Genomic DNA, 72,089 nt, shown 5'->3' on the forward strand with positions numbered 1-72,089 from the left:
TGCAGAATACGAATGAATATAATTCATGAATGTAGTAATCTTTAGGAAGATAACACCTGCTAAAGCTTTACTTGAATTCCGATATGTTAATTTCAGAATGTGTAATTGATTTTGTATGAAGATGATTGTGTATCATTGTGAAGGTAGTGCATATAATTAATGATTTATGAATCGAAATTGAAGAATGTACAGTATATTAATGTGAGATGTAAATATTTCTCGGGTATTACCTACCCGTTAACATATTTTCACAATTAACGGTTTGTACAACAGAATTTTACAATCTTTATGAAGATATACGTTCATATATGTATTCTTCAGATATAATCATGGATTAAATGAGTTAATATAATATTAAACTCATCTGATTTGCGGTTTGGAATGAGAGTAAATAATCTCCAAAACCTTAGAGATTTCATAATTGTCGCGAAATATTTCGCTAATGAAGTTATGAATCAATACATTCATCGTTACACTTGATTTATTATGAAATGGAGCTTACTGTGTTGAAGCAGTGATTAACAATTGTTAAGTCATTAATGAAGGGTGTACATCATAGCATATTAGTGATATGAATTAACCAAGTAGTACATACTAGTTGAGATTCACACGTAATTGCTTAGTACGACAAGATTTATTATTGTTCCAAATCATATATATATAAGGTATACATATATAATTCTTCGCGAAGAATGAGTCAATACATCTTAACTCATTATTATTAATATTCCTTGGTATCTATGGGCGTATGATGTTGATGTTGGAGGTACTGAGTGTGATGTTGAGGCGTGGGATGCGAATGTTGTTGTTGGTGAAGCTGATGCTGTTGGTGGTGATGTTGATGGTATTGGTGGTACTGGTTATGCTGCTGGTGCTGCTGCTGGTGTTCGTAGGTTTCGCACCATATTCTCCAGAGCCACCACTCGAGCGCGAAGCTCGTTGACTTCTTCTACTATTCCGGGATGATTTGCGGTTGGAACAAGGGGGTGAATAAGATCTAAAATCTTTGATATTATATATTCGTGACGGGATACCCTGGAAAGAAGAGAGAAAATAGTATTTCGGACTGGTTCGCCGGTAAGTGCTTCAGGTTCTTCGCCAAGAGGTGAATTCGGTTGGTGGAAGGGATCACCTTCTTCTTGCCTCCATTGATTGAGTCGGCTACGAACCCATCCCCAATTCATCCAGAATAGATGATGGATGATTGGTTCGTTTGTTCCGGTTACGCTGCCGTGGGAGCTTGAGGAGTTCGAGAAATTCATATTATGTGTTTGGAATAGGGTTTGATATGAAATGGGTATTGAATACTGAATGATATATTCGTCTCCTTGAATACGTATTTATAGCAAAAAGATTTCTGTAATTTACGAAGGAAATTTAGGAAAAGTGGTAGACAAAGTTTACTGGGATAGATATGATGATAAGATATGATGTGTCATCCATTTATGTAATAATGGTGGTATGACGTGTTGAGATTTGTAACCAGATATTGATTAAAGAATTTCAATTCGTATACTGTGATAACCTAGTGACATTTTTTGGTTCGCAAACCGATGCATAAAGGCATAAGACATATAGGTACGTGATATAACAGGGAGTTATATATGTTTGAGTATGAATAGTAACAATTATAGAAGTTTCAAAAATCATGGATAATATTTCATGTAATACATATGTAATACACAAAACCATGATAGATGACATAGGAATGTCAAGAATTTCAGAAATCATGGTGTCGCATTTAAATGCGGTGGCGTAATTGGATAATACTTAGGAAAGTGAGCAGAGTTCTTAGGTTGGCTCGGCATTCTAAGATAAGTAAAGTTTCTAAAGCATAGTGTAGCATTTAACAGTAAAAGGCAACAAGTAAAGGCACTACGGTCAAGGAAAGTTGTAGTCCTACATTGCTAAGGTACCTAATTGTATAAGGCACTCATAAAATGCAATCCTGGTTCTCTACAACAACCTGCTCTGATACCAATCTGTGACACCCCCAAATAGGGCCTGGGGTATTTGTGTCTAATTATATCAAATCACGGTTGTATAAACGAGAACGACTCTACATGAGACGTTTTACTGAGTTTTGCAGCGGAAGATAAATATGTCTTTAATTGATATGGTATGTAATGAAGACTCCAAGCATAGCAAGCAATCATCATCAAAGCAGTAGATATACAGCGGAAGCAATATTTAAGTACCTGAGAATAAACATGCTTAAAAAGTCAACACGAGGTTGAGTGAGTTCATAGGTTTGTCATAAATAATGATTTAAGTAATAGATATAGACCACAAGATTTAATAAAGTAGATCTCGCAGATCCAAAAGTTATGCCAGTGCGTGATATTTAGACTAAACGTTCAAGTTTGCCCCGTGACAAGTTGTTCTGTCCTTGTCGGTTTAATTTCATTATTGAGTAATACAAAGACTTAGTCAAATGTATCGGGGACGTTACTCCCGATAGGTCTATCCCCAATAATTAAGAATGTCGCAGCAATTAAAAATATCACTGTAGGGACTTAGTCGGACATAGCCAGGTATAGCATAGTTTAACAGTTGGTACTGATATTTAGACTAGACTTTCAAGTTTACCCCTTACAAGTTATCGTTTATACTTGTCGGTTGGGGACTTGCTGGTCATAGCCCAACATATCACAGTTTAATAGTTGGTACTGATATTTAGACTAGACTTTCAAGTTTGCCCCGTACAAGTTATCGTTTATACTTGTCGGTTGGGGACTTGCTGGTCATAGCCCAACATATCACAGTTTAATATTTGATACGTGTAAAACAGTTATAAAAGTTGCGCATGTATTCTCAGCCCAAAAATATAAAAAGGGAGCAGATGAACTCACTATACGATAGTTTATATGATATGCGTATGATAGCACTGAACAAGTACAGAGTTGTCCTCCGATTCACGAACCTATATCAAGTTTATATATTAAAATCTATAATTGTAAGTGAACAATTATATTATTAATGTGTAATTGTTATTTTAATAAATTATATGGCTTATTAACAATTTTAATTAACTAATTTATTGATAATTGATATATATAATAAGTATAGTATATATGACTTTATACTTATTTAGTAAAATAATAATAATAGTAAATAATAATAAAGATAATACTATTAGTAATACAAATATTGATAATATTAATAATAATGTTAAAAATAATAATTTAAATGTTATTAATAATGATGTTTATAATAATAATAACAATAATAATAATAATGATAGTAATCAGAACAAAATAAAAGTTTTAATATTATTGTTAAGATAAAAATGTTAGTTTTAATAATACTTTTTAATAATAATACTTATATTAATGATAACAAATAATGATGATAATTTTAATAAAGATAATAATAACAAAATGATATTTTTAATTGATAATACTAATTTTAATAAAATGATAGATTTATAAGTAATAATTTTTTTAGTAATAATAATAATAATGGTAATAATAATAAGAATAAGAATAATCATAATAATAATAATAAAAATGAAAACTACCTTAGAAGCCCTTCTCAAAAAAAATATGCCCAAGACGGGACTCGAACCCGAGACCTCTCGAAACCCGTCAAACACCCAAACCATCCTTCCATCTGTTTCTTTCTGATTCAAACCCAACTCGAATTTATTTAACCCGTTTTTATTTTGTTTCCAATTTCTTCTTCTTCACCATACTTAATTCGACTGGAATGTAAAATCAACCATACCCATGAAGTAATTAGATGACTTAGGTTCTTCCAATGAAGCATAAATGACTCGAAATGATTAAATCACAAAAAAAAAAATTTAGTACAGCAGTAGTTGCTGTGTTCATCGAAGAGAAGAAAAAAAAAGTTAATACTCAAATCGTGATTTTGAAATTAAGAACGTTTTAGATAACACTTACAACACGAATTAGATTTCAAATTACTCCTTGAATCTTTCTGTAACTTCAATTGAACCTAAAACATCCAATGGAATTCGAATTTTTGCCAAGAACACAAGTTTGACTTTATATTTCAAAATTTTTTACTCTCAAATTCGTAATCCATATGAGGAATTAGAAGCTGAAAATTTGCAGAAAGTTTGCTTACAAGATTACTAACAACACTACGTTTTTAGTTTTTGAAATGGATTTGAATTCGAGCTTTTTAAATAAATGAACAATAACAGAGGTATCGGATAAGAACAAAAAATATAATTCTCTGTACAAATTTGTTCATACAACTGGTACTACTTATAATTGATAAAAGCTGGATTTTTATTGTTGTTTAATGATATTAGGTGACTAAATACAAAACTGTAACCAGTATGGGATCACGATCAATTAAAAAAAAATGGCAGATATGAATATCACGATTTAAAAAAGAAAAGAAAACAGATCGTGTTTATATAAAAATCCAATACCTAATTGCTTTTTATTATAAAATATATAAAAATTAGAAAAAGGCAGATACTGAATAATCTATTTGATATTTGCTGTATTTTGCTTTTCTATATATATATTTTTTTTATAATTAATAAAGATATTAATAATATTACTATTAATATTATTAAATGAAGATAATAATGATAGAATTAATAATCATATTAATAATGTAATAATAACAATTATATTAGTAATGATAATTATTACATTAATAATAATACTTTTAATATTATGTATATTACAAAAATAATAATAACAATAATACTATTAATAATAATTATACTAATGAAAATATTAATAAATTGTTTTATATTGGCAAATGATAATATAACAATGATATTTCATTATATTAATGTTAAGTATCAATAATGGTGATATTTATAATAATCTTAATAATTTTAGTAAAAGTGATAATACTAATAATATTAATGTCATTAATATTATTCGTAGTAATAATACTTGTAAATAATGATTAGTGATATATTAAAAAGTGATATCAATATAAGGAATTAATATTAATGAATAATGGTTCGTGAATCGTCGAAATTTGTTCAATGTTAAATGAAGTCATGTAGAGGTTTTTGTTTAAATTAACTCAGAAATTTCCGGGTTGTCACAATTATTCATCCCTGAATATAGGAAATAAAAAGATTATTAACTTTCCTTTTTGTCAAAGACACTTTCGGTGATATATTCTGTGTAAACAACAAAAGTCAATAACAAAAGTGGTATTGATACGTGGCTATTCAAATACAATAATTATTTTATTATAGCACGCATAGTCAACCGAAAGAATTGTGGAAAGATGTATACGCCGCACAATTTCATTCGACCAATACAATTTTGTTGTTTTCCGACTTTGCATGTTACAGGAAACTTTGAGTAATAGTTGAATTAATATAGAACATAGATATATCGACGAAGCTTATTATCGTTGTCCCACGGATGGCGCCACTTGATCGTGCATATTTTTTCCAGGGGAAAACCTACACACGAACAACAATGCGAAAGGGTTTTTTTAGGCGTCAACGTCGTTGATCTCTGGTCCGGTTACCGTGAATAACCCGTGCCCGAGATGATGATCTCGGGAGGGTGGCCAACGAATTGCCCGCCGGTCGATAGTCGGACCCTATCGACGGCAAAGGGAGAAAAAACCCTACGAGACTCGTAGGTAAAAACCCTAGCGTTGCGATCGTGAAGACGATCGTGGAGAAGATCCGGCGATGGAAGCCGTATGCGTTGCGGACTTGAGGTGGTGGAGGAGTTGCGGTGTGATTGAATGATCGTATGAGGGTGTCTTTGATGTAGGGAGAGAACCCGATATTTATATGGGAAAGACTAGAGTTAAGGGATAATTAGGGTTTATAGCTTATAGGCCAAGCGTAAATATAACTCTAATGGACCATACCCAATCACTAATGTCTTTTCGGGGGACCAGAGGGTACCAGCGTAAACTAGCTCATGTGCGTTTTTGTGAGCATATAAAGTTAGCCGTTATAAAGAGCAGGCTATGAAAGATTAAATCAACAAACAAATACGTAGTATAACATTAACAAATAATATGTAATAAAAAAATACAAATAAAAAGCCGTTACCAACATAGAGGCACGTGTGAATTCGTGTGATACCGAGCCTCTGATTTCGCCTTGTGTATGTCTTTCTCCCACTTACCTTAGATTCTTATTCATCTCAAAATCATAAATTAAAATAAGAAAATTTAAATTTTTTTTTCTTTTTAATATAAAGGAAGGATAATATGAAACTTAAAGTTTTGTTTTAAATAGTAACTTATAAGTTAATGAACATGAGTATGAACATATAAAGATAACTAATTTTAGCATAGAATTCATTAGCTTTTTTTTTTTTTTTTTTTTTTTTTTTTTTTTTTTTTTTTTTTTTGAGTCTGTTTGTATTGACTGAATAAATTGCTCTTCCATACTAGTGACATTTGTTTGTACTATTGACACTTGTTTTGTATTATAAGTGATCACAAACCTTGTCAATAAGGATGGATTTTTGATGGGGAGAAATAAGCAGAAGTTTATCTACCGGCCTGTCAATAAGGGTCCGGGTGATAACAATATCAATACTAATGCAAGTAAGAAATTGGATGATCCTGGCACAAGTAACAAGGTGGGTAATAAGAAGAATTCTTTTGCAGCTCTTGATGGGTTGGACACAGATGACTTGTTTCATGGACATCAGGGGGCAGATCACACATTGCACCTTCGTGAAGAAAGTGATATTGAAGGCGAAGGAGACGCTACATCCGAGTTTATGGCGAGTAAATCTGAGGGGGCAAGCACTCCCGGTCGAAAGGTTCCTCATGATTAGTGTAGCCTCTTGGAACATACGGGGTCTTAATCGTGTCCCCAAACAAAACGAGGTGGTTGACGTGGTAAACGGTAATAATTTATGTGTGTGTGCTATCCTTGAATCACATGTGAATATGGCCAATTTAAATGGTATTTGTAGTAAAGTTTTTCCTCAGTGGCAATGGACGTCAAATTCTAACTTATGCCAGAGTGGTACGCGAATTATTTTGGGGTGGAACCCGAATATTGTAAATTTGATGGTTATGTCTATGAGTGATCAGGCGCTTCACTGCATGGTCAAATCTTTGAGTAATGATGTGCAGTTTCATGTTTCATTTATTTACGCTCACAATTATTATATTTCTAGACGTGCTCTGTGGAGGGAGCTAGAGATGCATAAATGCCTCGTGGGTAACCATCCTTGGGTTATGCTTGGTGATTTTAACGCCTCTCTTAGTGTAAATGATTCGTCGTGTGGCTCGTCTTCCATGACCATTGCTATGTCTGAATTTAAAGATTGTGTGGAGCGTATTTGTATGTCGGATGTGAATCATATGGGGTTACATTTTACGTGGAATCAAAGGCCAAAGGCAAGTTCGGGTCTGTTGAAGAAGATTGATCGTGTCATGGCGAATGATGCGTTTATTTCTACTTTTGTGAATGCTTACGCGGTGTTTCACCCGTATAGGATTTCAGACCATAGTCCAGCTATTTTGAAGATCCCTACGCAAGGTACAAATCATCCAAAACCTTTCAAGTTCGCTAATTTTATTACTTTTCGTGATGAATTCAGGGATACTGTTAGTGATGGGTGGAAGACAACGGTTCAGGGGTATAAAATGTTTCAAGTGGTTAAGAAATTAAGGGCGTTAAAAAAGCCTCTTCGTAAACTTGCATGGCGTAAAGGTAATCTGCACGACAGAGTTGTAAAGCTTCGTAATGCTCTTGATGAGGCGCAAACCAAACTAGACAAGTGGCCAGATTCCGCCTCTATTCGCGAGGAGGAAAGTTGTATTTTAAAAGAATATAATGAGGCTTGTTTAGAGGAGGAGCTATTCTTGAAGCAAAAAGCGAAAGTTGATTGGTTACGTGAAGGAGATTTTAATACTCGTTATTTTCACAATGTGGTCAAGGGCCGTAGACACAGAAACCGTATTCAAGCAATCATGGATGATGCGGGGCTGATTAGAGAAGGTAACGAGGTTCCAGACTTATTTGTTAAGCATTATGAAACGTTTATTGGTTCTGCTTCTCCAGTGGATACTATTAATCGGCCTGAGGAGTTGTTTGTCAAAACTATCCCGACTGTTAAAGCTGAATTTATGGTTCGAGAGGTGTCGATGCAAGAAGTTAAGGATGTGGTTTTTGAATGTGCCCTTAATAAGTCGCCGGGACCGGATGGTTTTACGGCTGAGTTTTTTAGAGCGGCGTGGGATATTATTGGTGATGATATAACTTCGGCAGTTCGTGGTTTTTTTCATAATGGAAAATTACTCAAGGAATTAAATCACACTATTATTTCTTTACTTCCAAAAGTGACCACTCCGAACAGAGTTACGGATTATCGCCCGATTTCGTGTTGCAACGTTTTATACAAATTTATTAGCAAGATCATCACAAATCGTATTAAGGGGTGTTTGGATGATATCGTGAGTTCTAATCAATCGGCTTTTATCCCGGGAAGACGTATATCTGATAATATTCTTCTTACGCAAGATCTGATGAAAAATTATCATCTTAGCTACGGGCCTCCACGATGTGCGTTCAAGATCGATATTCAGAAAGCTTACGACACGGTAGATTGGAATTTTTTGGAGAATATTTTAGTCCGTTTTGGTTTTCCGAAGGTGATGGTCGATTGGATTATGGTTTGCGTAAAGTCAACATCATTCTCTATTTGTATTAATGGCGAGCTTCATGGCTATTTTCGTGGTAAAAGGGGGCTTAGACAAGGAGACCCTTTGTCTCCCTTGTTATTCACTTTAGTCATGGAAGCTTTGACGTTGATGCTTAATCGGCGCGCTACTGAGTTAGAAGATTTTCGTTTCCATCCTAACTGTGACAAGCTCAACATTATTAATCTATGTTTTGCAGATGACCTGTTTATTTTTTCTTATGCTAACCCAGGATCGGTAACTGTTATTGCGGAAGCTTTGGATGAATTTAAACGTTGTTCGGGTCTAGTGCCTAGTTTAGCAAAGAGTACGGCTTTTTTTGCTAATGTTTCTAACGTGGTTAAGGCTGCGATTTTGGAGATTTTGCCTTTTGATGAAGGCACGCTTCCTGTTAAATACTTAGGCGTCCCTCTTGTGTCGTCAAGCTTATTTCATAGGGATTGCAAAATTCTTGTGGATCGAGTGAGAGATCGTATCGCAGATTGGAAGAACAAATTTCTTTCGTATGCAGGGAGAGTGCAATTGATTACTTCTGTTCTCACGACTATGCAACTTTATTGGCAATCTGCGTTCATTGTCCCGATTGCTATTATCAAGGAAATTGAAGGTCTTTTAAGGGGTTTTATATGGTGCCAAGGGGAAATGAAGCGGGGAAAGGCTAAGGTTAAATGGTCTCGTGTTTGTCTTCCAAAACAAGAAGGTGGCCTTGGTATTAAAAGATTGAAGGAGTGGAACGTTGCTTTAATGGCTTCTCATATTTGGCGTGTGCTGACAAACAAACAATCGTTGTGGGTTCAATGGGTGCACACATACCGCCTTAAGGGTAGAAGCTTTTGGGATGCTCCGGTTGTTGCTGGGGCAAGTGTTAGTTGGCGCAAGATTCTGAGTATTAGAGATTATATACGTGATCGTTTTGTTTATAATGTTGGAGATGGTGTTACTGTCTCAGCGTGGCATGATGCTTGGAGTGACTATGGGCCACTTGCTAACTTTATTTCTAACAGAGATATCTTGAATGCAGGATATTCTAGAGAAGCGAAAATTTGTGATATTGTTTCGCAAGATGGCTGGAATTGGCCGAATGAATGGTATTCTAAATACCCTGGGTTGCGCAATATTAATACGCCTGTCTTGTCTAATGATCCAGATTCAATTCGATGGAGAGATTATGCAGGTAACTTGGTACATTTCTCGGTAGGCATAGTGTGGAACACCATTCGTACTAGATCTGATCCGGTTAACTGGTTCCCAATTGTATGGTTTCCACAATGCATCCCTAGACATTCTTTCTTGGTTTGGCTCCTTTTTGGTGAAAACTTAAAGACTCAAGACAAATTAAAACCATGGGAGATTGGGGCAAGTGTTGTTCTTCTTTGCCCTTTTTGTCACGCTGAACCCGATTCGCACCTGCATCTTTTTTTTCGATGTCCATTTGCAGCGCAGGTTTGGAAATATGTTAAGAGTAGCGTGAGGGTTAATGTTGCAGGAAATGATTGGACTGACTTTGTTGATTCGATCAGAAGCTGCGCAGCAAGAAGAACTGTTTGTAGTATCGTTTCAAAGCTCTTGTTTGGTGCGGCTGTGTATATGATTTGGCAAGAGCGAAATAAAAGGTTATTCAAAAAGGATGCTAGATCGTATAGTAAGGTCGTCGCTGCTATCTTTTCTATGGTTCGGCTGAAAATTATGGCTCTTAAATGGAAGAATTCAAGGCAAGTGAAGTTAATGAAGGATGCATGGAAAGTCCCGTAAGGGTAGGCGTCTAGTTGTTTTAGTGGGAGCCTGCGTGCTCATGTGGCTTGGTAGTGACCATTTGGTCTGGTTTTCTGACTTTGGGCTCTACCCTTAGTGTTTTTTGAGCTTAACTGTGTAATCCTTTGATTGGAGTTTAATATATTTCACCGGGTAAATTTTACCCTTTACCCAAAAAAAAAACAAACCTTGTCGTTATAGTTCCACACTTTGTAATTCGTACTACATACTCCGTAATTAAACTTGTAAATTTAATTTTAGTTAATATATACTCCGTAATATATACGAAGATAAGATGGCACATGAACTTGTGTAGTAGGAGTAGAAATATATTGAGTAGAAATATACATATTCATTTACCCCTTATAAACATATATTAACTTAATAATCACACTACCTACCTTTCAACATAAACTGATGTATTTGTAAATATTACATTCAATTTCCCTCACATGTTTATTTTAGCTATTTATTGACTTGCATTTATATATAGCCATATAGGTATAGGTATGAATATCAAAACAACACTCAAACTGTAAAATCATTTTATTCATCCTAGAATACATATAATAACGTAACATCAACAGTTTACAAAATCTAGGCAGTTCTTTATATTTCTTCATTATATGTACAGTATCACACTATTGTATTATTAATTCAATTTCAATAAATAAATGTATATAAAAATATATCTATAGTATTTTCTGATGTAAAAATTCAACCTTTGTGTTTTTTACCAAGGTAACCTGCATCTATCTCTGTGTCAAGAAGCGTGCCCATCACGTGCAACCATCAGCAAACCTCATCATCTTTTAACACACACTTGCACTACAAAACCACTATTTCCCACTGTTCCATTCACACTTCACACACATCTTTCATACAAAAAGAAAGGATCTTTCTTCTTGTTGCATCAATGGAGTCCAATTTCATTTCCCACAAATACCCTTTACAAAAAACCCTACCTTTTTACCCTCCCTGCAACATGAAAGAAAAATGCAAGAAAAACACACATTATTTCACCTTCCTACTACACCTACTAGTTTCCAGTTATTTCAACACATACCCATTTCAAAAGTCACAAACTTTAGACCAATGCAATACCAACTTTAATAAAAAGAAGGAAAAATGGAAGAATAATAATAAAAATCATTATTTCACCATATTAGTACACCTACTCATTTGCAGCTTCCCTTTTGTTGTTTCAGCCCAATCTTGGGATGGAATCATAGTCACAGAATCAGACCTTGAAGCCCTGCAATCATTCAAACAACAACTGATTGACCCAAATGGTTTCTTGAAAAGCTGGAATGATAGTGGCTATGGAGCTTGTTCTGGTGGTTGGGAAGGAATCAAGTGTGCTCAAGGACAGGTTATTGTCATACAACTTCCATGGAGAGGCTTAAGTGGTCAACTCACTTCAAAAATAGGTCAATTTCAAGCTCTTAGAAAGCTCAGTCTTCATGATAATGCAATTGGAGGTTCAATTCCAAAGGAATTAGGGTTCTTGCCAAATCTTAGAGGGATTCAGCTGCACAACAATAGATTTACAGGTTCAATCCCTCCTTCATTGGGTTCATGCACATTACTTCAAGATCTTGACTTTAGTAATAATTCTTTAGTGGGTATGATCCCTGATGTTTTTGCAAATTGCACTACACTTAATAATGTAAACTTGAGTTTGAACTCATTGTCAAATTCAATCCCTGTGTCACTCACACAATCCAATTCCCTCATGTTTTTATCTCTCAAGTACAACAATTTTTCAGGGGTTCTCCCTGATTCTTGGGGTGGTGATGGTAATGGTCATAAACCCTTGGTCAAATCTTTGACTTTTGACCATAACTTTTTCACTGGTAGGATTCCTGCATCTATAAGCAAGTTGACTGAGTTAGAGGAGGTTTCGTTCAGTCATAACCAGTTCAGTGAAGAAATCCCACATGAATTTGGGAAACTTGTTAAGCTAAAAAGGTTGGATCTTTCTGATAATTCAATTAATGGAAGCATACCCTTTGACTTTTCCAGTTTGACTTTACTCACTTCTTTAAATTTAGCTCACAACAGAATCAATGGTCAAATTCCTACTTTCTTGGGTAACCAACTGCATCTTTCATTCTTGAATGTGTCCTACAACAATCTATCTGGTCATGTCCCAACTCAACTTACTTCAAGATTCGATTCGAGCGCTTTTATGGGCAATCGAGATTTGTGTGGATACAGCCCTTCAACCATGTGCACCGCCACATCTGCGGATAGCCACCACCAGAAACGAAATACCAGAGATATGTTTCTCATTGTTGTTGTAGCTTTAATAGCAGGTTTACTGTTACTTTGCTGTATATTTTTGTGTTGCTTGTTGAAAAAAAGAAGCAAAATGAAACAAAAGGATAGTGAAGAAGGTGGTGTGGACCCTACAAAGAGGGTTCCGGAGAGCAAGACGGCGGAGGAGGAGGCGGCGGCGGCAGATGGCGGTGGGAAGCTTGTACATTTTGAAGGTGGGATGGAGTTTACAGCTGATGATCTTTTGTGTGCAACAGCAGAGATAATGGGGAAAAGTACTTATGGAACTGTTTATAAAGCAACATTAGTGGAAGGTAATCAAGTGGCTGTGAAGAGATTAAGAGAAAGAATCACAAAAAGTCAAAAAGAGTTTCAAAGTGAAGTCAATTCAATTGGGAAAATTAGGCATCAAAATTTGTTGGCAATGAGGGCTTATTACATGGGTCCAAAAGGGGAGAAACTTCTTGTTTTTGATTATATGCCTAATGGAAGCCTTGCTTCTTTCCTCCATGGTAATTCTACACATACATAAATACATACGTATGCATACATTATGTGTTATCTTGTATTATTTTTACTTTTTTTAAAATCATTACTTTTGATTTTGATGTAGCTCGAGGGCCTGATACACCGGTTAACTGGCCAACAAGAATGAATATAGCGAAAGGAATGACACGAGGTTTACTCAACCTCCATGCCCATCAAAACATTATCCATGGAAACCTAACATCAAACAATGTTCTTCTCGATGACGATCTTAACCCAAAGATTGCAGATTTCGGTTTGTCAAAGCTAATGACGGCTGCTGCTAACTCAAACGTGATTGCAACCGCCGGTGCACTCGGGTACCGAGCACCCGAGCTTTCAAAACTCAAGAAAGCCAACACTAAGACAGATATATACAGTCTTGGAGTCATAATGTTAGAACTTTTAACCGGGAAAGCACCAGGAGAGGCAGAGGATGGTGTTGGTTTACCGCAATGGGTAGCTTCGATTGTGAAGGAAGAGTGGACGAATGAAGTTTTCGATTTGGAATTGATGAAAGATGCTTCTGCCATTGGTGATGAGTTGTTGAATACATTGAAGTTGGCTTTGCATTGTGTTGATCCATCTCCGTCTGCTAGGCCTGAGGCTCAACTAGTTCTTCAGCAGCTGGAAGAGATTAGACCGGAAATCACCACCAGTTCTGGTGATGATGATGGCGGCGGTGGCGGCCCTATGACAGAAGAGTGAAGTTTAAGGACCATTCTTGAATTTATTTAATGAAAGTGTTGTAGATATAATTTCATGAACTTGATTCAGTTTCTGAAAGTAGAAAGTTTTGGTAGCATTTTGTTAGTGTACTATCTATATAGAGTTTACATTTACATCCACAACCCAATGCATTTTGCAATCCAAGATATAAAATGTACACAAAACAAAGCTACATCTAATATGCCACAACGTTATAAACAAAAAAACATACTTCTTATTCTAGTGTCGGAAACAGTTACGTGTGATACTGTTTAGGCCGCCTAGATATGAGTAAAAGGCTTCAATTACAACTTTGTGCATATCCACGTGTGTGCTTCTCAACTGTTTCCCACGCACTCGCCATCATCTCTGCATATCCTACCTGTCACACAAAGTGACTGTAATATTAGAGATGTGAAATTTGGCCCATTTACATGTAAATCAGTTGATGAGGTTTGTGTTTTTTTATCAATAAAAGGTTAAACGGGTCAAATATATATAAATATTAGCTACAAAGGAAATGAGCTAGAGGGTTGAGCATATATGTCTTTTAAGAAGATAAAACGGCTCAACAAGCTAGGCCCATTTCGGCATACCTGTTTTGACCAATTACTCATTATGCTTCATTTAGATATTTAAACACGAAAACATGAAATAAATTACATATACTTTGAAGATTTTGAGTTGAATTATGTTGTAAGCATTAAAGATAAGAAACGGGTACCTGATTAACCACAAATCCTTTCAACATCCCAACGAAATCTTCACGTCTCTCTTTGTCAATTCTCTCGAATTCAGTCTTGTTAATCTCCTGCAGTTAAGTGTATTATTAAACAACCAATAAAGATCAACATATATCAGCACTAGCGACTACAATCGTATATAGACCTGATGAAATGGACAGACTAGATAACTGACTAACCAGTTACGACGAACAAGTTGAAAGTGGACAAATGGGTCACAAATGATGAGTCGTGATTCAAATGGGTTGTGCTATTTGTTACCTTTATACGTTCATATTCTTTGAGTGCGAGATTTTTAGCATCCTCTGTAACTTTCATGGTTTCTGTCAATTCCTCTATTTTCTGGATGTTCAACCTTTCACCACCAAATACCTTGAGTGCAACTGCTTTAAGTTTTTCAATTCTTGAATTTAAGGTTGAAACCTCTGATACAAGTGTCTGTACTGCTAACAAAGCATTTGATCGGTCTGAATATGCATTATTCACGGATAACATTACCCCAAGGTACTCATGGAGCTTTCCCTGTACCAACAAAATGACTTTTAATATCAACCTTATTGAAAAATGCTAATACTATTCTTTTAATCAGAGGCGGCTATTTCAACCCACTTACTTATGACTGTTGATTCAGGTGATGTTATACAGTTAATGAGTCGAAGGTAAAATATATATATACAAAAGCTAAAAAGAACACGGGTCAACCGTCACCCAAAATATATGTTAATTCATATAACCTCTTATCAGTTTATTCAAACAGGATTTTGCCAACACCAACCATGATGGATTATGGTTAACTATAACTAGAAGAACGCATCAACCAAAATTCTAACTAGCATTAGGCCATTATTCATTACTGGTGTGAGAGAGATTTTAAAAAGTGGTAGTAGTTTGTCTAAATATTAGTATTTTTTTTTAAGGACAAAGCCAAAAATTAGTGTAACAATAACTCTGAGGGATGTTGATAGCATTCCTTCACAAATTATACATTATTAGTGTAACTAGGCGATTTTTGTAGCCACATTTTACAAGCTATTCACCTATAGCAAACTTAAATATGCAGCAATAAAGTATTTTGGGTCAACCCGCCCATTTTGCAACATCTGGAGATGTATATAGCAGTTACCAGATGTTTGATGGTTTGTGCATTCAATTCCCGATACAATCTACTTTGCTTAACAACACAAGTAGCCATGTTTTTCATATCTGCCGCTCTCCTGTGCTGAGAGATGAATACAGCTTCCCGTGTCTCGATTGCAGTTAGTTTGACAAATGCCATTCCTAAATCCCCCATGGTTTCCTCAATATCTTGTTGAGCTTTAACAAGAGATTCAGCCTGCATTTCCCCAAGATGATGAAATCAATTGGTGTAACAGTTTAATGGAAGATTATGTTGAGCAAGTTAAATGGGGAGTTGGCATAATTTGAGAAAGGTTCTACGAGGTCAGTTAACCTCTTTCAAAATAATGTCAACTAGTTAGCTATATTCAGCAGTCTCTCTATTTATGCTCATCATATGCACGAAAGTACTCCTATAATGAATAAATCAGCTTCATACTAGTTGGATAATGTTTTGAATTTGGTCCTATCGTAAGTTAGAGCTAAACTTAGCTTCGACGTTGATGAAGGGAATATTACTTAAAATTTTCAAAATACTGTAAAGGTCGAGTTGGTCAATGAAGTGATCTGTATACTGTACTTTAATACAATGAACCAAAAAAAGATGACGAACAAGTATAAGAGTATAAAACTGAAATTCTAAACACCTTAGAAACCTAATTAAAACTTTTTAGTTGAGTTGACATTAGAATTAGAAAAAGAGCATGATCATCATCCTGCAAAGAACACTTAGATTCCAGAGTTCACAACTTATATAAGTCATAACAAACCTTTATGGTAGATATCATGCTCAAGAGGAATAATATGGATGTGGAGTTCAAAAATATTTGTCTATGTATGTCTACTAACACATTTAAATATCCAGGCCATAGTTTTCACACTTCCTATAACTAATTTTTCTCTTCTAACAAAATCTACTAACAGTTGTATTTCTTAACTTTCCGATCACCAAATCACACAACTTAGGTCCTGTTTGTTGTTTTTACATATTACCATGGTTAGAATCTATATGATGTCTGTCTTGAATAAGTCATATGTAATAAATTACTGTTTCTATTATCCGTTGAACGTTTGAATAGCAAAAAACAAACAACTATAAAAGACTTAAACAATACATTCATTTCAGTATTTTGTCATTAATTCGAAATCCAACGAGGCCTTACTCCCCTTACACCTAAAATATATAGCACATAAATAAACAGACCAATGATCGATCACATGAACTATTAAACAGAAGAAATCCATACTTAAACACACAAACAACAAACCTGCAGAGCCACATTATTCAACTGCACCTCAAAACCCTGCAACTTCTTCCTCTTCTTCAAGAATTCAAAGTCCTCTTCCACCAAAGGCGGCTTAGTCGCACCCCAACCATAAGTAACCGATTGCCTCAGCTCCTTAAACATCCTAACCATATTTCTCCCTTCTTTCGCCTCATTCATCACATCACCAGAACCACTGACTACCACCGCATTATCACGCGTCACAAAAGGCAGCTTCCCCTGCACCTGCAGGAACACTCTTAAATCCTCACTTTTCCTAATTACCGGATGATCAGCCAGTTCTCCAAAATACCTCTCCAATTCAATTCTCCTCATCTCAACAAACTCACACTTCTGCATTACCTTACTCTCAACCACACCTTTATCCGGTCTCACCGGAACAAAGTAACCACGATACGACTCCGATAAACGATCCGATAACATCACAACCTCACTAAACCGTCTCCGCACACTAACTGCCGTTACATTAAACTCCTGTAAGTTCGTCGATGTGGATATCAAGTACGTCACGTAAGTTTTACCTGCATCCACCTCAGTTTGTGGATTCGTAACGGTTATCTTCAAGTAATCCGAATCGGCAACCGGTGATGACGTGGAAGCATCGTCTTGATCGTTGATTTGATCGCCTTGATCGTGATCGAACGATCTGAATATCGCTTCTGCGTAAGACGGAGGTTCGATAAACGAACTGAACGAGTTAGGATTATCAGTCGTATTGTCTTTAGTCTCTGATATATGGGCGGATGATCCGGAAGATGAGGTTGACAATTTATTGTTGTTACCGTCGTTGTTAAGATCGTGTGATTCCATCATTGATTAATGATATTCTGTGAAGTGATTATGAGTGATATATGTTAATATGATATGATTATGATTATGTAATTATGGGATTAGGGTTTATAATTAGAAGGAAGGTAAACAAATAGTGACGGAAATATAGATACAGAAGATAATCGCTAGTGTTGCAGGAATTGACATTGACATTGTGTTCAACGGCGACCATTAACTTTTGTATTCATTTTCTGTGTGTTCTCGAGTTATTTTTTACAAAATTACAATGACAGTCTTTGTTAAAAATACACGGATTTCATTCGCGGATAGTCCAGTCATCTAACATCCGTTAATTCTCTACGTTAACTTCGGGCATGTGCCATGAACATGAGAGTATTTTCGTCATTTGTGAAAGGACCCGTCCTAATTCATCTGGACGAATACATTACATTTGGTTACATCATGAGGTATTTGACCTCTATATGATACATTTTACAAACATTGCATTCGTTTTTAAAAGACAATCTTTCTTTACATGGAAAATTGACGGCATGCATACCATTTCATAATATATCCAACTATAATTGACTTAATAATAATCTTGATGAACTCTATGACTCGAATGCAACGTCTTTTGAAATATGCCATGAATGACTCCAAGTAATATCTCTAAAATGAGCAAATGCACAGCGGAAGATTTCTTTCATACCTGAGAATAAACATGCTTTAAAGTGTCAACCAAAAGGTGAGTGAGTTCATTAGTTTATCATAATCAATCATTTCCAATTATTTTAATAGACCACAAGATTTTCATTTCCATTTCTCATAAATATACGTCCCATGCATAGAGACAAAAATCATTCATATGGATTGAACACCTGATAATCGACATTAACAAGATGCATATAAGAATATCCCCATCATTCCGGGACATCCATCGGACATGATATAAAAACTCGAAGTACTAAAGCATCCGCTACAACGGATGGGGTTTGTTGGGCCCAATAGATCTATCTTTAGGATTCGCGTCAATTAGGGGTGCACTAATTCTCAAAATTAGTGATGTTCCCTAATTCTTAGATTACCAGGCTAAAAGGGGCATATTCGGCTTCGATCCATTCAACCATATAATGTAGTGTCGATTACTTGTGTCTATTTCGTAAAACATTTAAAAAACGCATGTATTCTCAGTCCCAAAAATATATATTGCAAAAGCATTAAAAACGGAGTAATGAAACTCACCATACGATATTTTGTAGTAAAAATATGCATATGACGATACTGAACAATGCAGGTTGGCCTCGGATTCACGAACCTATATCAAGTATATATATTTTAACACATATACTTGTAATCGAGCAACTAAATTTTCATATTATTAGTGATATAATTGTTATTTTAATAATGTTAGGTTTCATCAATAAGTAATTTAAATATTTCTATTTTATGTACATTAACTAAATAATTAGTATTTATTATAAAATGTTAGTATAGATATGTTATATGTATTAACTATAGTGTCGTATAGCTAAAAATCATTTGATAAAATAATATTAATAATAATAAATAAAAAGTTGCAGTATTTTATAATAATATTAGTAATTGTACTTAATAATAAAAATAATAATAATTATGATTCTAAAAATAATAATACTTATATTGATAGTAATATTAGTAGTAATATTGATAATAATAGTAATAATGAAAATGATAATTTTAATAAAAAAAATAGTTTTGTTACTAAATAAAATGATAATACTAATAATGGTATTAATAATAATAATAATGATAGTAATGATAATTCTAATATTCATTTTAATGATAATAATAATGATAGTAAGTATAATATTTATATTAGTATAGTAGTAGTAATAATAATAATAATAATAATAATAATATAATAATAATAATAATAATAATAATAATAATAATAATAATAATAATAATAATAATAATAATAATAATAATAATAATAATAATAATAATAATAAGGTAATGATAATCATAAAGAATTAAGTAAATAACTACCTCAACGAAGTAGTTCTTTAAAAAAAAAATACCCAAGTCCGGGTTTGAACCTGCGACGTCCCGCTAACCTGATAACATCTTTAACCATTACGCCATGTGTTTCAATTCCAAATAACACCCAACTCAAACTGTTTTTAACCTTTACTTCTGCATCCTTCTTCTTCTTTTTCTAAAAAAATGCCCGAGTCCGGGCTCGAACCTAGCACCTCTCGCTTACCATACACACACATGAACCATCAAACCATTTGCTTCTTTCTATTTGAAACCCGCTAAACTACTTATTATTATGTATGAATCTGTGTATCTTCTATCATCATCAACTTAAACATAAGCTTCCTTCATCATCAATTTATTATTAATCAAACCATCATCATCTTAATTATCATCATCTTCTGTTTATGATTTCATGTATCATTATCAATGTTATTATTTATGTATCATTCACCTCATAACCGTAACCATTATCACTCGTATATCACTCCTTCGTCATCATCATCAATATCTAATTATCTTCATCTCCTATTCATCACCGTTATCAATTGAACCGAAACATCTAACATCTTAATTATCATTCACAATGATTAACAACTTAGATATGTGTTTTTGTTTTGTTGTCGAATATAAACCAGAAAAAGGAATGAAACGATGGAAAATAAGTTTATGGCCCGATATATATATCAAGTTATCCAAGACTAAATGGGCCAACTTTGCAAGTCCCTTTAAAATGTAATTGGCCCAACTTAAGAAAAGATTTCGGCCAACAAACTTACACAGCCCGTTTCTAAAAGGAGTTCAATAAACGAATAGATGGTAGGGTTGTTCGAGTAGCTGGCAATTGTAACAGAAAGTATAGCATGCGAATATAATAGCACAAATGGGTTCATGTGTTTGGTAAATTATTGGCCATAAAGAAAACTAAACGCGTATCATCTGCAACTTATTCGCATCCTTCACTATCATCTTTCATTATCATATTCCTAATCACAGGATAATCATCGCAGTCACATATTAAAAAGGAAGTAGCAAGTGTGGTTTAATATGGTGATTAAATGGATAGAGATTGATTGAAACAGAAATCATATACATCAATTGTATAACTAATTTGGTGGATGGTGGTTCGTGGTTTAATGATAATGAGTTATCCGGTGATGTGGAAAACGGAATGATAGCAGCAATTAAAGGGTTCGCTAGTTTGGGTTTGATTAGAAAAATATAGCAGCGTAGCATGTGAGTGAAGCAATTATAGTAATGGTTGATGATCTCGCAGAATAAAGATAATAGTTGTGTATCAGCAACATGCGAGGTTTATTTTAACATGAAACCAGAAAAAAAAATATACGTAAGTGGTGATCAAAGAGGAGTTAACGTGGTGGTGATATGGATTCACGAAGAAGGATCAAGAAAGAATGAGGTGATTGTAGGGTTGTTGTTTTGAGGTTGTTCTCTGAAGGTGATCATGGGTGGTCATCGGTTGGGGTGGTGTGTATGTGATTCGGTTTATGGGTGGTAATTTATAGGTTGATATTCAAGAAAGAAGCAATGGATATATAGCAAATTGTAAAGTTAATAATAGCGAATATAATATAATTTGAATGATGGGTTTCAATCGTATAGCTACTAACTGTTTGATGGTTGTGTTGTTTTGATGAAGACAAATGATGTTGTTCGAGGGTGGTCTTGTGGTTGATGGTTGAGGTAGTAACCGGTGGTTTATTGGTGATAGAAGCTCACGATGGTTTTTGATTTTTGGTTTACAAAGAGAGAAGCAAGAAGGATGAGGTTGTGGTCTTTGATAGTGGAAGTGAAGGTTGGCGGTTTCATGATTGTATCCTACTGGAACCTTAAACAATGACCAAATGCTTCAAGTGTCGATGGGTTGAAGTGGTGTAATGAAGTTGTTGTTCTTGACAAGAGAAAGAGACATAAATGAAAATATTTTGATGGTGGATGGTGATAATTAAATGATCAAGTATTTATCTGTGAAAGATTGTCATAATGATTGAAAGGACCTGTCCTAATCCATCTGGACGAATACATTACATTTGGTTACATCGCGAGGTACTTGACCTCTATATGATACATTTTACAAACATTGCATTCGTTTTTGAAAGACAAACTTTCATTACATCGAAAGTTGACAGCATGCATAACATTTCATAATATATCCAATTATAATTGACTTAATAATAATCTTGATGAACTCAACGACTCGAATGCAACGTCTTTTGAAATATGTTATGAATGACTCCAAGTAGTATCTCTAAAATGAGCAAATGCACAGCGGAAGATTTTTGTAATACTTGAGAATAAACATGCTTTCAAGTGTCAACCAAAAGGTTGATGAGTTCATTAGTTTATCATAATCGATCATTTTCATCATTTTAATAGACCACAAGAATTTCATTTCCATTTATCATAAATATACGTCCCATACATAGAGACAAAAATCATTCATATGGTGAACACCTGGTAACCGACATTAAGAAGATGCATATAAGAATATCCCCTATCATTCCGGAAAATCCTTCGGACATGATAAAAACGAATTCGAAGTACTAAAGTATCCGGTACTTTGGATGGGGTTCGTTAGGCCCAATAGATCTATCTTTAGGATTCGCGTCAATTAGTAGATCGGCTTACTAATTCTTAGGCTACCAAGCAAAAGGGGCATATTCGGCTTCGATCATTCACCCATATAATGTAGTTTCAATTACTTGTGTCTATTTCGTAAAACAGTTATAAAAGCTTATGTATTCTCAGTCTCAAAAATATATAATGCAAAAGCATTTAAAAAGGAGTAATGAAACTCACAATACGATATTTTGTAGTAAAAATATTCATACGACGATACTGAACAATGCAAGATTGGCCTCGGATTCACGAACATATATCATGTATATATATTAACACATTATAAATCAACTAAGTTTATATATATTCTATTATGTATTAAGACTAATATTCTTATATATAATTTCATTAATACTTATAAGACGTTATGATACTTATTTTATATTTAATTAATGTTACATCAATAATATTAGTTAAAACAAAATTTTGTAATATTAGTATACTTCATATATATTTATATAAATATCTTTCGTTTGTAAAATTAATAAATTATAGTAATATTAGCTTAAAGATAATGATAATAGTGATAGTAATAATATTAATAATAAAAATGTTAATTCTAAAATGATAGTTTTAATGAGGATAATAACTTTAATATTATTGTTATAAGCTAGTTTTAATAATAAAAATGATACAATAATAATAATACTAATAAAATAAAAATAATAATAATGAATTACTACCTTAAGAATATAAGCTCCAAAAATAAAAATGTCACCGCCATGATTCGAACCCGCGACCTCTCGTTAACTCAGCAACACCCTAAACATCCAAGCTAATCAGATTTCCTGCTATAATTACGTTTCTATATATCTTTAATCATTTTATCCTGCCTGTTCTACTTCATCTTCCTTAAAAAAAAAGGCCACAACTGAGGCTCGAACCCGAGACCTCTTGGTTAAGAAACACACCCTTAAACCATCGCCCTGTTAGTATCTTTCTGTTTTAATTAGGATTTTAAATACTTTTAAATCCTTTTTCTGTGTCCATCTTCTAACATCTCTTATTCATCATCATCTTAACATCTTAAAATCCTAATCATCTTTATTAACGGTTTATCATCATAAATGGGTATGATCATCACACCATCATCATCTAACTTCATCTTCGCATCATACATCATTTATCAACTAATCACGAAACCGTCATTAACTTAAACTATAATTATCTTAATCATATCTAATCATAATAAATCTCAGCTCTCCTAGTCATTACCCAGTTCGTGTTTTTAAACATAAAAAAAATGGAAGCAATAACTCATCTACTAGCGGCCTTAACAGAAACATTACTAGTTGGATCTTGATCTAATCAACCCAATTCGATATACGGCCCAATACTAAAAATAAATTTCAGTCCGAAAATAAATGGAAATAAAGCAGTCCAATAACCAATTATTCACAGCCCACTATTATGTGTATCTCCATCAACCCATCATAAATTTGTGGTCACAGACGTCACTTGAATTCATGGTCCATGTATATCTACCTAATCCCCAACGGTTCAAAAAAATGGTTTTAGTTTTTGTTACATTACTCGTGATATGCCAGCTGTAAATGGGGTTTGAATGATTAGACTTTATCAAAAGGAGAATGGCACGTCACCTTAAAGTTCATTGGTCGGCCACAAGGGTAAACACAATCCCCACTTGCATAGAATTATTATATAGATTGAGTATGAGTAAGTGAGGTATTATAATATACCATACCTTCCCATATTCTTCACAGTACGTTCCCATCGTATTCTTTTAGTTTGAAATGAAATACAAACACCGTAGCATCGATATTTGATCAAAGAAGGTGTACGGTGTTCAAATGATGGTTTAATCAAACGAGGAGCTGCAGCAGTTTGATGATATAAGGTGGTGGTCGATGGTGGTGATTAGAATGAAGGTGGTGATAAGGTGAGGAAGAAAGGTGGTTATTTGTTGAACAATCAAACAATATATATATATATATATATATATATATATATATATATATATATATATATATATATATATATATATATATATATATTCACAAGTGGGTTTAATAAAAACGGTAGTGATAAGGTGGTGTAATGGTGGTTGTTATGGTGGTCATAAATATGGCGATGGTTTTGGTTGTAGTTGTTTACGGGGTTAAAACAAGGATGGTGATGATCGTGGTTTAACAAAGAAGAGGGTGAAAGAGACATGGAGAGATAAGTATTCAAGGAGGTAGAAGATGGTGTTGTCGTGATTATGGTGGGTGAACCAAGGGGTGTGGTACCGAATAGAAATAGGAAAAGATGGTGAAGATGACAGTTTAGGTTAGTCTTCTATGGTGTAGTGGTGTTTGTGAAGGTGTTTGAGATTGTAATTGATTAGAAACAGAAGTATAAGTATTGCAACTTGGTTATGGTTTCGTTTAATTGGAAAACAAAAGGAGAATAGCACATCGAAGCTGAGTAAATTTGGTTTGCTTGATTAATACAGAATTGTATAGCATTCGTGATCTCAAGGGGGTTTTGGGTCGACAGCATCAATTTAGAACAGAATAAGAAGACAGAAAAAAATATAAAAAATACAAAAGGTTGAATGTGATGGCTAAAGATTTTTGGATATTACTGATATTGGAATCGTTAATACAGATCTTTAGAGACAGAAACAAATTACATAAAGTATTGAAAACGATGGGAAACTGAATATGCAATTTCTCTGTATCTATATATGTATATACCATGTTTATATATGTGTATATACCATATTTATTTATTTATATAACTGTATACACATATTTATCCATATATATTTGTAACTGTAATTTGCATCTGATATATCTTTATTTGTATAAATATATATATATATATATATATATATATATATATATATATATATATATATATATATATATATATAAAGAAACATAATAATAATAATATTAATTATACAATTATTAATATTAACTATTAGTTTTAATAATAATAATGAAATTTAAAATGACAAAATTCATAATTTATCACTATGTATAATAATAATTTTATTAATAATGGTAACACTAATATTAGTAAGAATTATAACAATTTTATTGTATCAAATTTCATATCTATATAATAATATTAATGATACCATTAATAATGATATTAATATAAATCTTTATTTTAATGAAAGTACTAATATTATAAATATGACAATTATATTTTATCCTTTAGTAATTTAATATATTGCTTTTACATATTATTAAGTATGTAATATTTAATAACAACTACTATACATAATATCACATATTGATTATTTAATACTTATATATTTCATATAATATTAATTAGGTATAGAAACCATGTATAAAAATATATATATATATATATATATATATATATATATATATATATATTCATTTTAATAGCAACTTAATTATTCTGTATATTATTTTGTATCACCTCTTACGTATTTAATTCTAATGCTTAATTTATATTTTGTAATTTCAACTATTATAAATACTTACATTTATATATATATATATATATATATATATATATATATATATATGTATATATATATATATATATGTATGTATATATATATATATATATATGTATATATATATATATATATATATGTATATATATATATATATATATATATATATATATATATATATATATATATATATATATATATATATATATATATATATTTACTAACAATTGTTCCTGAATCGTTGGGAACAGTAGAAGGGTAATTGTAAATATGAAACAGTTCAAAAAAATTTAGATTCAATTTAATAGACTTTGCTTATCGTGTCGAAACTATATTAAGATGAAGTTTAAATTTGGTCGGAAATTTCCGGGTCGTCACAGTACCTACCCGTTAAAGAAATTTCGTCCCAAAATTTGAGTGTGGTTGTCATGGTTAACAATAAGAATGTTTTTATAACGGATATGAGTTGATAAATAGAGTTTTATCATCATTGAGTAATATGGATAAAACAATTCGGTTACTCGAAGCGTACGAGTGAAGCTATCACAAAAGAGTGAATTTTTTTGACGTAGTCGTGGTTGAATTCCGGAATTCAAGGAATTTAAAGAAAATCTTCGAGATTTAATTCTTTGGTGAATAAAGAAATTAAGATCTCTTTAATTAAATGCGATGATATGCCTCGATTACTCTGTCTGATATTTCGCTATAAATTTACTTCTTCCGTTCCACTATTTTCACCACTCCAATGCTTTCTTCCTTAATCCATACTTCTAAATATTGTAAAAATGCTTAATCCAGTATTGATCCTTGTCCTTCTTCTACCAATCACTTTTGTCTTCCTCCTTTTTCATCTACCACGGAGGAATCTGTTAACTTCTACTATTACCTTGGGGTTATAGTGTTCTTAATTCTCCCGTGTCTTTATATTGCTATACGCATTGATATACACGGTTTGTAATTTATGTGCTGTTGTTGGGCTTTATATTTTCCCTTACAAATTGAAGCTTCATGCTTTTATTTTCTTTTCTTGACTTTGAGTAAAGCAAGTATTGATCCAGAATTCATAGATATGAAGTTTCGAATGATCATAATGTTCTAAGTAGGAAGAAACGCAATAGCATGATTTGATTTGGTAAATTACTAGAATTATAGGAGATAGAACTATTAAGAATGTATTTTCTTGATATGTTCGGAGGTTAAGTTAGAATGAAAGAGTTATGGAACATGGCACATGATGACGGTATGGTCTGTGAATCATCATGTACCATTAGAAACTCAGCATGACTTACTGTAATATAATCACGTTGATCAAGTGTCATTATATTATACTAACTCATGCTTCAGTTCCCAACACTACTTCAAAAACATTCTTATCTTAAACTCGAAGGTTTCAGAATTTAGAAATTAAAATAATTTCTTTTATGATGTAATGCAGATAGCGCGAAGAGGTAAATGATTTCAGATAAGAATAATTATGGAAATATCTTCAGAAATATGAAGGATATTTAAAATGAAAGATACGATGATATCTTAGAATTTCTAATATCAGAGGATGATGAAGAATATTGTCCGCAGAGGTTTAGAGTAAGGGGTATGGTATTCGTTAATGACTTCAGCAGATACTGAATCATTTGAATTCTTTAAAGGCAGGTTTATTCTTTGTGATTTATTCACAGCCTTCTTTATAGTTTACTCAATCCGTTTTCCAGTTCCAAACCTTCTTTTTCTGAGCTTTGCCAACACACTATTCTTTATCATCAAACTTCCAACGGTTAAGGCCGTTTACAGTTTTTGTTGCTTCATTCAGCTTTTCCAACATTCTGAGTATTGATTCGTAGACTGGGTTGTAGTGACCCGGGAATTTCCGACCAAATTTAAACTTGAATCTTTATATAATTTCGACACGATAAGCAAAGTCTGTAATGTTGAGTCACAAAAATTTTGAACTGTTTCATATATTCAATTGACCTTCGACCATTTCCGACGATTCACGAACAACTATTTGTAAATAGTTGCATATATATTTAAATATATATATATAATGATATATATAAAAATATATATATATATATATATATATATATATATATATATATATAAATATTACTTGTAAATATATAATATTATATTTAGTTGTTTAAAAGAATATAATTAATATATTTATTTACTTAAACTTGTTAATTAAGATTTGATATATATATATATATATATATATATATATATATATATATATATATATAATGTGTATATTGAAAATGGATGATTTCGAGCCTAATTAGTAAACGTCAGTGACAATCGGTTGACGTTTTGTTAGTTTTAATATAGATATAATACATGTTCATGAATGATTAAGATAAAAGTTGAATTGTAAATTGATTACGAAGATTTTAGATTTGTTAAAAATATTTTTACATTTTTTAAGTTTAAATATTAGTACTCCGTACATATAAATTGGAACAGAAAATAAACAATTATCGAACCTTTTTGATCAGGTTTCAAACAGTTAATGAGTGAAATAATTAAATATATTTAATCTAAAAGTTTGGAATTTTTAGGAACACTTTTATACGTTAACTGTTTAGCAATGGACACGATAGACTCCTCGGGCTAAAAGTGTCGGCAGAACTAAAGTTTAGCAGCCGTGATGATTGATTATTGATTGGGGTTACTGTAGCACTTTTCCTATCTATCTTAATTATTATTTGTATTTATTACATGTGCACATAAGATGTATAATTATATACATATACATATGTTGAATCTTCATCTCCCTCATCTCAACCCTAGTCCACCGTCGGCTTCACCCTAAACCACCACCCCCTCCGTCATCTTCATATAACCACACCACTATCATCTATAAACCTGAGTCTATTTCAGTTGAGAACACTACAACCATTCAAACTCGTTTTCTGTTTTGGTTCGATGAACAATTATCACCACCACAGCCACGACAGTCACCACCACACCACTGCACATTACCAAACCACCACTTGGATTACTATAACCCCACCACCGTAAACCCACCTCTATATCTCTATTTCTCCTTCGTAAAACCAATTACCACATGACTACCATCACACTTTTTTTCTTCTTCTTCTTCCTATTATTATTCCTACTCGAAAAGAATCACCAACACCTCTTGTTTTTGCTACTGTTACAGCTTGTTGTCCTCTGGTTTCGTTAGCTGTTACCACTTTGTTTCTATATTTTTTTTTCTTTTCTGGCTCGAAACAACAAGCACAACCAAACCGCCATCCATAACTGCTACATCCACTAATACTTTTCTGTTTTCGAATTAGGCTGCAGCTACCAATGCTACAGCCGTTTTTTTTATTTGTCCTAAATTTGAACCAGGCTATTACCCCTTCCAAATTATATTATGTTACAACGACTAAAAAGATGACGAGCTATTTCTTTGTTCCTTTCTGATAATCAAGGACACATCGGTTTGTTTTCTGTTTAATGATGATGATCATACGGTGATGTTAAAAGATGATGATTACACGATGGTATTTGATGATGATAGATACTAAAGATGATGATGCGTTGATGAGATGATTCGAACATTGATGATGACTGTAATGATAAACGAAGGAGATGATGAAGATGATGATCAGTGTATTACAGTAGTTATAATGATGATGGCGACACATATGATAATGAAGCAACGTTCGGTATTTTTTTTTAGAGAAACCCTAATTGAATTAAGTAAGAAGAATGAACTTTTTTATCGATCAATGCAACTGGATCATTTAAATTGTTTTTGGATTGGAGTATTATTGAGCTGCTATGATCCAGTTTTTCTAATTGGGCCGAATACTTATTTGTATTGATGGGCCGAGATTCAGTTTTCTAGTTGGGCCGTGTTCCTTTTATTTGCTTAATGGGCCGTATGATTTTAGTTCTTGGCCTGACCCAATTGTGATAGTGATCGAGCAGCAGAAGACTAGCAGATAAATTGCTTATGTAAATTTAATTCGGAATATATACAGAAAAAAACTGAGACAGCGTAAGGGTTTATGATGAAATGCCCCGTCCTAATCCATCTGGACGAAATCCATATCGATTATAAATGAATCACAACAGTTGATTGCATCGCGAGGTACTTGACCTCTATATGATACATTTTACAAACATTGCATTCGTTTTTAAAAGACAAACTTTCATTTCATTGAAAGTTGACGACATGCATATCATTTCATAATACATCTTACTATAATTGACTTAATAATAATCTTGATGAACTGAACGAATCAAATGCAACATCTTTTGAAATATGTTATGAATGACTCCAAGTAATATCTCTAAGATGAACAAATGCACAGCGGAAGATTTCTTTCATACCTGAGAATAAACATGCTTTCAAGTGTCAACCAAAAGGTTGGTGAGTTCATTAGTTTAACATAAATAATCATTTCATAATTTTAATAGACCACACGATTTCATATTTCCATTTCTCATAAACATACGTCCCATGCATAGAGACAAAAATATCATTCATATGGATTGAACACCTGGTAATCGACATTCACAATATACATATAAGAATATCCCCATCATTCCGGGATCCTCCATCGGACATGATATAAATTTCGAAGTACTAAAGCATCCGGTACTTTGGATGGGGCTTGTTGGACCCGATAGATCTATCTTTAGGATTCGCGTCAATTAGGGTGTCTGTTCCCTAATTCTTAGATTACCAGACTTAATAAAAGGGGCATATTCGATTTCGATAATTCAACCATATAATGTAGTTTCGATTACTTGTGTCTATTTCGTAACATATTTATAAAAAACAGCGCATGTATTCTCAGTCCCAAAAATATAAAGAGAAAAAGGGATCAAATGAAACTCACGATACTGTATTTTGTAGTAAAAATACATATGACGACACTGAACAATGCAGGGTTGGCCTTGGATTCACGAACCTATATCATTTGTATATATATTAACACGTATAATCGTAATCGAACAAATTTTTATATATTATATCTTAAATTATATATTATATATATTTAATTTGTATACATACTTAAAATGATTAATATTTATAGTTATATCAACATATTTGTATATATATATGTATATATTAAAAATACCTAATTTGTTAAAAATATAAATATGATTAGTACATACTTATATGTAATATTACTATAAGTATATTTTTATATCAATAATAGTAAAAAAAAATTGTATTCAATTATAATGATAATATTAAAATAATAATACTTAACAAAAGAGATAGATTAATTAATGAGATGGTGTTTCTAATCATAGCAATACTAGTATTAATACAAATTTGGATTTTAATAATAGTTAGAATAATAATAATAATAATAATAATAATAATAATAATAATAATAATAATAATAATAATAATAATAATAATAATAATAATAATAATAATAATAACAATAATTAGGAATAATAGTAATAATAATAATAAAAAGAATGCTACCTCACAAGAATAAGCCAAAAATAATTGTCCTTGCCTAGGCTCGAACCCTCGACTCCTCGCTCAATGATAACCCCTAACCATTGCTCCAACTCTTTTTTTCTAATTTAATTGAGACACAATTTCTTTTAACTAGTCGGCCCAACATTGTAAGTTAATCTCGATCCCACAGCTAACTTAAACCGTGGCCCAACATAAAAGGAAATCTCGGTCCAGCAGGAAGAAGGTATCGGCCCAGCAACAAGCCAAGCCCAACAGCAGCTTTTGTTGATAATAAAAAGAAATATAGTGGCCTGGGTTCGAACCTATAACCTCTCGGATAACAACACAAACTCCAAACCATGGCTCCAATTGTGCTTTCTCTGAAATTAAACCCTCTACTACAAATATATATCTATCTATCTGTTTCTACTTCATCTTTTACAAATCAAACAACCTGATAATAATCATAATCATTATTCGTTTACTATAAACTTCCTTATTTTATTGTCATCGTTTATCATCAATCTCTTCAGTCCATCTTATTCGCCATCATCATCTCTCACCATCATCGTAACATCACCTAAGACCCTATTCATCGTCTTCTTCATTATTATGGTTATCGTAACAAAAAAAAATAACAATAAAACAAAAGCATGGTACACGACTCTAGCAGCTGTCGGCCAGTGAAATATACACAGCAGGTGCAATAATTTGTCACTTAAACTGCAGTAGCTGTTGGGCTACTGTAGTAATCGAACCAGAAACATAAAATATGAGAGAGAAAAAGAGATAGTTAGAGAGAGAGTGACGGTATAGTTCAATGGAAGTGGTGGATAGTGACGGTTTGAATTATCTCGAAACAGATTCGAAGGAAACAATAACGAAAAACATGGTTGTGGTGTTGGTATTGTGGTTACGGTTTGTTGTATCACGGAGAGAGAGATATATGGTTTTTAATGTAATATTGAGGTGGTGATTGAGGGTGATAACGGTGGCCGGTGGTTTGGGATGACGGTTGAGGTGGTGGCCGTGATGCAGGGTGGCGGTGGTTGATGGCTCGACATCAAGAAGGAGAAAGGAAAACCAAGGATGGTGAAATATATCTATATCCTATGTATGATATATGATGTGTATATGAATGATATAATTTGTCAAATGCAGAAAACCAATAATACACTCAATAACACTTTAATCAAAAAAGGAAACAGTAAAATAAGATAGAATATAAAAATCTAAGGGAAAAAATAAACGTGTAATACTTCAACAAAACAAACTATTCTGCCGACACCATTTTTCGGAGTATAATATCGGGTCCGTTGCTAAACAGTTAATATATAAAAGTGTTCCTAAAAATCCTAAATTTTTAGATTGAATATAATTAATTATTTCACTCATTACCTGTTTGAAACCTGATAAAAAATGTTCGAAAATTATTTATTTTCTGTTCCGATTTATATGTACGGAGTACTAATAATAAAACTTGAAAATGTAAAGAATACTTTTAACAAATCTAAAATCTTCGTAATCGATTTACAGTTCAACTTTTATTTAATCCATCATAGACCTATATTAAATCTATATGAACGTTAATGAAATGTCAACCGAGTATTACTGACGTTTACTAATTAAGCTCGTAATCATTTATATTCCCTTTCTATATAAAACAGTTTTAAAATAACAAAGTTAATTACTAAAACAAATATATTATATATTTTTAAACAAATAGATTTAATATAACTTTATATGTTTACAAATAATATTTATATACATATTTATATATATCTATATATTCTATAGTTTCCATTAATAGCATTTTATTTTATTTTACAATATAAATCCTAATATTCATATTATATAATATTCTAAATTATATTTCAAATTATAAATACCTAGTTAAATATATATGTTATCTATTTACAAATAGTTGTTCGTGAATCGTCGGGAATGGTCGAAAGTCAAACGAATATATAAAAAAGTTCAAAATATTTGTGACTCAACATTACAGACTTTGCTTATCGTGTCGAAATCATATAAGATTAAGTTTAAATTTGATCGAAATTTCCCGGGTCATCACAGTACCTACCCGTTAAAGAAATTTCGTCCCGAAATTTGAGTGTGGTCGTCATGGCTAACAATAAAAATGTTTTCATGACGAATATGAGTCAATAATTAAAGTTTTATCACCATCAAGTGATTTGAATAAAACAACTCAATTATTCGAAGCGTACGAGTGAAATTATCACAAAAGATTGAAATAGGATAAGTAAAGATTCGTCGTAACTTTTGACAGAGTCAGGGTTGAATTTTGAAAGTAAGATACATCTTAACTTTTGATGTAGTCACGATTGAATTTAGAAAACAGGATGCGTCTTAACTTTTGACGTTATTTTGGTTGAATTCCGGAATTTAAGGGATTTGAAGTAAATCTTCGAAATCTAAAAGATTTGATTCTCCTGCGAATAAGGAAATTTAGATTTCTATAATTAAATGCGGTGATCTGCCTCGATTCCTCTGTCTGATATTTTCACTATAAATTTTACCTTTTCCGTTCCATTAATTTTCACCACTTCAATACTCAATTCCCAAATTCAAAAGATCGTGAAAATGCTTAATCCAGTTTTGATCCTTGTCCTTATCCTGATTATCGCAACAATCATTCTCCTTTTCCAACTTCCACCGGAGGAATCCGTTTATTTCTACTATACTTTAGGGATTATTGTATTTATAATCCTCTCGTGTCTTTATATTGCTATACGCACTGATATCCACGGTTTGTAATTTCGGTGTTGTTGTTGGGCTTTATATTTTTTCTTATATTTTGGAGCTCTTTGCCGTTTTATTATCCTCCCAACCTCTAGTAAAGCGAGTAACGGTCCAGAATTCGTAAGTATGGAATTTCGAATAAACATCGTGTTCTAAATAAGAACTAATGTATTAACACGATTTGATTTATCAAATTACCAGAATCACTGAGAATAGAACTATCAAGAATATACTTTCTTGATATGTTCAGAAGTTAAGCATAATGAAAGAGTTATGTAACATGGCACGTGATGACGTTAGGATCTGTGAATCATCACGTCCCATTTGAAACTCAGCATGACTTACTGTAATATAATCACGTTGATCAGGTGTCATTATATTATACTAACCCATGCATCAGTTCCCAACATTACTTCAATACATTCATATTTTTAGCTCGAAAGTTTACAGAATATTGAAACTAACAGTTTCTATATGATGTAATACTGATAGCACGAAGAGATTAATGATTTCAGATAAGAATAGTTATAAAATATCTCCAGAAATATGGAGGATATTTATAATGAAAGATACGATAATATCTCCGAATATCTAAGATCAGCGGATGATAGAAACTATTGTCTGTAAGGGTTTAGAGTAAGGAGCAAGATATTCACTAAAGACTTTAGCAGACATTGAATCATTTGGATTCTTTGAAGTCAAACTTATTCTTTGTGATTTGTCCACGACTTTCTTCATAGTTTCGCATAATCTGCTTTTCGGTACTAAATTTTCTCTTGAATGTTTCCAACATAATGATACTCAGGAAGCACGAAGAGGTATATAATTTCGGACGAGAATATTTATGAAAATATCCTCTGAAATATCGAAGATATTGATGATGATATTTTGGAATTTCTAAGTTCGATGGTTGATGAGGAAGATTTTTCGCAAGATTTTAACATGAGTACGGAGCAAGATATTCGTTGAAGGTTTCATCGGATCCAGAATTACCTGGATTCTTTGAATATATGGTATGGTACTTGTATTTGTCCTTGGTCTCCTTCGTGGTTAGCTCAATCCATTTTCCAGTTTCCAACTTTTCTGAGCTTTTCCAACATACTATTCTTTATCATAAAACTTTCGATGATTAAGGTCGTTTACGGTTGTCTATGGTTTCTGTTGCTTCATTCAGCTTTTTCACTATTCAGAGTATTGATTTGTGACTGAGTGCTTTTCAGAATTTCAGAACGAGAGATCATAATTCTAAGAGATAAATGTCATACATATAACTGTTGATGTAGATATGCTGTGAGTTTTCAAAGTACTGACTGCTGACTCCTGGTAATTGTTATGGCAGTTCTCGTTACAAGATGCGGATGAGTATATGATCGGGTTTCAATGGATAAATATAGTGATTTATCGGAGAGGTTTAAGCCAAGGAGCAATGAGGTTGCTGGTAAGTTTACTGCTAATGTGGTGGAATATAAACGGTTCCCCGGTAACGATGATGAAAGGTAAACTTATATATCAAAGTTATAATAAGACTTGTTCAAATGAAAGGTCGATGTACTAGTTGGAGCTGTGACAAAATTTGCTACTTTGAAAAGGAATCGCAAAGTTATTTTTTCTAATAAATGCCAAAGGATCTGACGCGGCTACGTGTTAAACTTTTACTCAGTTGCTGTGAGTTTCTCAGGTGCATAACTAGATGCATAAATCTTTTCTTCCGTAGATGAAGTGTGGTTGATTCATCATATCGTTTGAGGTGTTTTCAAGAATCATGAGAAGTTTGAACGCAGATTGTAATCGTCAAGATACAAATGAGGTTTAAGATGAAATCAAGTGGCAAACTTGAAGAATTGTTTAGTTTCATATGTTATAATCAATATTTTAATTCATTTTAATTGTCCAATATTATTAGTCCACAGTCGATAGTCCACAGTTGACAGTCCAATAATTCATATATAGTTTAGTATATAATATTCAAATTAATTAATACGTGTCGTGACCCGTATACGTCTCAGACTCGATCACAACTCAAAGTATATATATTATTATAGAATCAACCTCAACCCTGTATAGAGAACTCGATCATTACTGCATATAGAGTGTCTATGGTGATTCCAAATAATATATATAGATGTGTCGATATGATATGTCAAAACTTGTATACGTGTCCCGATATTTAAAGTGCGTAAAGTAAATAACAGAAATTAAATGACGATAAATAAAGTGCGTAAAGTAAATAACAGAAATTAAATGACAATAAATAAAATTGCGAGAATATAAATTGCGATAAAATAAATTGCGATAATTAAATTGCGATAAATAAAATGTAATACGGAATTAACAGTTAGCTAGGAACAGTTAGCTAGAATTTTGTTAGCGTGGTTTCTTAATAAAATTTAATATTGTTAATTAGTCTGTTTCTAATCAATTTTTATTGTGTCCATTATTTCTTCATTATGCCACTTGTTGGATTCTGATAGGTCAAAATCCAAATATGAAATTGAATAAAAATGGTTATTCTGCGGTGAACGGATATGTATATCGGTGGTTGTAAGTAAGATAGTAAATGACTGTTGAATCAGATTCGAAGAATGTATATCGTAACCTATTAATGTGAAATCTAAATATTCTTCGGGTATTACCTACCCGTTAAAATATTTTCACCATTAACAGTTTGTACAAAAGAATTTTTAATTACAATCTTTATGAAAACATACTTAAATATATATTTTCTTCAGATGTAATTATAGATTTAATGAGTCGATATGATATTAAACTCATTTGATTTACCGTTTGAACAAGAATATATAATCTCTAAAACATTAGAGTTTACATAATCATCATGTCGAACGAAGATAAACGATGTAGAACGTCATGTAGAACGATGATTATACTCAAGGTACAGAATGAGACGTCGAAGCTGGTGATGCGGATGTTGTTGTTGGTGGTACTAGTGCTGTTGGTGCTAAGGTTGGTGATGTTACTGGTGCTGGTGATACTGCTGGTGCTTGCAAATTGTGTACCGTGCTCTCTAAAGTTAACACTCGAGTTCGGAGTTCTTTAACTTCTTCTACTAACCCTGGTTGGTTATCAGTGTGAGGTAAAGATCAGATATCTTCTCTAGTTCCGTTAATGGTAGTCTCAAGACGAAAAATTCTGGCAAAAAGGGTATAAATGGTGTTGCGAACGGGTTCGCCGGTGAGCGGGTCAAGTACTCCAAGGTTAGGTGGTAGATTCGATTCATGATATGGGGTACCTTCTTCCCTTCTCCATAGGGTGAGTATGTCGCGAACCCACCCCCATTTTCTCAAGTAATCACGGTAGTTGATTGGTTGGTGTGCTCCTCTCACGCTGTCTTCGGAGTCAGAGGAACTTGGTCGATTCGTAGAGGTCATCTTACGCGATCTCAGGAAATATTTTTGATATGAAGAGTTTAGTGACATCAATTGATAGTTGGATGGTATTCTCAATGCATAATTTGTATAGATATATATAGTACCAGGATCCCTTAATTTAAGGAGAAATTTACGAGAGATATCAGGCAAGGTCTACAGTAACAGATACGCTAAGATATGAATTGTCTATACACTATTCATGCAATCAATGCAGTAAGATGTGTCTAGACTAAAGATGATAAGTAGATAATTTTTGACACGAATGATAAGCAAAACTTTTGACATGCAGACCAGGTTCAAATCCAGACTCATTAACATAACCTAACAACTACTAGATCGAAGTCCAGACTCATTAATGCATCCTAACAACTCCTAGTTAGACACACTAATGCAAGACCTGGTTCGCTACGACCACCGCTCTGATACCAACTGAAATTCCCCGTCCTAATCCATCTGGACGAAATCCATATCGATTATAAAAGAATCACAACAGTTGTTTACATCGCGAGGTACTTGACCTCTATATGATACATTTTACAAACATTGCATTCGTTTTTAAAAGACAAACTTTCATTTCATTGAAAGTTGATGACATGCGTATCATTTCATAATACATCTTACTATAATTGACTTAATAATAATCTTGATGAACTTAACGACTCAAATGCAACGTCTTTTGAAATATGTCATGAATGACTCTAAGTAATATCTCTAAGATGAACAAATGCACAGCGGAAGATTTATTTCATACCTGAGAATAAACATGCTTTCAAGTGTCAACCAAAAGATTGGTGAGTTCATTAGTTTAACATAAATAATCATTTCATAATTTTAATAGACCACAAGATTTCATATTTCCATTTCTCATAAACATACGTCCCATGCATAGAGACAACAATATCATTCATATGGATTGAACACCTGGTAACCGACATTCACAATATACATATAAGAATATCCCCATCATTCCGGGATCCTCCATCAGACATGATATAAATTTCGAAGTACTAAAGCATCCGGTACTTTGGATGGGGCTTGTTGGACCCGATAGATCTATCTTTAGGATTCGCGTCAATTAGGGTGTCTGTTCCCTAATTCTTAGATTACCAGACTTAATAAAAGGGGCATATTCGATTTCGATAATTCAACCATATAATGTAGTTTTGATTACTTGTGTCTATTTCGTAAAACATTTATAAAAAACAGCGCATGTATTCTCAGTCCCAAAAATATAAAGAGAAAAAGGGATCAAATGAAACTCACAATACTGTATTTTGTAGTAAAAATACATATGATGACACTGAACAATGCAGGGTTGGCCTTGGATTCACGAACCTATATCATTTGTATATATATTAACACGTATAATCGTAATCGAACAAATTTTTATATATTATATCTTAAATTATATATTATATATATTTAATTTGTATACATACTTAAAATGATTAAAATTTATAGTTATATCAACATATTTGTATATATATGTATATATTAAAAATACCTAATTTGTTAAAAATATAAATATGATTAGTACATACTTATATGTAATATTACTATAAGTATATTTTTATATCAATAATAGTAAAAAAAAAAATTGTATTCAATTATAATGATAATATTAAAATAATAATACTTAACAAAAGAGATAGATTAATTAATGAGATGGTGTTTCTAATCATAGCAATACTAGTATTAATACAAATTTGGATTTTAATAATAGTTAGAATAATAATAATAATAATAATAATAATAATAATAATAATAATAATAATAATAATAATAATAATAATAACAATAATTAGGAATAATAGTAATAATAATAATAAAAAGAATGCCACCTCACAAGAATAAGCCAAAAATAATTGTCCTTGCCTAGGCTCAAACCCTCGACTCCTCGCTCAATGATAACCCCTAACCATTGCTCCAACTCTTTTTTTCTAATTTAATTGAGACACAATTTCTTTTAACTAGTCGGCCCAACATTGTAAGTTAATCTCGATCCAACAGCTAACTTAAACCGTGGCCCAACATAAAAGGAAATCTCGGTCCAGCAGGAAGAAGGTATCGGCCCAGCAACAAGCCAAGCCCAACAGCAGCTTTTGTTGATAATAAAAAGAAATATAGTGGCCTGGGTTCGAACCTATAACCTCTCGGATAACAACACAAACTCCAAACCATGGCTCCAATTGTGCTTTCTCTAAAATTAAACCCTCTACTACAAATATATATCTATCTATCTGTTTCTACTTCATCTTTTACAAATCAAACAACCTAATCATAATCATAATCATTATTTGTTTACTATAAACTTCCTTATTTTATTGTCATCGTTTATCATCAATCTCTTCAGTCCATCTTATTCGCCATCATCATCTCTCACCATCATCGTAACATCACCTAAGACCCTATTCATCGTCTTCTTCATTAGTATGGTTATCATAACAAAAAAAAATAACAATAAAACAGAAGCATGGTACACGACTCTAGCAGCTGTCGGCCAGTGAAATATACACAGTAGGTGCAATAATTTGTCACTTAAACTGTAGTAGCAGTTGGGCTACTGTAGTAATCGAACCAGAAACATAAAATATGAGATAGAAAAAGAGATAGTTAGAGAGAGAGTGACGGTATAGTTCAATGGAAGTGGTGGATGGTGACGGTTTGAATTATCTCGAAACAGATTCGAAGGAAACAATAACAAAAAACATGGTTGTGGTGTTGGTATTGTGGTTACGGTTTGTTGTATCACAGAAAGAGAGATATATGGTTTTTAATGTAATATTGAGGTGGTGATTGAGGGTGATAATGGTGGCCGGTGGTTTGGGATGACGGTTGAGGTTGTGGCCGTGATGCAGGGTGGCAGTGGTTGATGGCTCGACATCAAGAAGGAGAAAGGAAAACCAAGGATGGTGAAATATATCTATATCCTATGTATGATATATGATGTGTATATGAATGATATAATTTGTCAAATGCAGAAAACCAATAATACACTCAATAACACTTTAATCAAAAAAGGAAACAGTAAAATAAGATAGAATATAAAAATCTAAGGGAAAAAATAAACGTGTAATACTTCAACAAAACAAACTATTCTGCCGACACCATTTTTCGGAGTATAATATCGGGTCCGTTGCTAAACAGTTAATATATAAAAGTGTTCCTAAAAATCCCAAATTTTTAGATTGAATATAATTAATTATTTCACTCATTACCTGTTTGAAACCTGATCAAAAAGGTTCAAAAATTATTTATTTTCTGTTCCGATTTATATGTACGGAGTACTAATATTAAAACTTGAAAATGTAAAGAATACTTTTAACAAATCTAAAATCTTCGTAATCGATTTACAGTTCAACTTTTATTTAATCCATCATAGACCTATATTAAATCTATATGAACGTTAACGAAATGTCAACCGAGTATTACTGACGTTTACTAATTAAGCTCGTAATCATTTATATTCCCTTTCTATATAAAACAGTTTTAAAATAACAAAGTTAATTACTAAAACAAAATATTATATATTTTTAAACAAATAGATTTAATATAACTTTATATGTTTACAAATAATATTTATATACATATTTATATATATCTATATATTCTATAGTTTCCATTAATAGCATTTTATTTTATTTTACAATATAAATCCTAATATTCATATTATATAATATTATAAATTATATTTCAAATTATAAATACCTAGTTAAATATATATGTTATCTATTTACAAATAGTTGTTCGTGAATAGTCGGGAATGGTCGAAAGTCAAACGAATATATAAAACAGTTCTAAATATTTGTGACTCAACATTACAGACCTTGCTTATCGTGTCGAAATCATATAAGATTAAGTTTAAATTTGGTCAAAATTTCCCGGGTCATCACATATGAGATGTTAGGTTATCCAAGAGGTCGCGGGTTCTAGTCCCGTTCCGGGCATTTATTTTTAGAAGCTAGTTTTAAGGTAGTATTTCAATTATCATTATTATTATTATTATTAATATTATTATTATTATTATCATTATTATTATTGCTATTAGTAATTATTATATTATTACAAATAAAAAAAAATATAAATATTAGCATCATTATTATTATTAGTAAAATCATTATTTTTGTAGTTATTATTATTAGTATTAATATTATTAAAATTTACATTTTCATTAAGAAGTATTATTTTTATTAAAGTTATCATTTTATCATTTATACTAAAAGTATCATTTTTAACTTTATTATCATTTTTTATCATTACTAATATTATTTTAGTATTATTATAATTTTAACAAAACAAACGATATATATATATATATATATATATATATATATATATATATATATATATATATATACAGCATATATATTTAATACATATAACATAACAGAATTTATATTTGTAATTATTTTAAATATATAAAATGAATATATGAAACCTATAGGTTATTAATATAAAAATGATATGACTAATAAGCTTATATATATATATAAATTGTTCGATTACAATTATATGTGTTAATATATATACAAATGATATAGGTTCGTGAATCCGAGGTCAACCCTACACTTGTTTAAAGACGTCATATGTATTTTTACTATAAAATACAGTATGGTGAGTTTCATTTGCCTTTTTACCCTTTATATTTTTGGGCTGAGAATACATGCGCAATTTTTATAAATGTTTTACGAAATAGACACAAGTAATCGAAACTACATTATATGGTTGAATTATCGAAATCGAATATGCCCCTTTTTATTAAGTCTGGTAATCTAAGAATTAGGGAACAGACACCCTAATTGACGCGAATCCTAAAGATAGATCTATCGGGCCCAACAAGCCCCATCCAAAGTACCGGATGCTTTAGTACTTCGAAATTTATATCATGTCCGAAGGAGGATCCCGGAATGATGGGGATATTCTTATATGCATATTGTGAATGTCGATTATCAGGTGTTCACCATATGAATGATTATTTTTGTCTCTATGCATGGGACGTATATTTATGAGAACTGGAAATGAAAATCTTGTGGTCTATTAAAATGATGGAAATGATTATTTATGTTAAACTAATGAACTCACCAACCTTTTGGTTGACACTTTAAAGCATGTTTATTCTCAGGTACGAAAGAAATCTTCCGCTGTGCATTTGCTCATTTTAGAGACATTACTTGGAGTCATTCATGACATATTTCAAAAGATGTTGCATTCGAGTCGTCGAGTTCATTAAGATTATTATCAAGTCATTTATAGTTTAGATATATTATGAAATGTTATGCATTGCCGTCAACTTTCAATGTACTAAAAGTTTGTCTTTTTAAAAACGAATGAAATATTTGTAAAATGTATCATATAGAGGTCAAGTACCTCGCAATGAAATCAATTATTGTGAATCGTTTATAATCGATATGGACTTCGTCGATATGGATTAGGACGGGTCTCTACAATTGGTATCAGAGCGGTGGTCTTAGCGAACCAGGTTTGCATTAGTGTGTCTGACTGATAAGTCGATAGGATGCATTAGTGAGTCTGGACTTCGACCGTGTCTGCATATCAAAAGTTTTGCTTATCATTTTTGTCAGAAATCATCTGTTTATCATCCTTAAGAAATTACCTGCTTATCATTCTTAGTCTAGACACATCTTACTGCAATGATTGCATGAATAGTGTATAGACAAAATTCGTATCTTAGCGTATCTGCTAATTCATATCTTAGCATATCTGTTACTGTAGACTTTGCCTGACAACTTCCATAGATTCCTCCGTAACTTATGGGATTTTAGTATTATATATGCATATGTAAACTATGTATTGCAGGGTACTAATCTACATCCTATAATCTGTTTCTTATCAAAAATTCTTCATCTGATCGTACGAGATGAATCCCTTAACCAGTTCGAGTCCCTCAGATTTCGATAACTATTCCGATAGTTATTCCGACAGCTATTCTGACATGGATGTTCACCTAAGCTCCGAAGGCAACGTCACCAGAATGAATCAACCAATCAACCATCCCCAATTCATCTGATGGGTTCGTAGTCGACTTAACCGATGAAGACGAGAGGAAGGCGATCCTTTCCACCCACCAACCGAATTTACCTCTTGGCAATGAACTTGAAGCACTTACCGGTGAACCAGTTCGAGACACCATTTTCACCCTCATTTCCCGAACATCTTACCACGATTGTATTCTATCTAAAATTCTAAACCTTATTCATCCGCTCGTTCCGACCGACAATCAACCCGAAATTATGGAAGAAGTCCAAGAGCTTCGCGCCCGAGTTATAGCCTTGGAAAATATGGTGCAAAATCTACCAGCTTCAGCAACATCGCCGGCACCAACAGTACCATCAGTAACAGCACCAGTACTATCAACAATCCATGCTTCAACATCTCATTCCGTACCTCGAGTATAATCATCGTTCTACGTATCGTTCTACATCAATTATCTTCTTTCAGTATGGTGATTATGTAATCTCTAATGCTTTAGAGATTATATATTCTTATTCTAACGGTAAATCAAATGAGTCTAATATCATATTGACTCATTAAATCCATGATTACATCTGAAGAAAATATATATGTATATATATTTTCATAAAAATTGTAATTAAAAAAAAAAAATTCTTTCGTACAAACTATTAATGGTGAAAATATTTTAACGGGTAGGTAATACCCGAGGAATATTTAGATTTCACATTAATAAGTTACATTGTACATTCTTCGAATTTGATTCAACAGTCATTTACTATCCTACTTACATCTACAAGATATACGTATCCGTTCACCAATGAATAACTATTTTCATTCAAATTCAATTTCATATTTGGATTTTGATTTACCAGAATCCAACAAGTGGCATAATGAAGAAATAATGGACAAAATAAAAATTGATTAGAAATAGACTAATTAACAATACGAAATTTTGTTAAGAATCCACGCTAACAAAATCCTAGCTAACTGTTCCTACCTAACTATTAATTCCGTATTACATTTTAATTATCGCAATTTATTTTATCGCAATTTTAATTCTCGCAATTTTATTTATCGTCATTTAATTTCTGTTATTTACTTTACGCACTTTATTTATCGTCATTTAATTTCTATTATTTATTTTTACGCACTTTAAATATCGGGACACGTATACAAGGTTTTGACATATCATATCGACGCATTTATATATATTATTTGAAATAACCATAGACACTCTATATGCAGTAATGAACGAGTTCTCTATACAGGATTGAGGTTAATTCTACAATAATATATATAATTTGAGTTGTGATCGAGTCTGAGACATGTACACTGGTCACGATACGTATTAATTAATTCGAATATTATATATTAAACTATATATGAATTATTGGACTATCGACTGTGGACTATCAAGATTGGACAATTAAAATGAATTAAAATATTGATTATAACATATGAAACTAAACAATTCTTCAAGTTTGCCATTTGATTTCATCTTAAACCTCATTTGTATTTTGACAATTACAATCTACGTTCAAACCTTCCACGATTCTCGAAAACACCTCAATCGAGATGATGAACCAACCACACTTCATCTACGGAAGGAAAGATCTATGCATATAGTTATGCACCTGAAAACACTCAGAACCTGTGTAAACATTTAACATGTGTCTGTTCTAGCTCCTTTGGCATTATTATTACCGAAAATAACATTTCAATTTTTTTTTCCCAATTAGACAATTTTGTCACAGCTCCAGCGAGTCAACTTTGACTTTTCATTTGAAGTAGTCTTACTATAATCCTGATATATATGTTTACCCTTTTGATACCGGAGAATTCTTTTATATTCCACCATATTACCAGCAGACGTACCAACAACCTCGATGCTTCTTGGCTTAAATATCTCTGATAAATCATTATATTTATTCATTGAAACCCTATCATATACTTATCCGCATCTTGTAACGAGAACTGCCATACCAATTACCGGGAATCAGCAATCAGTACTTTGAAAACTCACAGTATATCTACATCAACAGTTATATGTATGACACTTATCTCTTAGAATTATGATCTTTCATTCTGAAATTCTGAAAAGCACCCAGTCTGCAAATTAATGCTCTGAATTTTGAAAAGTTGAATGAAGCAACAAGAACTGTAAATGACCTCAACAGTCAAAAGTTGATGATAAAGAATGGAGTATTGGAAACACTCAATAGAAAATTTAGTACCGAAAAGCGGATTATGCGTAACTATGAAGGAAACCGTGGACAAATCACAATGAATAAGTTTGACTTCAAAGAATCCAAATAATTCAATGCCTGCTGAAGTCTTTAGCAAATATCTTGCTCCTTACTCTAAACCTTTGTGGACAATAGTCTCCATCATCCTCTGATCTTAGATATTCAAAGATATTATCGTATCTTTCATTATAAATATCCTTCATATTTCAGAAGATATTTTCATAACTATTCTTATCTGAAATCATTTATCTCTTCGTGTTATCAGTGTTACATCATATAGAAACTGTTAGTTTCTATTTTTTGTAAACTTTCAAGCTTAAAATACGAATGTTATTGAAGTAATGTTGGGAACTAATGCATGAGTTAGTATAATATAATGACACTTGATCAACATGATTATATTATAGTAAGCCATGTTGAGTTTCTAATGGAACGTGATGATTCACAGATCATAACGTCATCATGTGCCATGTTACATAACTCTTTCATTCTACTTGACTTCTGAACATATCAAGAAAGTATATTCTTGATAGTTCTATTATCAGTGATTCAGGTAATTTAACAAATCAAATTGTGAGATTACGTTCTTTCTTGTTTAAAACATGAAGTTCATTCGAAAACTCTATACTTACGAATTTTGGACCGTTACTCGATTTACTAGAGGTCGAGAAGAGAATGAAAAGGCAAAGAGCCCCAAAATATAAGAGAAAATATAAAGCCTAATAACAACACGAAGATTACAAACTGTGGATATTAATACGAATAGCAATATAAAGATACGGTAGAATTAAGAATAGTATCACCCCAAGGTAATGGTAGAAGTAAATAGATTTTTCCGGTGAAAGATTGAAGAGAAGGATGACAGAAATGATAATTGGGAAAATATCAAGGATTAGAACGGGATTAAACATTTTCACAATCTTTTGGATGTATGAATTAAGAAAGGAATTATAGAAATTGTGAGAATAATGGAACGAAAGAGTTTAATTTATAATGGGAATATCAGACAGAATAATCGAGGCAGATCACCGTATTTAATTATAAAGACCTTAATTTCCTTATTCGCCTAAGAATCAAATCTTTTAGATTTCGAAGATTTTCTTTAAATCCCTTGAATTCCGAAATTCAACCAAGACAACATCAAAAGCTAAGACGCACCTTATTTTCTAAATTCAACCCTGACTCTGTCAAAAGTTAAGACGAATCTTTACTTTTCCTATTTTAATCTTTTGTGATAGCTTCACTCGTACGCTTCGAATAATCGAATTATTTTATCCAGGTTACACCCTGTGATAAAATTCTATTTATCAACTCATATTTGCCATGAAAACATTTTTATTGTTAGCCATGACAACCTCACTCAAATTTCGGGACGAAATTTCTTTAACGGGTAGGTACAGTAGTGACCCGGGAATTTCCGACCAAATTTAAACTTGAATCTTTATATAATTTTGACACGATAAGCAAAGTCTGTAATGTTGAGTCACAAAAATTTTGAACTTTTTCATATATTCAATTGACCTTCGACCATTCCCGACGATTCACGAACAACTATTTGTAAATAGTTACATATATATTTATATATATATATATATATATATATATATATATATATATATAAATATTACTTGTAAATATATAATATTATATTTAGTTTTTTAAAAGAATATAATTAATATATTTATTTACTTAAACTCGTTAATTAAGATTTGATATATATATATATATATATATATATATATATATAATGTGTATATATATATATATATATATATATATATATATATATATATATATATATATATATAATGTGTATATTGAAAATGGATGATTTCGAGCCTAATTAGTAAACGTCAGTGACACTCGGTTGACGTTTCGTTAGTTTTAATATAGATATAATACATGTTCATGAATGATTAAGATAAAAGTTGAATTGTAAATTGATTACGAAGATTTTAGATTTGTTAAAAATATTTTTACATTTTTTTAAGTTTAAATATTAGTACTCCGTACATATAAATTGGAACAGAAAATAAACAATTATCGAACCTTTTTGATCAGGTTTCAAACAGTTAATGAGTGAAATAATTAAATATATTTAATCTAAAACTTTGGAATTTTTAGGAACACTTTTATACGTTAACTGTTTAGCAATGGACACGATAGACTCCTCGGGCTAAAAGTGTCGGAAGAACTAAAGTTTAGCAGCCGTGATGATTGATTATTGATTGGGGTTACTGTAGCACTTTTCCTATCTATCTTAATTCTTATTTGTATTTATTACATGTGCACATAAGATGTATAATTATATACATATACATATGTTGAATCTTCATCTCCCTCATCTCAAACCTAGTCCACCGTCGGCTTCACCCTAAACCACCACCCCCTCCGTCATCTTCATATAACCACACCACTATCATCTATAAACCTGAATCTATTTCAGTTGAGAACACCACAACCATTCAAACTCGTTTTCTATTTTGGTTCGATGAACAATTATCACCACCACAGCCACGACAGTCACCACCACACCACTGCACATTACCAAACCACCACTTGGACTACTATAACCCCACCACCGTAAACTGTGATGACCCGGAAATTTCTGACCAAAGTTAAACTTAATCTTTGTATGATTAATATTTCCGACGCGATAAGCAAAGTTTGTAAAACAGAATCTCAAATTTTTTGAACTACTTTCATATATTCAAATACCTTTCGGTTGTTCTCGACGATTCGCGAACAATTATATGTGTATATATATATATATACACTATAACTTGAAAACGTAACAATGTATTAATTGTTTGATACCGTACATTAAACTTATTGGTTTAAATATTTGTTTGAATATATATGATAAGTTGGAATATTAATTGTATGAATAACTTGCGACGTATATTTAAAACTTTCTTATGAATGTTGAAAATATATATTAACTTGGTCATAAAACGATTTGTTATTATATATATATTAACAAATAGCGAGACAATGATTTATAGAAGTAAATGACCAAAACACTCGAAAGTTTAAGATACACTTTGAATGATATAGTTTATTGATAATTTAAGACTATATTTTGACAAAGGTACGAGTCACAAAACGTAAATTGCAAGTTTTCTAAGTGTATGAAAATGCGTTCGAGAAACCGGAACCTGGACATAAGTCGAGTGACATTGTACGAGTCATTGGAATGAAAATTACAAGTTAACTATGCACATGAATTTAATATAATATATAATTAATTATTTAAATTATATATATTATATATATTATATTTAAATATGTCGACGAACTAGCAAACAAAAACATTTTGAGCTGGATCAGGCGGCCGTGCGATCACATGGAAAATACACTAAAAACCCATACGATCGCATGGGCATCAGATTCCAAAAAGTTGCCTATAAAATGCTAGTTTCTGCTCGAGTTTTTCTTATACATATTACTCCCTCTGTAATTATTATTATTATTATTTATATTATTATTATTTTTATTATTATTATTATTATTATTATTATTATTATTATTATTATTATTATTATTATTATTATTATTATTATTATTATTATTATTATTATTAAGATTAATATTATTATTAATCTTATTATTATTAGTAGTATTAATATTATACATAAAATACTACGACGAGGTCTTGGGCGTGTCACTTTCAAAATGGGTTTTCAAGTGGGATAGAGCTAAGGAAATTATGGGTAATGTTCGGGGGTATATTTATGAATCAAACCTAGTGTTTATCATCTCCTTTACGTCTACGTACTTTCCTACAATATTGAATCTCAATATTGATACGTAAGCACTCATATTTTATCTTTTATATATTAATTGTGTATCCATGTCTAGTGTTCGAGTATATATATTTATACATATGTGTATGCTAAATTTCGTCGTTAAACAGTTTATAATAGATCATAAATTAAATACATATATTACTGGTAAAAGGTATATGATATACATGTTTTTGGAAAGCTGGCGAAAAATCAATAACTTTTCATTTAGATATCGAATAGTTTCGATGAACGGATTAAAAGATATGATCAACTGAATTATAATTGACGTTAATTGGAATTGCTTTTGAATCTGCAATTAATATTTAAACAACTTGTTTGTAAGATTGAGAAATTGGATTTTTGAATATTACCAACCGAGTAAATGAATTCTTATATAAGGTACGTCTCGTTTTGTTGAACTATTGTCAAAATTGACTTTTTGAAACGATTTTGGATAACTTTTGTATGTCGATCTCGAGCATTAGGATTGTGATACACTATGACCTGACCTAGCTTGATAGACATTTATTGACCAACATATGTTCTCTAGGTTGAGATCTAGGATTATTTGATATTCCGAGTTTCGATCACATTACGATGAACAACTTTATGTGCTGCTAAGGTGAGTTTCATTGCTCCCTTTTTAATTGCTTTTGTAATCTATATTTTTGGGCTGAGAATACATGCACTTTATTTTAAACGCAATGGATACAAGTACATACTAAATTCTACACTGAGTTTGAACCGAAAATCCCTTAGCTTTGGTAACTAGTAGCTGCCAGTACATAGGATATGGACTGGTGGGCACGAATAACAGTATATGGATCCATAGGGCTTGACATCCCCGTCCGAGCTAGAGCGCTAGCCTTTTAACGGACGTGTGTTATTTGAGTTTAGAACACGTTGGTTTGCGTGTATTAAAACGAATGGGGTATTTATCATTATAACGTTAAAGCTTAGTTACCAGGGTGCTCTGTTACGTTGAATCTATTGACAAACTTTTGATAAACGTTTCTGGATGAAACAACTGAAATCTTGTGATCCACTTTTATATACAGATTATACTAAACAATAAAACTATGAACTCACCAACCTTTGTGTTGACACTTGTTAGCATGTTTATTCTCAGGTTTCCTAGAAGTCTTCCGCTGTTTGCTTATATGTTAGACAAGCTATGTGCATGGAGTCTTACATGACATACTTTTCAAGGAAACGTTGCATTCACCAAATCATCACCATGTATCTTATTTTGACTGCATTGTCAACGGAAGTATTATTGTAAACTATTATATTACGATGATTGTCTATATGTATAAATCATCAGATGTCGAAAACCTTTGATTTAAATATTCATTTATGGTGTGCCTTTTCAAAAGAATGCAATGTTTACAAAACGTATCATATAGAGGTCAAATACCTCGCAATGAAATCAATGAATGACGTATTGTCCATATGGATTTGGAGCGATCGTCACAGTTGGTATCAGAGCGTTAGTCCTAGCGAACCAGGTCTTGCATGAGTGTGTCTAACTGATAGTTGTTAGGATGCATTAGTAAGTCTGGACTTCGACTGTGTCTGCATGTTAAAAGTTTTGCTTATCATTTCTTGTCAGAAATTACATGTTTATCATTCTTAAGTCTAGACACGTTTTCCTGCATTTATTGCATAAATAGTTTATAGACAAAAATTCATATCTTAGCGTATCTGTTACTGTAAACTTTTCCTGACATCTTCCGAAAATTTCTCCGTGATTTATGGAATTTGGTATTATATATACATATGTAAATTATGTATTGAATAATGCCAAACTAAATTCTATAATCTAATTCATATCAAAAATCATCTCCCTAATTATACAAGATGGATCCCGTATCTAGTTCAAATTCCTTAAACTCTGACAGCTATTCCGATATGGATATTCACCTGAATTCTGAAGACAGTGTAACCGGAATGGATCAACCAATTAGCCATCATCTATTCTGGATGAATTGGGGATGGGTTCGTAGCCTACTTAATTATTGGAGACAAGAAGAAGGCGATCCCTTCCATCCACCACATTGCCCTCTTGGCGAAGAACCTGAAGCACTTACCGGTGAACCTGTTCGTAACACCATTTTCTCTCTCATCTCCAGAATATCTCGTCATGATCATATACTCTCTCAAATCCTGGATCTTATTCATCCGCTCGTCCGAACCGCCAATCATCCCGGTGTAGTAGAAGAAATCAACGAGCTTCGCCCTCGGGTAGTGGCTTTGGAGGATATGGTGCAAAGGTTACAAGCACCAGCAGAATCACCGGCATCAACAGTACCACCGACAACAACACCAACAGTACCATTACCACCACCAACAACATCCGCACCGCAAGCCTCAACATCACAACATGTACCTCGAACATCAATGTCATACGCACCATAGATACCAAGGAGTACCAACAACAATAACCGATGAAGTATTGATTCATAACTTCATTGGAGAAATATTCTGCGGCGATTATGTAATCTCTAAAGTCTTAGAGATAATCTATTCCAACCGTAACCGTAAATCAGATGAGTGGACCGAAATGATAGAAGGAAGAGTAGAAACCCTGACCAGAATGGTGCACGATTTACAAGCTAGACTTGTTTTACCAGCAGCATCAACAGTATCGTCAGTATCACCAACACCGGCAAAACCTGTAGCACTACAAGTTCCGCCAATTTCATAATCACCAACATCATCACAAATCAACAACGCGTATATTGTATCAATGAGTTATGAAGTATTAACTCATTTTTCCTGAAGAAATTATATGTATATTTTATATATATATATATGTGAAATTTGAAAACAAAATAAATCTTTTCGTACTAAGCTATTACATGTGAATCATAACTGGTAGGTACTACTCGGTTAGTTCATGTTACTAATATGCTATATATCCTTCGTTAATGACTTAACAATCGTTAACTACTGTCATAACCCGTCCTTAACCATAAGAACGAGTTAGATAACGTATGATTTCATTGCGAGGTATTGACCTCTATATGCGACATTTTTAAAAGAACAACTGCATTTATTTTACATTACAAACCATAACTCTTATTTTAATACAAGTTTTAGACAATATAAAGATGATTATCGTTTAGCGATAATCTTAGACTTACAAACTTTACATGTGATGATAACAATACGATTTCCAACATATTTTACATTACAAATCCTCCGATATGCAGTTTTATTTTTGACACAAATATGCATACTCAAAATCTTGCTTAAATTCAACATGTTGCAGCGGAAGCTTCTAATTATCACCTGAGAATGAACATGCTTAAAACGTCAACATAAAGTTGGTGAGATATAGGTTTAATGCCGGCAGCAATATATATATATAGACCACAAGATTTCATATATAAACATTTTAATAAAAATATTCTAAGTGGTTGAGCACTTGATAACCATACTTAACATTTAATCACGTCGCATATTCCCTTTATTATGAAATCTTACTACACCGTACCAAGTGTAGTCACGAAACGAAGTACTGTGCAACCGTTGAATACTGGTCGTCCAGTCCGGTTGGGGTTGTCAGGCCCGATAGATCTATCAACAGGATTCGCGTTTACAATACCGCTGTAAATATTAGTTACCAAGCTACAGGGAAGTATGCCAGTGGTACAACTCAACGTAGAATATATTTTTCAGTTACTTGTGTCCATAACGTAAAACATAAAATACATGTATTCTCATCCCGAAATATTTAGAGTTTAAAAGTGGGACTATATACTCACTTTTGCCTTGAAGATATATATATTTTGACTTGGTCTCCGGTTGATATCACGAACCTATCCATATATAATATATCAATATATTTTCATTTTAAACAATCGTCACATATATATACTTATAATACTTTTAATGTCTTCTTAGTCCGTAGTTAGCAATTCAATTTTAATGGTTCATATTTAGGTGTTTAATAAATAAATAAAACCCCCATCGAAATAAAACCCCATTGTATTCGTATTGGTCGGGATTAATCTTGACCCACGGTACCGGTGTTGTCAAATGACGTGTTGCGTACATAAAGTACCGGTGTTGTCAAATGACGTGTTGCGTACAATCATGGGATCTTATGATTAATCTTCTCGTATTGTTTACGGGTGATCCCGAAATATATAAAATTAAATTATGAGTACATATATATAAAATATCATGTTATTTTAAAAAGATGTGATTTATTTAATTTTTCTCCAATTATTTTCGTGGCTAAACTAGTCTTGGATATCCGATTTTGTTTTGGTCATAGTTTCTTCGTTACAACTCCGTTTTCATTGGTTCAACTTGCCACTTCCTTGGATCGAGTCCTTCTTTAAGAATATGAACTGTAAATACCTTAGTTTGTATTCGAAATCACAGGTCATAGGTCAAACTTTGGTGAAACTTATGAAGTTAATCATTTTCCATCATGTAAACAACCTTAAATGATTATTTTTCTAAAAATACTTATACTTTGAGTTAAATCATGAAATTTTTATGTGTTATCATATTCATAGTAAATATCATTTTTCCAGAAAATAAACCTCCAATTCAAGGTTCAAGATAGTTTTTAATTATCCAACCCAAAACAGCCCCCGGTTGCACTCCGACGTCGTAAAAACAGTTTTTAAGGTGTTCTTTGAAAAACCAAGTTATACCTTGTTAAATTAGAATATATTTATGATATATTACAGGTCTTGAAGTATTTTAAAAGTTAAGTTAGAAGGATCTATTTAGTTTGCAAACAAGTTTGAAAACATTCAAACTATGTTCTTGTTGTTAAAATTGTATACCATAAAATAAGATAGCTATATATATATGAATCGAATAAGGTTATGAACAAAGTTACTACCTCAAGTTACTTGGACAAGATTGCTGTAAAAGAGAAGTAAAAACCTAGAACCAAAAGAGTGATGGAATTGGATGAAAGATTGGAAGTAAACTTGTGTTCTTGGAAGGATTTTTGAAGTGTTCTTGGAAAAGTTTTCTTATGGTGTTTAAGTGATGTTTTTATGGCTAGATCTTCATGGTAACTTGCTGAATTGCTTATGGTGTTTAAGGGTTATGAAGATGTGTGTGTTTAGTTAAGAAATGATGTTAGAAGTTGAATCAAAATGATGATACATGGAGACTCCTTAAAAACGTGATCTAAGGTAGACATGGACAAAATTTATGTTGTAATTTTATGTATTTAGTCATACTATCATACAAAAGTAATTACCTTATACTTAAGGAATGAACAAGAGAGTTACCTTATACATAAGGCATGAACAAGGGCTGGTTGGTGGTGATTTGATGTGTATATACCAATAGTAAATACGTATAGAAGCTAGGTATGATACGGGTACATATACTCCAGATATACGTATAGAAATCTTGTGAAAATGAAATGAGGATTCAAATATAGCTATCTTTTGTGAATATACTTATATGGTTTTATGTATTTAAGTCCTTAAAAAGTGATTAAATACATTATATATACGATATATGTATAAACATTATAGGTCATAAGTATTTATGTCAAATGACGTTACGTATGGTTATCGTTTTGAAAACTTAAGTTAGTAGTTTCAAAATATACTTATAACTTATTGTTATTAATACAAAATGAGGTATTAAAACATTCTTAGATCATGTTAAATTTGTATATATACATATATATACACAAACGTATAATTATCATATGTTATATAGTTCGTGATATCATCGGTCAAACTAGACGGTCAAACGTTGTGTAAAACTCTTTTCAAAAACATAAATCTCAACAATTTGGATTGCTTATCATGTTGGTAAGGTTTAATTTATGTAAATATTAATCTTATAAGTATAGAACGATCGAAAAAGTGCGGGTCATTACAGTACCTACCCGTTAAATAAATTTCGTCCCGAAATTTTAAAATTGTACCTATTTTGCGTCATCGAGAAACAAGTGTGGATACTTTTGTTTCATCTGATCCTCTCGTTCCCAAGTAAACTCAGGACCTCTTCGAGCATTCCAACGAACCTTAACGATCGGTATGTTGCTCTGCTTGAGCTGTTTAACTTCACGGTCCATGATTTCGATTGGTTCTTCGATGAATTGTAGTTTCTCATCGACATGGATTTCTTCAAGAGGAATGGTGAGATCTTCCTTTGCAAGACACTTCTTAAGGTTCGAGACGTGAAATGTATTATGTACTTCGGAGAGTTGTTGCGGTAACTCGAGTCGATAAGCTACCGGTCCAATGCGTTCGATGATCTTGAACGGGCCTACATATCTTGGGTTCAGTTTACCCCTTTTTTCCGAAGCGTATTACACCTTTCCATGGTGACACCTTTAACATAACCATGTCATCGATCTGAAACTCTAATGGTTTCCTTCGGACATCGGCGTAGCTCTTTTGGCGACTACGGGCTGTTTTCAATCTCTCCTTAATTTGTACTATCTTCTCAGTCGTTTCGTGTATGATCTCGGGACCAGTTAATTGTCGATCTCCTACTTCATTCCAACAAATAGGAGATCTACACTTCCTTCCATACAGTGCTTCGAATGGTGCAGCTTTAATGCTCGCATGATAACTATTATTATACGAGAATTCTGCTAATGGTAAATACTTATCCCATCCGTTTCCAAAATCGATCACACATGCCCTGAGCATGTCTTCAAGAGTCTGAATTGTTCTTTCACTCTGCCCGTCAGTTTGCGGATGATATGCGGTGCTCATATCTAAACGAGTTCCTAGGGCCTCTTGTAGTGATTGCCACAACTTTGATGTAAATCTACTATCCCGATCGGATATAATGGAAATAGGTATTCCATGCCTTGAAACTATTTCCTTTATATATAATCGTAATAATTTCTCCATTCTATCTGTTTCCTTTATAGGCAAGAAATGTGCAGATTTGGTAAGACGATCAACAATTACCCAAATGGTGTCATATCCCCAGGCAGTCTTTGGTAACTTCGTGATGAAATCCATGGTAATACCATCCCATTTCCATTCTGGGATTTCTGGTTGTTGAAGTAACCCTGACGGCTTCTGGTGTTCTGCCTTGACTTTGGAACAAGTTAAACACTCCCCAACATATGTTGCAACGTCTGTCTTTAAATTAGGCCACCAATAATGTGTCTTAAGATCTTGGTACATCTTTCCAACTCCAGGATGTATCGAGTATCTTGTCTTATGTGCCTCATTCAATATCAACTTCCTTAATCCACCCAACTTCGGTACCCAAATACGGTTTGCAAAATATCGAATTCCGTCTTCCCGTATAACGAGTTGCTTCTCATACTTCTTCATTATTTCATTTCCTATATTTTCTTTAGTAAGTGCTTCTCGTTGAACTTCTTTGATTTGTGAGTTGAGATTCATGCGAATTTTTATGTTCATCGCTCGTACTCGAATTGGTTCTCGTTCCTTTCTGCTTAGTGCGTCGGCTACCACATTCGCTTTCCCGGGATGGTAACGAATTTCACAATCATAGTCGTTTATTAACTCGACCCACCTACGTTGCCTCATGTTCAGCTGTTTCTGATCAAAAATATGTTGAAGGCTTTTATGATCAGTAAACACAGTGCATTTAACCCCATACAAGTAGTGTCTCCATATCTTCAATGCAAACACGACTGCTCCCAGTTCTAGATCATGAGTCGTATAATTCCGCTCGTGAATCTTCAATTGTCGGGATGCGTATGCAATAACTTTCTTTCGTTGCATAAGAACACAACCAAAACCTTGTCGCGAAGCGTCACAATATATTTCAAAATCATCGTTCCCTTCTGGTAACGATAAAATAGGCGCCGTAGTTAACTTCTTCTTTAGTAATTGAAATGCACTCTCCTGCTCAGAGGTCCAATCATATTTCTTCCCTTTTTGCGTTAACGCTGTCAACGGCTTAGCTATTCGGGAAAAATCTTGAATAAACCTTCTATAATAACCGGCTAAACCCAAAAATTGGCGTATCTGCGTTGGTGTCTTAGGAGTCTCCCATTTTTCGATGGCTTCAATTTTTGCTGGATCAACCTGAATTCCTTTGCTACTAACAACGTGGCCAAGAAATTGCACTTCTTTCAACCAGAAAGCACATTTAGAAAATTTAGCATATAGCTGTTCTTTTCTCAACAACTCTAATATCAACCTTAAATGCTGCTCATGCTCTTGCTCACTCTTGGAATAGATAAGAATATCATCAATGAAAACGATAACAAACTTATCTAAATATGGACTACAAACTCGATTCATGAGGTCCATGAATACAGCTGGCGCATTTGTCAACCCAAACGGCATGACCAAAAATTCGTAATGACCATAACGTGTCCGAAAAGCAGTTTTCGGTATATCTTCTTCTTTGACACGTAATTGATGATAGCCCGACCTTAGGTCAATTTTTGAGTACACACATGATCCTTGGAGTTGATCAAATAAGTCGTCAATTCTCGGTAGTGGATACCGATTTTTGATAGTTAACTTATTTAATTCACGATAATCTATACACATCCTAAAAGATCCATCTTTCTTTTTAACAAATAAAATCGGAGCTCCCCACGGTGAAGTACTTGGTCGTATGAATCCACGATCCAGTAATTCTTTTAACTGACTCTGAAGTTCTTTTAACTCGGACGGTGCAAGTCTATATGGAGCACGGACAACTGGTGCAGCTCCTGGTACTAAATCTATTTGAAATTCTACAGATCTAAATGGAGGTAATCCCGGCAACTCTTCCGGAAAAACTTCAGGAAAATCTCTTGCCACAGACACGTCGTTGATGCACTTCTCTTTTTCTTTCTTTTCAACTTTATTAACATGTGCTAGAATAGCATAACATCCCTTTTCTAAACACTTCTTGGCTTTCAAACAGCTAATGAGTTTTAGCTTTGAGTTACCCTTCTCTCCATAAATCATCACCGGCATTTTATCCTTACAAGGAATGCGAATTGCCTTCTTGGCACACACAACTTCAGCTCCTACTTTGGACATCCAGTCCATGCCGACTATTACATCAAAACTTCCTAATTCTATGGGTATCAAGTCAATTTTAAACGTTTCTCCGGCTAACTTTATTTCACAATCACGACAAATTTTATCGGCTTTAATTAGTTTACCATTAGCTAACTCAATCATGTACTTAGCATCTAGAGGTAATGATGAACAATTCAATTTAGTGTAAAAATTTCTACACACGTAACTTCTATCGGCACCAGTATCAAATATAATAGATGCTGATAAGTTATTAATGGTAAACGTACCCGTAACAAGCTCCGGGTCTTCACATGCCTCTCTAGCATTAATAACAAATGCTCTCCCACGTGCAGGTCCGATATTCTTCTCTGGATTCGGGCACTGGCTCTTATAGTAACCTTGTTTTCCACACCCAAAACAAGTAACGGTAGCCAAAGCAGTTCTATTTGCATTGGTGGCAGGAGTCTTGGTACCATTTGTATTTGTAACGAGAGCCCTACAATCTTCAGCAAGATGACCCTTTCGATTACATTTGTTGCATACCACATTACAGTAACCAGAGTGATGTTTGTGGCATCGGTTGCATAAAGGATTTTGTCCTTTGTAACCAAAGCTTGAACCACTACCTGCACCTTGCGTGGTTTCTTGTTTCTTAAAAGATTGTTGTTGGTTACCTCGATCATAATTTCCATTCCACTTTCTTTTGTTACCTGATACCTTCACATCAGTATTGGATGCTTTCTTATCCATGATGACCTGATCCATTAGCTCGTTTGCCATGGTTATAGCTTCATGAATTGTCTTAGGTTTCGATGCTGTAACGTTTGCCTTGACCTTTTTGGGCAAACCATCTTTGTACATTTCAATCTTCCGTTCCTCGGTTGGAACCAATTCAGGACATAGCAAAACTAATTCCATGAATCGCTGATTGTAGTTGGTGATTTCAGTACCAACAACCTTCAGGCTTCGTAATTCATCTTCCAACTTCCTAACCTCGTTCCTTGGACAATACTCGTTGATTAACATTATTTTGAATTCTTCCCATGGAGTATCATAAGCTACATCTCCTCCTACAGCCTTCACATAATTTTTCCACCACGTGAGTGCACTATCTTGTAAAGTGCACGATGCATACTTGGTCATGTCCTTTTCAACACAACCACTGATTTTAAACACATACTCCATCTTTTCTATCCACCGGGTTAAACCAATCGGTCCTTCTGTTCCACTGAATGATGAGGGCTTGCAATCTTGAAAAGTCTTGTAGGTGCATCCTACACGAGGATTTGGGTTAACTGTAGCAGCTCTTGCAGCCTCGACCCATAACATTCTGTCGTTCACTCGCTGGTTGATGAATTCCTCGACTTCTTGTTCCGTCATTCGATTCAATCGCGCCATATTCTTCTATAAGAATGAAAAGAAAATAATTATTCACATGGAATATTATAGATGTAGTGTATATTTACAGTACATTATAGCTTATTAATAATATGAACCAGGTATTATTATAAAAGCCTTTTCTTCTTATTAGCGTTTTATAATTATATCTAGGGTAGTACCTACCCGTTAATGTCCATACTTAATAGCTTAGTACAGAACCAATTACTACCATCTAAATAATACTTAACCATGGAAAATTATTGCATTTCATACTTCACTATTTTACATATGCTTATCTTACATTGAACATTAAGCAAACCACACTAATAATATTATACAAAACATTATATGATCCCATGGTTTAATACGGCAGCGCATCGTTTGGTCTATTTTCTAGAACGTTTAGGTTCAAGGAATCGCTTAACGCTTATCCTGGCTGTCTGCTTATATTTTGGCGGTGTCTCCCTATATTTTGGCTGTGAGGCTGAAGAACTAGATGCCGGGATAGAACGAATAGGAATAGCGGGAATAGGGGTGGTAGTGTCTAGTGGAGTTGGTGCCACATCATCCTTACTAAACTCAGGATTTGAATTTTCTAATTCATTAGCCTTTCGTTTCTTTCCTAGTTCGAACTTGTCTTTCGTAATTTCTTGTATTTTTTACTCGGGTTCACTTTCCTCCTCGGGTTCACTTTCCTCCTCGGGTTCACTTTCCGGGTTCTCTATAGTCGGTTCATCCGGAATTTGTGAGTCTTCCCCAAAGATATTATTTTCGTCATCGGATAGGTTATTGACTGGAACACCATCTGAAGATTCTGATTCGGAGTCGCTGAATGTGATGACAAGTTTTGAGCCCGACATCTATCACACAACAACTAACCCATTAGTACTACATAATATTTACATATAAATTTTAACCAACAATGATAAGCAATGGTTTTTAAATCAAACCCGGTCAAAGTCCAGACTTACTAATGTATCCTAACGACTTATCAGTTAGACACACTAATGCAAACCTGGTTCGCTAAGACCACCGCTCTGATACCACATGTCATAACCCGTCCTTAACCATAAGAACGAGTTAGATAACGTATGATTTCATTGCGAGGTATTGACCTCTATATGCGACATTTTTAAAAGAACAACTGCATTTATTTTACATTACAAACCATAACTCTTATTTTAATACAAGTTTTAGACAATATAAAGATGATTATCGTTTAGCGATAATCTTAGACTTACAAACTTTACATGTGATGATAACAATACGATTTCCAACATATTTTACATTACAAATCCTCCGATATGCAGTTTTATTTTTGACACAAATATGCATACTCAAAATCTTGCTTAAATTCAACATGTTGCAGCGGAAGCTTCTAATTATCACCTGAGAATGAACATGCTTAAAACGTCAACATAAAGTTGGTGAGATATAGGTTTAATGCCGGCAGCAATATATATATATAGACCACAAGATTTCATATATAAACATTTTAATAAAAATATTCTAAGTGGTTGAGCACTTGATAACCATACTTAACATTTAATCACGTCGTATATTCCCTTTATTATGAAATCTTACTACACCGTACCAAGTGTAGTCACGAAACGAAGTACTGTGCAACCGTTGAATACTGGTCGTCCAGTCCGGTTGGGGTTGTCAGGCCCGATAGATCTATCAACAGGATTCGCGTTTACAATACCGCTGTAAATATTAGTTACCAAGCTACAGGGAAGTATGCCAGTGGTACAACTCAACGTAGAATATATTTTTCAGTTACTTGTGTCCATAACGTAAAACATAAAATACATGTATTCTCATCCCGAAATATTTAGAGTTTAAAAGTGGGACTATATACTCACTTTTGCCTTGAAGATATATATATTTTGACTTGGTCTCCGGTTGATATCACGAACCTATCCATATATAATATATCAATATATTTTCATTTTAAACAATTGTCACATATATATACTTATAATACTTTTAATGTCTTCTTAGTCCGTAGTTAGCAATTCAATTTTAATGGTTCATATTTAGGTGTTTAATAAATAAATAAAACCCCCATCGAAATAAAACCCCATTGTATTCGTATTGGTCGGGATTAATCTTGACCCACGGTACCGGTGTTGTCAAATGACGTGTTGCGTACATAAAGTACCGGTGTTGTCAAATGACGTGTTGCGTACAATCATGGGATCTTATGATTAATCTTCTCGTATTGTTTACGGGTGATCCTGAAATATATAAAATTAAATTATGAGTACATATATATAAAATATCATGTTATTTTAAAAAGATTTGATTTATTTAATTTTTCTCCAATTATTTTCGTGGCTAAACTAGTCTTGGATATCCGATTTTGTTTTGGTCATAGTTTCTTCGTTACAACTCCGTTTTCGTTGGTTCAACTTGCCACTTCCTTGGATCGAGTCCTTATTTAAGAATATGAACTGTAAATACCTTAGTTTGTATTCGAAATCACAGGTCATAGGTCAAACTTTGGTGAAACTTATGAAGTTAATCATTTTCCATCATGTAAACAACCTTAAATGATTATTTTTCTAAAAATACTTATACTTTGAGTTAAATCATGAAATTTTTATGTGTTATCATATTCATAGTAAATATCATTTTTCCAGAAAATAAACCTCCAATTCAAGGTTCAAGATAGTTTTTAATTATCCAACCCAAAACAGCCCCCGGTTGCACTCCGACGTCGTAAAAACAGTTTTTAAGGTGTTCTTTGAAAAACCAAGTTATACCTTGTTAAATTAGAATATATTTATGATATATTACAGGTCTTGAAGTATTTTAAAAGTTAAGTTAGAAGGATCTATTTAGTTTGCAAACAAGTTTGAAAACATTCAAACTATGTTCTTGTTGTTAAAATTGTATACCATAAAATAAGATAGCTATATATATATGAATCGAATAAGGTTATGAACAAAGTTACTACCTCAAGTTACTTGGACAAGATTGCTGTAAAAGAGAAGTAAAAACCTAGAACCAAAAGAGTGATGGAATTGGATGAAAGATTGGAAGTAAACTTGTGTTCTTGGAAGGATTTTTGAAGTGTTCTTGGAAAAGTTTTCTTATGGTGTTTAAGTGATGTTTTTATGGCTAGATCTTCATGGTAACTTGCTGAATTGCTTATGGTGTTTAAGGGTTATGAAGATGTGTGTGTTTAGTTAAGAAATGATGTTAGAAGTTGAATCAAAATGATGATACATGGAGACTCCTTAAAAACGTGATCTAAGGTAGACATGGACAAAATTTATGTTGTAATTTTATGTATTTAGTCATACTATCATACAAAAGTAATTACCTTATACTTAAGGCATGAACAAGAGAGTTACCTTATACATAAGGCATGAACAAGGGCTGGTTGGTGGTGATTTGATGTGTATATACCAATAGTAAATACGTATAGAAGCTATGTATGATACGGGTACATATACTCCAGATATACGTATAGAAATCTTGTGAAAACGAAATGAGGATTCAAATATAGCTATCTTTTGTGAATATACTTATATGGTTTTATGTATTTAAGTCCTTAAAAAGTGATTAAATACATTATATATATGATATATGTATAAACATTATAGGTCATAAGTATTTATGTCAAATGACGTTACGTATGGTTATCGTTTTGAAAACTTAAGTTAGTAGTTTCAAAATATACTTATAACTTATTGTTATTAATACAAAATGAGGTATTAAAACATTCTTAGATCATGTTAAATATGTATATATACATATATATACACAAACGTATAATTATCATATGTTATATAGTTCGTGATATCATCGGTCAAACTAGACGGTCAAACGTTGTGTAAAACTCTTTTCAAAAACATAAATCTAAACAATTTGGATTGCTTATCATGTTGGTAAGGTTTAATTTATGTAAATATTAATCTTATAAGTATAGAACGATCGAAAAAGTGCGGGTCATTACAACTACAATCTCCGTTTCAACTCAATGAATTCCATTTCCTAATAAACCAAGTGTATTATTCAATTACATAATTGATTTTACATTTTCATTTTCGATGTACTCGAAACTTTCCAGAAAACATCATCTGTGCCTTATAAGGTTCACAAAAATTCCACGAGCATCAACATCCTTCACCGAGGAATATCAATAAGAATAAATAATAAAGTATTGATTTCATTAGTGAAATACTCCGCGAAGATTAGGTAATCTCTAATGTTTTGGAGATTATTCATTTCTAATTCAAGCCAAAAATCAAATGAGCTTAATATGATATTAACTCATTAAATCTGTATTACATCTGAAGAAAATATACATACAGATATTTTCTTAAAGACTGTAATGAAAATTCTTTGTACAAAGTATTAAGTGTGATTTTTTTTAACGGGTAGGTAATACCCGGGAAATATTTAAGTTTGCAATTAATATGTTACACTGTACATTCTTCAACTTTGATTCAAAAATTATTAACAATACTCACAACGATATACAATCATTTTCATACAAATTCAATTACATATTCTGATATTGACGGATCAGAATCCAAGTCATAACTCTGAACCGGTGACATCATTTTTATATCTCTACATCTTTCAAAGCTATACTTTGACTTCAAAACTGTGCAAGATCCATTAATGTTGTTAATACCGAAAATAATCTTGCAATTCTTTTCAAGATATCAATTTTCATCACACTTCCAACCAGTCAACTTCAACTTTTCAGATTAACTTTATTGTAACCTTGACATATATGTTCTTGTTACCGGGGAACCTTTCATGTTCCACCACATTAGCAGTAAATTTACCAGCAACTTCATTAATCTGTGACTTAAGTTTATTCGAAAAGTCACTATAATTATTCATTGAAACTCTATCATGTACTCATCCACATCTTGTAACAATAGTTGCCGTTCCAACTACCGGGAATTAGCAATCAGTATTTCGAATTTCGTAGCAATTCTACGCCAACAGTTATATATATACATATAATGTCTATCTCCTAGAATTAATTACTTCGAATGTGAAGTTTCTGAAAAACACCCCAAACTACGAAACTAGTTCTCCGAATTTTGGAAAAATGCTGATGAAGCAGCAAAAACTGTAAACGACTTTAACAGTCGAAAGTTTGATGATAAAGAGTAGTATGTTGGAAAAGCACAGAAAAAGAGAAGGTTTGGAACTGGAAAACGGGTTGAGCAAAGTATGAAGGAAGCTGTAGACAAATCACAAGGACGAAATCTACCTTCAAAGAATCCAAATGATTCAGTGTCTGCTGAAACCATTAGTAAGAACCTTACTTCTTATTCTAAACCTTCACTGACAGATTTTCTGCATCATCCTCTGATATTAGAAATTCTAAGATATCATCGTATCTTCCATTATAAATATCCTTCATATTTCTGAAGATATTTTCATAACTATTCTTATATGAAATCATTCATCTCTTCGCGCTATCTGTGTTACATCATAAAAGAAACTATTTTAGTTTCTAAATTTTTTTTTTAAAAAAATGAATGTTTTGAAGTAGTGTTGGGAACTGAAGCATGAATTAGTACAATATAATGACACTTGATCAACGTGATTATATTACAGTAAGTCATGATGAGTTTCTAATAGAACGTGACAAAGGTTCACAGATCATACCCTCATCATGAACCATGTTACATAACTCTTTTATTCTATTTAATTTCTAAATATATCAAGAAAATACTTTTCTTGATGATTCGGTCTTTTCCAGATATTCTAGTAATTTGACAAATCAAGATCGTGCCAATACAATTTCTTTCTTAGAACATTAACTATGTTCATTCCGAAATGTATAGCTACGAATTCTGGACCATTATTCGCTTGACTTGAAGTCGGGAAGGATAAACGGAAGCATTGAGCTCCTAAATATAAGGGAAAATATAAAGCCTGACAACAACACATATATTACAAACCATGTATATCAATGCGTATAGCAATATAAAGACACGGGAGAATGAAAAATACTATAACCCCAAGGTAATAGTAGAAGAAAATAACTTCATCTGGTGGCAGATGAAAAAGAAGAATGAAGGATACGATAGCCAAATAAATATCAAGAATTAGAACTGGATTAAGCATTTCACAATCTTTTGGAAGTGTGAAATAAGGAAGAAGATGTAGGAGTGGTGAAAATAATGAAACGAAAGTAGTTAATTTATAGCAAAATATCAGACATAACAATCGAGGCAGATTACGCATTTAAAGGAAATCTTATTTTCCTTAAATTTCGAAGAATCAAATCTTATTTAGATTATGAAAATTTTCTATTCCTTAAATTCCGGAAATCAATCGTAACTACATCAAAAGTTAAGACGAATCTCTATTCTTTCATTTTACTCTTTTACGATAACTTCTCTCATACGCTTTGAATAATCGGATTGTTTTATCCATATTATTCAACGGTGATAAAACTCTATTTATCAACATATATACGGCATGAAAACATTTTTATTGTTAGTCATGATAACCTCACTCAAATTTCGGGACGAAATTTCTTTAACGGGTAGGTACTGTGATGACCCGGAAATTTCTGACCAAATTTAAACTTAATCTTTGTATGATTAATATTTCCGACGCGATAAGCAAAGTCTGTAAAACAGAATCTCAAATTTTTTGAACTACTTTCATATATTCAAATACCTTTCGGTTGTTCTCGACGATTCGCGAACAATTATATGTATATATATATATATATATACTATAACTTGAAAACGTAACAATGTATTAATTGTTTGATACCGTACATTAAACTTATTGGTTTAAATATTTATTTGAATATATATGATAAGTTGGAATATTAATTGTATGAATAACTTGCGACGTATATTTAAAACTTTCTTATGAATGTTGAAAATATATATTAACTTGGTCATAAAACGATTTGTTATTATATATATATATATTAGCAAATAGCGAGACAATGATTTATAGAAGTAAATGACCAAAATACTCGAAAGTTTAAGATACACTTTGAATGTTATAGTTTATTGATAATTTAAGACTATATTTTGACAAAGGTACGAGTCACAAAACGTAAATTGCAAGTTTTCTAAGCGTATGAAAATGCGTTCGAGAAACCGAAACCGGGACATAAGTCGAGTGACATTGTACGAGTCATTGGAATGAAAATTACAAGTTAACTATGCACATGAATTTAATATAATATATAATTAATTATTTAAATTATATATATTATATATATTATATTTAAATATGTCGACGAACTAGCAAACAAAAACATTTTGAGCTGGATCAGGCGACCATGCGATCGCATGGAAAATACACTAAAAACCCATGCGATCGCATGGGCATCAGATTCCAAAAAGTTGCCTATAAAATGCCAGTTTCTGCTCGAGTTTTTCTTATACATATTACTCCCTCTGTAATTATTATTATTATTTATATTATTATTATTATTATTATTATTATTATTATTATTATTATTATTATTATTATTATTAAGATTAATATTATTATTAATCTTATTATTATTAGTAGTATTAATATTATACATAAAATACTACGACGAGGTCTTGAGCGTGTCACTTTCAAAATGGGTTTTCAAGCGGGATAGAGCTAAGGAAATTATGGGTAATGTTCGGGGGTATATTTATGAATCAAACCTAGTGTTTATCATCTCCTTTACGTCTACGTACTTTCCTACAATATTGAATCTCAATATTGATACGTAAGCACTCATATTTTATCTTTTATATATTAATTGTGTATCCATGTCTAGTGCTCGAGTATATATATTTATACATACGTGTATGCTAAATTTCGTCGTTAAACAGTTTATAATAGATCACAAATTAAATACATATATTACTGGTAAAAGGTATATGATATACATGTTTTTGGAAAGCTGGCGAAAAATCAATAACTTTTCATTTAGATATCGAATAGTTTCGATGAACGGATTAAAAGATATGATCAACTGAATTATAATTGACGTTAATTGGAATTGCTTTTGAATCTGCAATTAATATTTAAACAACTTGTTTGTAAGATTGAGAAATTGGATTTTTGAATATTACCAACCGAGTAAATGAATCCTTATATAAGGTACGTCTCGTTTTGTTGAACTATTGTCAAAATTGACTTTTTGAAACGATTTTGGATAACTTTTGTATGCCGATCTCGAGCATTAGGATTGTGATACACTATGACCCGACCTAGCTTGATAGACATTTATTGACCAACATATGTTCTCTAGGTTGAGATCTAGGATTATTTGATATTCCGAGTTTCGGTCACATTACGATGAACAACTTTGTGTGCTGCTAAGGTGAGTTTCATTGCTCCCTTTTTAATTGCTTTTGCAATCTATATTTTTGGGCTGAGAATACATGCACTTTATTTTAAACGCAATGGATACAAGTACATACTAAATTCTACACTGAGTTTGAACCGAAAATCCCTTAGCTTTGGTAACTAGTAGCTGCCAGTACATAAGATATGGACTGGTGAGGGCGAATAACAGTATATGGATCCATAGGGCTTGACATCCCCGTCCGAGCTAGAGCGCTAGACTTTTAACGGACGTGTGTTATTTGAGTTTAGGACACGTTGGTTTGCGTGTATTAAAACGAATGGGGTATTTATCATTATAACGTTAAAGCTTAGTTACCAGGGTGCTCTGTTACGTAGAATCTATTGACAAACTTTTGATAAACGTTTCTGGATGAAACAACTGAAATCTTTCCACTTTTATATACAGATTATACGAAACAATAAAACTATGAACTCACCAACCTTTGTGTTGACACTTATTAGCATGTTTATTCTCAGGTTTCCTAGAAGTCTTCCGCTGTTTGCTTATATGTTAGACAAGCTATGTGCATGGAGTCTTACATGACATACTTTTCAAGGAAACGTTGCATTCACCAAATCATCACCATGTATCTTATTTTGACTGCATTGTCAACGGAAGTATCATTGTAAACTATTATATTACGATGATTGTCTATATGTATAAATCATCAGATGTCGAAAACCTTTGATTTAAATATTCATTTATGGTGTGCCTTTTCAAAAGAATGCAATGTTTACAAAACGTATCATATAGAGGTCAAATACCTCGCAATGAAATCGATGAATGACGTATTGTCCATATGGATTTGGAGCGATCGTCACATAAACCCACCTCTATATCTCTATTTCTCCTTCGTAAAACCAATTACCACATGACTACCATCACAGGTTTTTTCTTCTTCTTCCTCCTATTATTATTCCTACTCGAAAAGAATCACCAACACCTCTTGTTTTTGCTACTGTTACAGCTTGTTGTCCTCTGGTTTCGTTAGCTGTTACCACTTTGTTTCTATTTTTTTTTTCTTTTCTGGCTCGAAACAACAAGCACAACCAAATCGCCATCCATAACAGCTACAACCACTAATACTTTTCTATTTTCGAATTAGGCTGCAGCTACCAATGCTACAGCCATTTTTTTTATTTGTTCTAAATTTGAACCAGGCTATTACCCCTTCCAAATTATATCATGTTACAACGACTAAAAAGATGACGAGCTATTTATTTGTTCCTTTATGATAATCAAGGACACATCGGTTTGTTTTCTGTTTAATGATGATGATCATACGGTGATGTTAAAAGATGATGATTACACGATGGTATTTGATGATGATAGATACTAAAGATGATGAAGCGTTGATGAGATGATTCGAACATTGATGATGACTGTAATGATAAACGAAGGAGATGATGAAGACGATGATCAGTGTATTACAGTAGTTATAATGATGATGGCGACACATATGATAATGAAGCAACGTTCGGTATTTTTTTTTTTTTTAGAGAAACCCTAATTGAATTAAGTAAGAAGAATGAATTTTTTTTTATTGATCAATGCAATTGGATCATTTAAATTGTTTTTAGATTGGAGTATTATTGAGCTGCTATGATCCAGTTTTTCTAATTGGGCCAAATACTTATTTGTATTGATGGGCCGATATTCAGTTTTCTAGTTGGGCCGTGTTCCTTTTATTTACTTAATGGGCCGTATGATTTTAGTTCTTGGCCTGACCCAATTGTGATAGTGATCGAGCAGCAGAAGACTAGCAGATAAATTGCTTATGTAAATTTAATTTGGAATATATACAGAAAAAAACTGAGACAGCGTAAGGGTTTATGAGATGTTAGGTTATCCAGGAGGTCGACGGTTCTAGTCCCGTTCCGGGCATTTATTTTTAGAAGCTAGTTTTAAGGTAGTATTTCAATTATTATTATTATTATTATTATTATTAATATTATTATTATTATCATTATTATTATTGCTATAAGTAATTATTATATTATTACAAATAAAAAAAATATATAAATATTAGCATCATTATTATTATTAGTAAAATCATTATTTTTGTAGTTATTATTATTAGTATTAATATTATTAAAATTTACATTTTCATTAAGAAGTATTATTTTTATTAAAGTTATCATTTTATCATTTATACTAAAAGTATCATTTTTAACTTTATTATCATTTTTTATCATTACTAATATTATTTTAGTATTATTATAATTTTAACAAAACAAACGATATATATATATACAACATATATATTTAATACATATAACATAACAGAATTTATATTTGTAATTATTTTAAATATATAAAATGAATATATGAAACCTATAGGTTATTAATATAAAAATGATATGACTAATAAGCTTATATATATATATATATATAAATTGTTCGATTACAATTATATGTGTTAATATATATACAAATGATATAGGTTCGTGAATCCCAGGTCAACCCTACACTTGTTTAAAGACGTCATATGTATTTTTACTACAAAATACAGTATGGTGAGTTTCATTTGCCTTTTTACCCTTTATATTTTTGGGCTGAGAATACATGCGCAATTTTTATAAATGTTTTACGAAATAGACACAAGTAATCGAAACTACATTATATGGTTGAATTATCGAAATCGAATATGCCCCTTTTTATTAAGTCTGGTAATCTAAGAATTAGGGAACAGACACCCTAATTGACGCGAATCCTAAAGATAGATCTATCGGGCCCAACACGCCCCATCCAAAGTACCGAATGCTTTAGTACTTCGAAATTTATATCATGTCCGAAGGAGGATCCCGGAATGATGGGGATATTCTTATATGCATATTGTGAATGTCGGTTACCAGGTGTTCACCATATGAATGATTATTTTTGTCTCTATGCATGGGACGTATATTTATGAGAACTGGAAATGAAAATCTTGTGGTCTATTAAAATGATGGAAATGATTATTTATGTTAAACTAATGAACTCACCAACCTTTTGGTTGACACTTTAAAGCATGTTTATTCTCAGGTACGAAAGAAATCTTCCGCTGTGCATTTGCTCATTTTAGAGACATTACTTGGAGTCATTCATGACATATTTCAAAAGATGTTGCATTCGAGTCATCGAGTTCATCAAGATTATTATCAAGTCATTTATAGTTTAGATATATTATGAAATGTTATGCATTGCCGTCAACTTTCAATGTACTAAAAGTTTGTCTTTTTAAAAATGAATGAAATGTTTGTAAAATATATCATATAGAGGTCAAGTACCTCGCAATGAAATCAACTATTGTGAATCGTTTATAATCGATATGGACTTCGTCCAGATGGATTAGGACGGGTCTCTACATGGGTGCTTTTCAGAATTTCAGAATTGAAGATCAAAATTCTAAGAGATAAATGTTATATGTACTCATATAACTGTTGATGTAGACATGCTGCGAGATTTCAAAATATTGATTGCTGGTTCCCGGTAATTGGTGTGGTAATTCTCGTTATAAGATGTAGATGAGTATATGATAAAGTTTTTTTTTTAATGAACAAATATAATGGTTTTTCGGAAAGACGTAAGCCAATGAGTAATGAAGTTGCAGGTAAGTTTACTGCTAATGTGGTGGAATATAAAAGGTTCTCCGGTAACGATGATGAAGGCAACTTATATATTCAGGTTATAATAGAGTTTATTCAAATGAAAAGTCGAAGTTGATTTGCTGGAGCTGTGACAAAATTGTCTAATTTGGAAAGGGATTGCAAAGTTATTTTCGTTAATATCAACGCCAAAGGAGCTAACGTAGATACGTGTTAAACGTTTACTCAGGTTCCGAGTGTTTTCAGGTGTATAACTATATGCATCAATATTTTCTTCCATAGATGAAGTGCGGTCGGTTCATCCTCTCGATCGAG

The 72,089-nt window shown here is 32.5% G+C and overlaps 2 protein-coding genes across 3 annotated transcripts; one reads left to right on the top strand and one right to left on the bottom strand.

Moving 5' to 3' along the window:
* Nucleotides 1-11,305: 11,305 nt before the first annotated feature.
* On the top strand, nt 11,306-13,992 carry LOC139894618 (probable leucine-rich repeat receptor-like protein kinase IMK3). Its single transcript, XM_071878016.1, has 2 exons — nt 11,306-13,181; nt 13,283-13,992. Exons 1-2 carry the CDS (start codon nt 11,306-11,308, stop codon nt 13,900-13,902), a joined length of 2,496 nt encoding a protein of 831 aa, XP_071734117.1. The 3' UTR covers nt 13,903-13,992.
* LOC139894617 (sorting nexin 2B-like) lies at nt 13,380-18,009 on the bottom strand. 2 transcript variants are annotated; one of them, XR_011775105.1, is made up of 6 exons: nt 17,030-18,009; nt 15,769-15,978; nt 14,907-15,167; nt 14,627-14,713; nt 14,135-14,284; nt 13,380-13,885 (listed from the first exon to the last, which is right to left on the bottom strand). XR_011775105.1 is itself a non-coding variant. In XM_071878015.1 (5 exons), exons 1-5 carry the CDS (start codon nt 17,858-17,860, stop codon nt 14,204-14,206), a joined length of 1,470 nt encoding a protein of 489 aa, XP_071734116.1. In that variant the 5' UTR covers nt 17,861-18,009; the 3' UTR covers nt 13,965-14,203. The 2 variants fall into 2 exon arrangements, 1 of the variants encoding a protein (XP_071734116.1); XM_071878015.1 differs by lacking the exon at nt 13,380-13,885 and having other exon boundaries at nt 13,965-14,284.
* Nucleotides 18,010-72,089: the final 54,080 nt, after the last annotated feature.

The sequence above is a fragment of the Rutidosis leptorrhynchoides genome, chromosome 2 (genome assembly GCF_046630445.1).
Source record: "Rutidosis leptorrhynchoides isolate AG116_Rl617_1_P2 chromosome 2, CSIRO_AGI_Rlap_v1, whole genome shotgun sequence".
Classification (NCBI taxonomy): Eukaryota; Viridiplantae; Streptophyta; class Magnoliopsida; order Asterales; family Asteraceae; genus Rutidosis; species Rutidosis leptorrhynchoides.

Excerpts from the sequence above, each read along its gene's own strand:
- LOC139894618 (XM_071878016.1), top strand. The coding sequence starts at position 11,306 with ATGGAGTCCAATTTCATTTCCCACAAATACCCTTTACAAAAAACCCTA. Across the intron at positions 13,182-13,282 it reads CCTTGCTTCTTTCCTCCATG|CTCGAGGGCCTGATACACCG; the intron begins GTAATTCTACAC and ends ATTTTGATGTAG.
- LOC139894617 (XM_071878015.1), bottom strand. The coding sequence starts at position 17,860 with ATGATGGAATCACACGATCTTAACAACGACGGTAACAACAATAAATTG. Across the intron at positions 15,168-15,768 it reads CACAAACCATCAAACATCTG|GGAAAGCTCCATGAGTACCT; the intron begins GTAACTGCTATA and ends TTGTTGGTACAG. Across the intron at positions 14,285-14,626 it reads AAGGATTTGTGGTTAATCAG|GTAGGATATGCAGAGATGAT; the intron begins GTACCCGTTTCT and ends TTTGTGTGACAG.